The sequence below is a fragment of the Carcharodon carcharias genome, chromosome 6, assembly GCF_017639515.1.
Source record: "Carcharodon carcharias isolate sCarCar2 chromosome 6, sCarCar2.pri, whole genome shotgun sequence".
Lineage (NCBI taxonomy): Eukaryota > Metazoa > Chordata > Chondrichthyes > Lamniformes > Lamnidae > Carcharodon > Carcharodon carcharias.
This window is the reverse complement of record NC_054472.1, coordinates 107441874-107513962: the sequence shown is the minus strand read 5'-3', so window position 1 is coordinate 107513962 and position 72089 is coordinate 107441874.

The window sequence follows — 72089 nt, the reverse complement described above, 5'->3', positions numbered from 1 at the left end:
GTGCAAGTTGTTGCTCATTGAATTAAATACAGAGTTTATTGGATACTGGGAAGCACAAAAAATCACATTGCTGAACTTAATTGCATTATAAAAGAAGATAAATCCTGACATCATCAATCAATGTCAGTTTATGATTTCTTGCAGCTCCCAAGTAAATTTTACACCACTTAAATTAGCTAAATCTCTGCAGTTGGTTTTTTATAATCCCCCTGTATCATACATTTTGCCTCCATTCAGTTTCATTTTTGATCAGACTTATGGAATGATAAAGTTTCATCAAATTTCTAACTTTGTATCTAAGTGAAACACCATTTTGAGGTAAGGCTATTTGGTGCTTTCAGCCCTTTTTTTATGGCCACAGGCTGAAAGTTTTGTTTTTCCAACATAGACCGGTGGCTTTTTTTTTAATCTGTGGGAAACCTAGTATGACAACTTAGCAAAAAGCACTTTGTCAATTATCTGAACTATCATTGTCCCTGGGTTTAGTATCATTCGCAAATCTCAACAACAAATTTCACTTTAAGTGCCATTAAGGTGGTTAAAAAATAGTATAGCTTCTTACACCCACCAGTAACAGGGAAGGAAAATAGAGGCTTTTAGCAGGTACAAGAGAAGCAAATCAGTGGAGGCATTAGTGGAGTACAGAAAGTGCAGAGTGGAGCTTAAGAAAGCAATTAGGAGAGCAAAGAGGGGATATGAGAAAGCTCTGGCTGGTAAAAGTAGGGAAAATCCCAAGATATTCTATAAGTATATCAATGGGAAGAGGTTAACCAGGGAAAGAGTAGGGGCCATAAGGGGCCAAGGGGGCAATCTATGGATGGAGCCAGAGGACATCGGTAGAGTGTTGAACGAATACTTCACATCCATCTTCACCCAAAAGAATGAGGATGAAAGTATGGAACTCGGGGAGAGAGACTGCGAGGTTCTTGAGCAAATTGATATAGGGAGTGACAAGGTATTGGCAGGCTTAAAAGTGGACAAATCTCCAGGTCCAGATGATTTGTGTCCCAGGCTGCTGAGGGAGGCAAGGGAAGAGATCGCAGGGGCTCTGACCCGAATTTTCTATTCCTCTCTGACCACAGGGAAGGTGCCAGAGGACTGGAAAACAGCTAATGTGGTTCCACTAGTTAAGAAGGGTTGTAGAGATAAGCCAGGGAACTAGAGTCAAGTGAGTCTCACGTCTGTGGTAGGGGAACTATTGGAGAAAATTCTGAAGGAGAGAATCTATCTCCACTTGGAGAGGCAAGATTTGATCAGGGATAGTCAGCATGGCTTTGTCAGAGGGAGGTCATGCCTAACAAATTTGAGGAGGTGACCAGGTGTGTAGATGAGGGTAGTGCAGCTGACATAGTTTATATGGATTTCAGCAAAGCATTTGACAAGGTCCCACATGGGAGATTTATAAAGAAGGCAAATGCACATGGGATACAGGGTAATTTGATAAGGTGGATTCAAAATTGGCTTAGTTGTAGGAGACAAAGGGTGATGACAGAAGGATGTTTTAGTGACTGGAAGCCAGTGTCCAGTGGCGTACCACAGGGATCTGTGCCTATTATTCATCATTTATATAAATGACATAGATGACTATGTGGGGGGTAGGATTAGTAAGTTTGCAGATGACACAAAGATTGGCTTGGTGGTTAACAGTGAGGTTGAGTGTCTTGGGCTACAGGAAGATATAGACGGATGGTCAAATGGGTAGATAAGTGGCAGATGGAATTTAACCCTGGAAAGTGTGAGGCGATACACTTTGGAAGGAGTCATTTGACAAGGAAGTATTCAATGAATGGCATGACACTAGGAAGTTCTGAGGAACAAAGGTACCTTGGCATGTGTATCCATAGATCTCTGAAGGCTCAGGGGCATGTTAGTGGGGTGGTGAAAAAGGCATATGGGACACTTGCCTTTATCAATCAAGGCATAGATTACAAAAGTAGGGAGGTCATGTTTGAGTTGTGTAGAACCTTGACGAGACCACAGCTGGAGTATCGTGAGCAGTTCTGGTCGCCACATTATAGGAAGGATGTGATTGCACTGGAGGAGGTGCAGAGGAGATTCATTAGGATGTTGCCTGGGATGAAACATTTAAGTTATGAAGAGAGGTTGAATAGACTTTGATTTTTTTCGTTGGAGCAGAGAAGACTGAGGGGCGACCTGATCGAGGTGTACAAGATTATGAGGGACATGGACAGGGTGGACAGAGAGCAGCTGTCCCCCTTAGTTTGAAGGGTTAGTCACAAGGGGACACAAGTTCAAGATGAGGGGCAGGAGGTTTAGGGGGGAAGTGAGGAAAAACCTTTTTACCCAAAGAGTGGTGATAGCCTGGAATGCGCTGCCTGGGAGGGTGATGGAGGCAGGTTGTCTCACAGCCTTTATAAAGTACCTGGATGAACACTTGGCACATCATAACATTCAAGGTTATGGGCCAAGTGCTGGTAAATGGGATTAGGTAGGTAGGCCACGTGTTTCTCAAGTGTTGGTGCAGACTCAATGGGCCGAAGGGCCTCTTCTGCACTGTGTGATTCTGTGATTCTGTGAAATTATGACCAGCAGGACCTGCAATGCCAACAGCCTGCTGCTCAGAGTCCTGCAGCTCCTAAGGACTAAGGGGCTCAGCAGAGAGACAGGAAACCCTATCCAGCACACAGGTTCTATATGTTGAGGATAAGTTTCCCGAACATGTCAGAACACTAGTGGCTGAGGAGGCTCAGGGTGTCACAACAAATAGTTGAAGTGCTTTTCAGCCTTCTGGAACAAGACCTTCTGCCAACAGCACCAGTGGCTGTCAAAATCCCTACTGTCTTCAATTCTTTAGCCTCTGGATCCTTCCAGAGCCGTCAGGGGCATCTGCATGATCTCGCAAAATCAGCCAGCTTCTTTATCAAGCATTGGCAGTTGAGTGTCTTTAACCTGTGATAATGTCAGTTAGAGTGAGCGGGTTCTTGGGTTTGTGGTCCTGGTTGAGTTCCTGTAGTGCAAGGCATCATTGACTGTGCACATCTGGCAAATTAAACACGCCAAGTCACCCAGGAGTATTCATTAACCTGCGAGCAAGGGCTTCCACTCCATCATTGTACATCTGATGTGCAACCATGGAAAAGATCATTATGTGGGCATGCCCAAGATTCCTGGACTGCTGCCATAATGCTTTTGTCCTGCTCCAGTCCACCCAGGCTCCCCAGATTGGTCATAGTGTGCGGCACATCATTGTGAAGAAGTAAGGTTTGGAGCTGCAGGAGAAACTAGGTGTAGAGCAAAGAAGCTTTTCAGGTTATTCTGAGGATGAGGAAAAGGGTGATGAGGAGCAAGATAAGGAGAAAGTGGAGGAGGAGGAAAGAGAAGGTGATGAGGGCAGCACCTGCGATTATACACTGATGCCCAGGGTCCTCTCATTCAATTCAAGGTTCACTTAGATTCCACTCGTACACCACCTAATAACTATATGCAAAAGTCACTTTTGCTCATGCACCATCACCCATTCCTGCCTCGCAGTGCCACTGACACAAAGTCCTGTGAACAACAAAGAACAAGACACAAATCAGGGGTGTGATGGACTACTCCCCACTTGCCTGGATAAGTGCAACTCTCAAAGAACTCAAGAAGCTTGACACTGCCCAGAACAAAGCAGACCGCTTGATTGGCACCACATCCACAAACATTCACTCTCTTCACCACCGTTGCACAGTAGCAGCAGTGTGTACCATCTACAAGATGCACTGCAGGAATTCACCAAGGCTTCTTTGACAGCATTTTCCAAATCCACAACCACTACCATTAGATGGATAAGGGCAGCAGATACTTGGGAACATTACCACCTGGAAGTTCCCCTCCAAGCCACTCACCATCCTTCACTGTCACTGGCTCAAAATCCTGGAACTCCCTTCCTAACAGCACTGTGGATATACCTACACCACATGGACTGTAGCAGTTCAAGAAGGCAGCTCACCACCACCTTCTCAAAGGCAACTAGGGATGGGCAATAAATGCTGGCCCAGCCAGCGAAGCCCACATCCCAGGAATGAATGAAAAAAAAAGCCACCCCTTCACAGCCACTATTGGTCAATGTCAATTCAGGTCTTCCTCTCATCATCCTACTACTGAAAACACCATCAGCAGCTAGCAAGCAAGAAAGAATGGGAAAGAAGTGAAAGTAGTCCAAGACAATCGTACTTACGTGGTTAATATATAAAACATAGGGCTGAATTTTGCCCTTGACTGGTGGGCGGGCAGTCGATTGCCGCCGCAAAAACAGGCCACACCGCTATTTTGAGTGGGTGGGCCAATTAAGGCCCACCCAGCGTGACGTCCGCCGGGAAGCACTATGCACTTCCTGTGCGAGTGGGGTGGGTTTCCCCAAATACGAGAGTGCGCTCTTTCGCACATGCGCACAAAAGAGCGCACATCTCCCTGAGGCTAAGTGCTGCCTCAGGGAGATCGCTGAAAGATTTTCAAACTTTAAAAATAGAAAAATAAAAAAATCATTAACATGTCCCCCTCATATGACAATGTCACATGAGATAGGACATGTTAATAAATTGCACAAAAACTTTAATAAACTTTTTTAAAACAGATATGAAACCTCATCCCGCCAGTGGATGAGGTTTCATGTTTTTTCAGAAGCCCACTGGGGCTCCTGGCTTGCCTGCCAGCCTTAAGGTTGGACGGCCAGTGTCTTTAATTGGCTTAATTATCCTGTCAATGGCCTCAATTGGCCATTGACAGGTTGCTGGGCAGACAGCTGATTGCGCTGTGCCCCCGCCTTCCTGAATATTTAAATGGGGCAGGATGATGTCAGGGATTACGTGTCATTTTCGCATCAGCAAGCAGGCCCTGCCCCCAGCTCGCTGACAGAAAAATTCAGCCCATAAAATTAATACCCTAACAATGTTGAGCTCTTCACATACCCTTGCACCAACTACAAATGTTTACCCTTCCTTTTCCTAGCATTTCCACATGGTGCATCTCCTGTGATTTCAGCAGAGGTAGATAGGCTGCTCAAATCTTTAGTCTGAATGCTGAAGTGCTCTCAGTCAAACAACTTTACGTTTTGGCGCCTGTAAACAGCCTCCCAAAGACTGCACCATCGGCCCACTGTACAGGGGTACATGGAGCCATCAGATCCCAAGGCAGCTAATGGGACACAGTATGAAATATGTTTGTTTGTGTATGTTTATGGGAGTTGGGGAGGGGGAATAGCTGAGAAGCAGAAATGCTTTGAGCTGAGTTCTCACTTCATTTTCCTATTTCACCATTACATCTCTCACAACCCAGCTGCACTTCCCTGCTAGCATTGAACTAAGGTTGTGCTGCAAGGTTGTGGGGAGGTGAATGGATGAGGTTGGGGTATCATTCAGCCTATTTAAGTTGGCAATCATAGTGTGTAAGCTATTGGAGAAAGTCTGTACACACTTGTGTGATTGACACATTTGATGCTTCATGCAGGTGGGCTATTCTTGCCTTGAATGAAGACATATGCCACTCTTGCTGCAGACAGATTCCTCCAATCCCCAGAACATTGCACATTCTCTGCTATAAATGTATCCGGCTCATCGTTGACCCGCAGGTTAAGTATATGTGTCCAGTTGAGCAGAGCTTGGAACATCCTGCACCCTTTGATGCAAATTCACCATTGATTCCATTATCTGTTCTTATTCACTTAAACAATAGGCAGTCAACACTTAATTCTCTGTCTAACTGTTTCCAGCAAGGTGTGAGTATCTGAGCTGGTGCATTGTCTGCATAAGCCCTGTGAAAGTGCAACTCAGAATGTATGACCTCCCCTGAGGACTCATCATCATCATCCTCAACCTAGGCCTGCAGGATGTGTGAAAGTCCAATGGGAGATTAATTACATGAATGAGAACTGTCAAAGTAAGGTTGTTTGTAGTTATCATTCTGAACGTGATCTTATTTTGCTTGCTGTTGACATCAAATCACCATGACTGAGTGTTGTATGCCATGTATATGACATATGATATTTAATTGTGTCACAAGGTAGCTGGAAGGCCTTCATCTACCCATCCCCAATGGCCAAGCATGCCAAAGCTTCACTAATGTTCACTGTGTCATGTCCCAGCATATGCACCTTCAGTCAATACTTTAATATTTTAAAACTGGACACAAAAGATTACAAAAGATGGCTGCCTGAAGGCCACCTAACTTATTTTGTGATAAAAGCAAAATACTGTGGATGCTGGAAATCTCAAGGAAAAACAAAAATTGCTGGAAAAACTCAACAGGTCTGACAGCATCTGTGGAGAGGAAGACAGAGATAACAAACTCTCTCCTCCATCCTCACCCCCTTTTTGACCCCCTTTTTTCTAATACTCATTATATATTTTTTATATATATGTTTCTTTTCCCACCTATTTCTATTATTATTTTTAAAATTTATTTCCATCCATTGTTTTCCACCTTTTAGCCCATTTCGATCCCTTCCCTCCACCCCACCCCCACTAGGGCCATCTGTCACTTGCTCATCCTGCTTTCTACCCTTAATGTCACCATTAGCACATCCTTTAGTTCATACCACTACTATCAGCACCCCTTTTCCCTTTTGTTTATAACATCTTTGCAATCTCTCCATTGTCTCTACCAATCACTGGCCCTCTATCCAGCTCCACCTGTCCCACCCCCTTTAAACAGCATATACATCATCACATTTTTATTCCTCTTTAGTTCTGATGAAGAGTCATACGGACTCGAAACGTTAACTCTGTCTTCCCCTCCACAGATGCTGTCAAACCTGCCGAGCTTTTCCAGCAATTTTTGTTTTTAACTTCTTTTGTGGATTGAAACCATTCCCCTGAATCAAGAGGGAATAAAAGGAATATTCCAGGCTTATGCGAATCAATACCCCTCAGTGAAACCAATTCAAAAGGGTACTATCATCAGAGTGAATGGGTCATTCTAATACAAAGGCACTGACTGTCTCAAAGCCTCGAGGTGTTAAACACAGCATATTGGAATCAACATGCACACCACCCTTTATGTGGATAGGACTTTGAACTTGTAAATAGCCACAAGGTTAAGGAACCATGTTGTTGTCTGGTTTTAAAATCAGCCAGAAGCTGTTTGCAGCAGTTCCACCAAAGCCTTCAAACAAGCTGAAGTAATTCAAGTAGCCAAGGTAACGAAGAGTAGTGCCTTGGAAGCTGGAGATCCTGACTTTCTACCCTTAATATCACCATTAGCACATTTCTTAGCTACTGTTAACACCCCTTTGTTCTCTTGTCTATGACATCTTTGGCAATCTCTCCTTTGCCTCCACATATCACTGGCTCTCTACCCAGCTCTACCTGTCCTACCCCCCCTCAACCAGCTTATATTTCACCTCATTTCTTATTCCCTCAGTTCTGATGAAGAGTCATACGGACTTGAAATGTTAACTGTATTCCTCTCCACAGATGCTGTCAGACCTGCTGAGTTTTTCCAGGTATTTTTGTTTTTGTGTGAGAGAGAAGGGTTCTCCTGGCCTGTTCCAACTTCGAGCTCACCTGAAAACCAACCTCATCGAAATTCAATAACAGAAAACCTCACAGTCTGCTGAGAATCCTTTGCTTTACAAGGCCTTCACTTCAACTTTAAAACATCAATTTCTTTCAAGAAATCAGGCCTGCCTCCGGGGAAACCACAGATTGTAAACCAGAGACTGAGTTAACCAATATTTCTATAAGTGTACTACCTTTACCTATAACCAATCTTTGTATGTGTGAGTGAGCATGTGGGAATGAATGTGTGAGATGTCGCATTTTAAACTCGGGTTAAGTGAGTGAGAATAAATAACCTGCTTTATTTTTAAACTCAGAAAAGTGTACTGCAGAAATTATTTAATTTTGGATCACACTCTGAAGACAAGAAAAGGCTGCTTTGTTTTACCACCCAAGAACAATGTCACCCCATTGTGTGTAGGCACCCAGATGGGTGCAATCAATACTGATTTGGGAAATCCTGTGCAATGTTTTTTTCATTCAGATGCCAGTTTTCCCTGGGGATAGAAATGAAGCATTTGCCTTGCATGTACCCCATCAGTGATCTGCCTGATGTATTTCTGAATTGTGGATTGAGTGATGTTGCTAATGTCTTCTGAGTAGCTTGGAAGGAGTCATAGAAGCTCGTTGAGGTAGCAATGTTCTTTGGAACTAGCAAGGCTGTCATTGCTCTTAAAATCTGACCATCAAAATCCATTTTTTCTGAGAGTCACTGACACCTGGACAAAACATAGCCTGAGCAGGCAATTTTCCTCAAATATTTTTGCAGGTATGAATGTTAGGGTGATAACACATATAAACAGCCTGCTACCAATTTTAACTCTTTTTGGCTGCCTCTAAGAAATTAAAATAGAGAGGGACACTCAACATAATACCTGGTTTAAGAATATTATGTCAATAATAAGACCAGGGGCCTGCTTACCAACACGTAAAATGACGCGGGATGACATTGGGTGGAACCCCTGACATCATCCCACCCCCTTTTAAATTTTCAGGGAGGTGGGGGCGCAGCAAAATCAGCTGTGGGCCCGCCGACATGTCAATGGCCAATTGAGGCCATTGACAGGATCATTGAAACAATTGAAGGACCTGCCTGTCCAACCTTAAGGTTAGTGGGCAGGCCAGGAGCCGGGCGGCAAATAGAGAAAACATGAAACCTCATCCAGCGGCGGGATGAGGTTCATGCAGGGTTTTAAAAATTTTAATCAAGTTATTCTGTAAATTATGAACATGTCCTAACTCATGTGACATTGTCACATGAGGGGGGCGTTAAAGGGACTTTTTTTCTATTTTTAATATTTTTCAAAGTCCAGGTGATCTCCCTGAGGCTGCACTTAGCCTTAGGGAGATGTGTGCTCTTTCATGCGCATGCGTACAAGAGTGCACTCTCGCTTTTAAGGAATCCCCACGCCTGCACAGGAAGCCTATAGTGCTTCCCGCTGGACGTCATGCTGGGCGGGCCTTAATTGCGTAAAATGGCAGTGCGGCCCGCTTCGCGGAGATTGGGTTGGGCCCGCCCACCCCACACGCAAAAAATTCTGCCCCAGGAATAAAGTGCTCAATTCCTACAAGATCAGAATATACCTGCTCTTTTCAGCTGGATGCATAGTGGATTCCAAGTATGAAAATCTGTATTTTGCTTTCGGTAATTTTTCCTCATGGTGCACGGCTAACTTGATGAAGAGTTGGCAAATGACACCTCTCATCTGATTTCAGTGCCTTTGTCTGTGCACTCCATTCTGGTGAGTCAATCGAGCCAACCAGAAAATCTATTCTCTAAATTCTTCAAACCCTAAACCATCCTATTTTTAATATATTAATTGGCATCTTACTGCATTGCACATAGAGAGTTAGGACAAGAGTATTCTTTAGGTGAAGTGGGGTTAGAGGCCAGGGGATTATTTGACCAGGGCATAAAGCAGAAATTCAGTTATCCATGTCATACATGCTCTCCTTATATTTATAGACGAGAATCACTACATTAAGAAATGCACGACCAGCGAGAGGAGGCTTTGGCCTGGGTGAGTCAGGACCGAATGAGTATATTTGGGAATTTGGTTCAAAGTGGGAATTCGGGCGCTTAGGGGAAAAAGAGGTGCTTTAGGTAAGGTTTACTTACAATAGAATGACTGGAGTTGGATAATTAAGGGAGTTAGGGAAGGAAGGGAAAGAGGTGCTCTTTTGCTTTCTGCTTTTTAACACTTTCAGTCTTCAGGAAGTGATTGTACTCTGCTATAGGAGAAACTAGTTATTTGGTGAGTATCTGATAAGTGACTAAGGTTTATTCTATTCCTAATGTTCAAAATAGTCTAGCAACTAGTGGTAAGATTGATAAAAAATATTTTTAAAAGTAAAATATATAATTTAATAAAATAATTAAATAATTAATTAGAACATATTAAGGATGTCAGGACAGCAGATGTGTCACAGCTGCAGCACGTGGAAGCTCCTGGATGCCAGTTTGATCCAGGACAAACACGTTTGCAGTAAGTGTTTAAGTTTGAGCAGCTTTGGCTCAGAGTTTATGAGTTGGAGGCTGAACTACAGATACTGCGTAGAGTCAAGAAGGGGGAAAGTTACCTGGATTCTTTGTATTAGGAGGCAGTCACACCTAGAATTCTGGAATTAAGTCCAATGATGGCTATGAAAACATTGCTGTTTGTCGTAAAAACCTATTTGGTTCACTAATGTCCTTTAGGAAAGGAAACCTGCTATCCTTACCTGGTCTGGTCTACATGTGATTCCAGACCCACAGCAATGTGATTGACTCTTGAATGCCCTCTGAACAAGGGCAATTAGGAATGGGCAATAAATGCTGGCCTAGCAGTGCTGCCCATATCCCATGAATGAATATCAAAAAAATTAAGAAGCAGAACCTCAAAGGTCATAATCTCTGGGTTATTACCTGAGCCATGTGCAAATTGGCATAGAACAAATCAGATTAGTGGTATGAATGTGTGGCTCAAAGACTGGTGCGGGAGTAGTGAGTTCTGATTCATTGGACACTGGCACCAGTATTGGAGAAAGTGGGATCTGTACTGTTGGGACGGTCTACACCCAAACCATGCTAGGGCTGGTGTTCTTGCAAGCTGCATAACTAGGGAAGTATAGAGGGTTTTAAAATAAATAGTGGGGGAAATGATCAAACTTTGGAAGATGTGGTAAATCAAATAACAGAGACAAGATAAAAAGGAAAAGGTATTATTACGTGAAATGAAAAACAGACTGTGACAGGAGGGAATAGAGAGTACAAATCTAACCATAAATCAACAGATGAAACTAGAGATTATAAAAAGAATAAAAGGATAAAACTAAAAGCTCTGTATCTGAATGTGCATAGCATTCGAAAGAAAACAGATGAACTGAGAGCGCAAATAGAAATAATTAAGTACAATTTGATAGCCATTACAGAGATGTGGCTGCAGGAGGACATGGATTGGGACCTGAATATTGAAGGGTACAAGATATTTAGGAAAGACAGGAAGCGAGGAAAAGGTGGAAAGGTGGCTCTTTTAGTTAATGATGGTATTAGCGCAATAGAGAGGGACGACCTAAGTTCAGGAAACCAGGACGTGGAAATGGTTTGGGTAGGGTTGAAAATTGGTAAAGGCAAGAAGTCAATTGTGGGAGTTGTGTACAGGTCCCCTAATAGTAACCACATGGTAGGGCTGAGCATAAAGGAAGAAATAATTGGAGCTTGTCAGAAAGGCACAGCGATAATCATTTTAATTTACATATAGGCTGGAAAAGTCAGATGGGCAAAGTTTGCCTAGATAAGGAGTACATCAAAGGTTTTTGGGATGTCTTAGGACAGCATGTTCTGGAGCCAAGCAGAGAGCAGGCTGTACTAGACCTGGTATTGTGCAATGAGATGGGATTAATTAATGATCTCATAGTGAAGGTGTCCCGAGGTAGCAACAACCATTAAATGATGGAATTTTACATTCAGTTTGAGGGAGAGAGGAGTGTGTCTGAGATTAAATTTTAAAAATTAAATAAAGGCAATTTCGAGGGCATGAAAGCTGAGCTGGCTAAAATGAATTGGCAAATTAAGTTAAGGGATAGGTCAACAGAGATGCAGTGGTTAATATTTAATATTTCAGAATGCACAGAATAGATATATTCAAACGAGTGAGAAAAAGTCCAGGGGACAGACACACCATCCATAGTTAACTAGAAAGCCTAAAGATAGTATCAAACTTAAAGAAAAAGCATATGGCAGGTCAGAAGATTGGACAGAATACAAGGAACAGAATAGAATGACTAAAAGACCAATGAAGAGGGGAAACTTAGAGTATAAGAAAAAGCTAGCCAGAAGTATAAGACAGTTTTTATAAATATTTAAAAAAGAAAAGAGTTAACAAAATGAGCATTGGTCCTATAGAAAATGAGTCTGGAGAATTGATAATGGGAAACAAGGGGATGGCAGATGAATTGAACAGGTATTTTCCATCAGTTTTCACTATAGAGGATACAAGTAACATACTAGAAGCAGCTAAAAACAAGGGAATGGAAGTGTGGAAGGAAGTCAAAAAATTACAGTCACCAGGGAAGTGGTACTGAGTAAATTGTTGGAGCTGTGGGCTGACAAGAGCCCATGTCCTGGTGGGCTTCATCCTAGGGTCTTAAAAAAAGCTTCTAGTGAGATAGCTGATGCATTGGTTTTAATTTTCCAAAACTCCCTAGATTCGGGGAAGGTCCCATTAGATTGGAAGATAGCAAATGTAACTCCATATTCAAAAAGGGACAGACACAGAAAGCAGGAAACCACAGGCCAGTTAGCTTAACATCTGTCATAGGGAAATTGTTACAAGCTATTATTAAAGAATTTATAGCAGGGCTCTTGGATAAGCTTAAGTTCATCAGGCAGACTCAACATGGCTTTGTGAAAGGGAAATCATGTTGAACCAACTTATTGGAGTACTTTCAGGAAGTAACATGTCCCTGTGGATAAAGGGGAACCAGTGGATGTACTGTACTCAGATTTCCAGAAGGCATTTGATAAAGTGCCACATCAAAGGTTATTGCGGAACATAAAAGCTCATGGTAAAGGGAGTAACATATTGGCATGGTTGGAAGATTGGTTGGCTAACAGGAAGCAGATAGTAGGCATAAATGGGTCTTTTTTAGGTTGGCAAGATGTAAAAAGTGGTGTGCCACAGGGATCAGTGTTTGGACCTCAACTGTTTACAACTTATATAAATGACTTGGATGAAGGGATTGAGGGGATAGTTGCCAAATTTGCTGATGGCACAAAGATAGGTAGAAAAGTTAGTTGTGAAGGCGACACAAGGAGGTGACAAACAGATATAGATAGGTTAAGTGAGTGGGCAAAGATCTGGCAAATAGGGTATACTATGGGAAAATGTGAAATTGTCCATTTTGGCAAGAAGAATAAAAGGGAAGTATATTACCTAAATAGTGGGAGATTGCAGGCTCTGAGCAGAGAGATCTGGGTGACCTGGTGCATGAATCACAAAAGGCTAGTATGCAAGTACAGTAAGTAATTAGGAAACCTAATAGAATGTTATAATTTATTGTGAGGGGAATTGAATACAAAAGTAGGGAGGTTATGCTTCAGTTGTACAGGGCACTAGTTAGACCACATTTGGAGTACTATGTGTAGTATTGGTCACCTTATTTAGGGAAGGATGTAAATGCATTGGAAGCAGTTCAGAGATGGTTTACCAGACTAATACCTGGAATGAGTGGGTTGTCTTATGAAAAAAGGTTGGACAGACTAGGCTTGTATACAGTGGAGTTTATTGACTGGTGACTTGATTGAAACATATAAGATCCTGAGGGATCTTGACTGGATGGATGTGGAGATGATATTTCCTCTTATGGAAAAATCTAGAGCTAGGGGTCATGGAAAAATCTAGAGCTAGGGGTCACTACTTAAAAATAAAGGTTTGTCCATTTAAAACAGGGATGAGACAAAATTTTTTCACTCAGAGGATTGTGAGTATTTGGAACTCTTTTCTTGAAAAGGTGGTAGGAGCAGAGTCTTTGAATATTTTTAAGGCAGAGGTAGATAGATTCTTGGTAAGCAATGGGGTGATAGGTTATCAGGGGTAGGTGGGATGCAGATTTCACATTACTATCAGATCAGCTATGATTTTATTAAATGGCGGGGGAGCTTAAGGGCTGAATGGCCTACTCTTGTTCCTTGTTCGTATGTCCGGAAATCAATTATTCAGAAACACCAGTTGTCTGAAATCTTTTTGAGAAGACCCAAGCAACTCATGGACTCATCACTCAACTGTTCGGGCACTGCAACAAATTAAGAAGGCATAGGTTCAGTGAAGATAATAAACATTTAATTCCTTTTCAATGTGGGGCACAGTATTTTTGTAAGTACAGTGTTGGAGCAAGCAGAGCAGGTATCAAGTACAGTATTAAAATACTAAACTTAACTCAAAAGTTTTGTCAGTACAATACAAGGCTTGTAGTCCACAGGAGTTAGTGGCCCTAAGCATTGTCAGGTTGCTATATTTTAAACATCAGAGGTCTTGTAGCTTACCCATATTTACAAATTAAGAACAATATAAGTGTAAATGTCTGCCCTGATCTAGACTGCAGGTAAAATTGATGCAATCAATTTTTGGCTTGCCTGCATTCCTGCTGTTTGCATACTTTTTCACTGTTTTATGTTATGGATAAATACCTATTTACAGTGTTTACTGGTTCACACACTTCAGCCATCTATAATCCAGACAATTCTGAAATCCAGAAATGTTCAGATTTAAGATATTATATAATATTATGGCAAAACATATGTCAATTGGTGCAGCGGAATTGAGTGAACAGCATTATAGGAGTCTCTCTGTACAACAGGCTGGGAGATGTGGATTAAAGATTCTACAGCACTACTGCCAATGAGAGGGTCTGATTATAACATGATAAGTTTACATAGGCAGTTACCATTATAAATGCACATACAGCAATTTATAATGGTAAAGTTGACTCAAGGTGCTGATGCAGATGCGTGATGTTTGCATAAACATATTTATTTTTGTTTAATGGCACATGCACATCACCTGTAGTAACCCCTCTAAAAAGCAAATATGGAGTCATATTTTATACTGTTAAAATGAATCTACACCATCCTGTGACTATTAGACATTCTAGTTCATTTCCAATGTTTAGTTCAATTCAGAAAACAAGTTGAAAGTGTAAACTGAGTTAGAGTTCCCAGAAACTAAGCATAGAAAAGTCATAAAACAAGAAAATGATAATAAAAGCAAAAAAAACTGCAGATGCTGGAAATCTGAAACAAAAACAAAAATTGCTGGAAAAACTCAGCAGGTCCGACAGCATCTGTGGAGAGGAAGACAGAGTTAATGTTTCGAGTCTGTATGACTTCATCAGAACTAAAGAAAAATAAAAATGTGGTGAAATATAAGCTGCTTAAGGGGGCGGGACAGGTAGAGCTGGATAGAGGGCCAGTGATAGGTGGAAACAAAGGAGAGATTATCAAAGATGTCATAAAAAAAAATCAAAGGGGTGTTGATGTTGGTGATATTAACTAAAGGATGTGCTAATGGTGACATTAAGGGTAGAAAGCAGGATGAGCAAATTACAGATAGCCCTAATGGGGGTGGGGTGAGGGGAAGGGATCAAAATGGGCTAAAAGGTGGAGATAAAACAATGGATGGAAATACATTTTAAAAATAGTAATAGAAATAGGTGGGAAAAAGAAAAATATATGTATAAAAAATATCTAATAATTATTAGAAAAAAGGGGATCAAAAGGGATCTGAGGATGGAGGAGGGAGTTCATGATCTGAAATTGTTGAACTCAGTGTTAAGTCCAGAAGGCTGTAAAGTGCCTAATCGGAAGATGAGACACTGTTCCTCTAGTTTGCGTTGAGCTTCACTGGAACATTGCAACAGGCCAAAGGCAGATATATGGGCATGAGAGCAGGGTGATGTGCTGAAATGGCAAGCAACAGGGAGGTCTGGGTCATGCTTGTGGACAGACCAAAGGTATTCCACAAAGCGGTCACCCAGTCTGCGTTTGGTCTCTCCAATGTAGAGGAGACCGCATTGGGAGCAGCGAATGCAGTAGACTAAATTGAGGGAAGTGCAAGTGAAGTGCTGCTTCATTGAAAGGAGTGTTTGGGCCCTTGGATGGTGAGGAGGGGGGAAGTAAAGGGACAGGTGTTGCACCTTCTGCGGTTGCATGGTTCCACGGCACCTTCCCATTCAACCGCAGAAGAATCATACAGACTCAAAACGTTAACTCTGTCTTCCTGTCTCTACAGATGCTGTCAGACCTGCTGAATTTTTCCAAAAATTTTTGTTTTTGAGGAAGATGATAAAGTTTGATGAACAAATTGTTGGTACTGTCAATATTGATTGCAGAAGAGTATACTAAATTAAGAGAACTGTTTCATGATATTTGCACAATAATGGCATGCAACTACCAAACATTAATTATTATTGAATACAAAAGCTATTTTTTGTGGCTTAAGTGAATTTCGAATAGCAGATAGTTGTCACAATCAAGAAAGGAAGATTTAAAACATAACCAGTGACATTTACTTTAATGGATATTAAAACCATAATGAAGACATAAGTGCAAATATGTCCATTCATGAGCACACCAAGATCTGCACAGTCAATGCACAATGCTTATTTCCTTTGACTATTTTTATAACACAACTGAGATATACTTTAAAGGCAATGGACCACCATTGAGTTTTGAATATACAGAGGTGGGTCTGTTTACACAGAGTCAAGTTTCTAAGTAAAATGGCTCGTCTAGTTTCAAAAAGAAAGTCAACAATGAGTTCATTATGTGTGGAATGTAAAAATGCCATTTAGCCATCAAATAGGATTCTTTCTCAGTTAACTATTCATTTCATGGTGTTGGTTTACTTAATTAATCTCCCAAGGGAACATTCTGCAAAATAAATTCCACGAATCAAATTCTGAAATATCTGTCTATTCTTTGTTCAACTTGATATACTTGAAAGGATTGGTGCATTGAAGACAGTTCAGCAAAGAGCAACAAGAATGATTTTAGAGCTTAGATCCCAAACTATTAAAAACAGACTCAATGAACTGAACGCATTTTCACAGAAAAGCAGAAAATTGCAAGGAATGATGATCCAGGACTTTGAACTGCTAAGAAGCATTGATAATGCAGATGTAATCAAGATACTCAATGTGGACTATGTGCAAGCGAACCAGAGGACACGGTGCAAAATATATAAGCACTGAGCAAAACCAAAATTTAATCTTTTCCCCTAATGTATCAATTTTTTTTTCAAATAATAGCTAAATAAGTTTCTAGCTAAGCATAGGTTTGCAAATGAAAGAGATATACATTGATGAAGAATGTCAAATTTGCATTGAAAATGATAACTTATGTCCCACAATCTAAGCACTTATTCTGTCCTTTTTTCAATGTTGTTTACCTGAAATATTTTCACTTTTGATTAAGGTCCACAGTTGAAAGGTCAACTCAACCATTTTCTTCACAGACGCTGCCTGACCTGTTCAGTGCTTCTAGTGGTTTCTGGTTTTGTTTCAGATTTTCAGCAGCTGAAGTTGTTTATTTTTTGCTTGCACTCTCATCATCCCCTTTCCTTTTTAATATCCCGTTAATACTTACTTTGGCTACCTTCAATTCATCTCTTTAATAAGCAATTCACTCCTGTCTCAAGCAAAAGATCAAACATGTGAGCGGAAGGTCAGCTTGAGTCAAGCGGAGCAGCAAGCCCTCAGCATTTTGGAAGTATCCTGAGCAAACTGCTCTTATTCAACAGGCAGTTGGAAATTAATGCAAGTTTTGATTTTGCTAGAAATATTGATCTGCTGTCATTTTACTGCACTGTTTCCCACTGATTATATTAGCTAGTGTAAGATATTTTGCCTCCAGTCAATCTATAACCAAAGCTCAGACAGCTGTCATTGACAATAAATATGGAAAAAATAGTGGAAAAAAAACGGGTGGAGCCTGGACTATTGGATTGTTTGAATAATACACAAGTGCTCACTAGTACCCAAATGTAGCATTCTAACTATTCTATCATAGCCACCATTTACTTCATTCCTATTGGAAATGTTCTCAGTCTGTGGGTTACTGATGCAGGTTGCTGATAAACAGAGCAAACAGGACAAACATGGCAAGGATTGAAAGACGCTAGCTATGTTTAACTTAAAACATATTGCTTAAGCCTCTTCAAAATGAGGCAGAGGTTTCGATGGAAGAGTCTGTCATTGCTGAGATCTATAACTGGAAAATTAAACAGAAATCTTTGCATTTTAATTGAGGTTCCACCAGGAGGCCACTGTAGTAATTGGAACAGTACTGGAACCAGAGGTTTCTGTAGCATTTCGGCAAGTTGAACGTCTTTGTTATAGTTGTCAGACTGGATGTACCTTATAGTTAAGCAGCTTACAATCGCATGTGCTGCCTGCAAGAGGATTTGAAATAAAGGAATGTGTTAAGTCATGATCATTGAGAAATATTAGAACAATCCAAATTGATAAATTAGGCTGTTTTTGCACTTGAATATTTACTTCAATAAGTTCCTATGTTGTGCGCAGGAGAGGCAGATGGCTGGCCCTAAATGGCCATCTTGCCATGAGTTGAAACAGGCTTGATTTCCTTGGTTGTAATTGAACAACAGTTCCATTCCACCTCACGTCTAGTGGCAGAGCAGGGACCCTGGGATTTTTGGTGAATCCTTGGGTTTTAAAAAATGCATTTCCCGTCTTTGTTTAAAGCCTCTCTTATAGGAGCTTGTGCTTCCTTCATATTTCTTCTGCTGGGGAAATAGTTCATACTTTCCTGGTTTTGACAGCAGATTAAAAAGTGTACAGGCTGCATGAAAATTTGAGTTTATCCTTCCCTGAGTAAAATGGACTTGATCTGTATAGTCTCGAATCTAGCACCCTCTACTAACTGATGAACAGAATAGTGAAGGAGATTTCTTCATTGTTATACTTTATGGAAGTTGCTTTAATTTTCTGAATTTGAAGTTGGCAGAAGTGTCGTATTTACACTGTGATGGGTTTTGATAACAGGAGGAAGAAAATTCAAAAGTTATAGGGTACAAAATGTACAATATTGTTAGCCTGTTATTTTTAGGTTTTGTGACATTGAAATTCCAAAGGAGTTTGCCCAGCAAAATTATTGAAAGATTGGGATATTTCCTACAGGAATTTGACACTTATGAATGGCAAAAGCAAAGCTGCCTCCAGCCCTGTTGAGTAAATTGTAAAAGGACAAAGTTAAAAATTGAAAGCAAACGTGGATATGTTGGGTATGCACATGGAATACTGTGACATGCATAGCCAATACATTTAAAGTTTTTGTGTGGTTAAGTTTAAATTACCTTTACTTTCTTCCTAGGTCCTCAAGCTATCTGGTTTATTTAGGTGGAATTGGCTAAATTCATAGTGGGAAATATCTTTGCCTCCCCCAATCTTCTTTCAAATAAAGCAATTTATATCTGATTAACCACTATAAGCAAAACATTAATTCAACAGATTTGAAAATAACAAGTAAGAATATTTGATTTGCAAAATGAATTTTGTACTATTAAATGGTATTTTTCTCAAAATACAAATTCTAGTTGACACTGGAACTGGCATATACATTTACTTCAAAACACTTTCAGTTTAATTATTATTAAATATGTCTGATTTTGTAAAATTAGCAAAATAAGGGCTATATTTACATGTGATTTTCTGCTTGCAATCTTCATTGCAATAGGTTGACTTTAGATACAAAACATTCACAAGAATTCAGGCCAAGAGTACTATTGACTGATAGCCTCAGAATCAGGCCAAGTATCAGCTATCATTGATTGTTGATTCTTAAAGGGGAAAACACATGCTTTGGTCTATAAACCAATCCTTTCTTATGTGAGAACACGGATAAAAGAAGAAATCTGGGGAAAATTGCCTGTTTCGCAGGTGATACCATGGCAGTCCTGCTGCAGAAGTTGCCTCAAAGAAATGTCCCCATCTCTGCAGCAGAAACCACCTTCCTGTGAAGATGAAGCTACAAGCTGCCTGGAGGGAGCTGGCCAAGAAATAGAGTGCAGCATTTCAGGTCTGTGGCACTTGGGGGGGGGAGGGGGTGCGAAATTAAGCAAGTGCTTTGGTATCTAGAGAAATGCCATTGTAAGTGTATCAGCCCAACCTTGCGTAGCCATTTTCGTCTTAAGTTCAATGAAATCATTATTACCAACTTCCTACCATGAGCATCGATAAGATCACCATTGACCAGAAGCTGAACTTGACCAGCCATATCAACACTGTGGATGCAGGAGAAAGTGTCAGGCACATAAATCTTTAGCACATTGAAAGTCTTTGTGTGCCATTGTTGTGGCAGCCACGTGGGATCACAGGTTTTAGCCTCACCTATTCTACAGGCCATTTCCCAATGAGTGCAGGAAAGGATTATTTCCAATGGTTGTGTACTCTACAACAAGTGGGCCACCTCCTGATCCGTCAAAGTCTCTTCACAGTCTGCAAGGCTCCTGTCAGGAGCATTATGCTTAGCCTCATGTTTAAACATCCTAATGTCTTGCTCTCCTATGTCTCTAGATTTCTTCTCAAGCTTTTCAACTCCCTTTAGAACTCTCTTACGAACATACATGCAAACGTATGAATTGGAGTATGCCATTGGGCCCCTCGAGCCTGTTCCACCATTTGATAAGATATTGGCTGATTGGATTGTGGTCTCAATTCTGCTTTTCTGTTTACCACTGTAACCCTTGACCCACTTATCAATCCAGAATCTATCTAACTCAGCCTTAAAAATATTAAACAAAATTACCTCCAATGTTCTCTAGGGAAGAGAATTCCACAGGCTCATTAGTGACCCTCTAAGAGAAAAAAATTCTCATCTCTATATTAAATGGAGGCCCCTTATTTTTAAACTGTATCCCCTTTTATAAGGGGAAACATTATCTCAGCATCCACCCGGTCAAGATCACCTCTCATTCCTCTAAACTCCAATCTGCCCAACCTTTCCCCATAAAACAAAACCTTCATCCCAGGAATCAGTCCAGTGAATCTTCTCTGAACTGTGTCTAATGCAATTATATTCTTTGTAAGTAAGGAGACCAAAGTGTACACCGTGGGTGTACCTACAGCACATGGGCTGCAGTGATTCAAGAAGGCAGTTCACCACCACCTTCTCAAGGGCAATTAGGAATGGTTTATAAATGCTGGCCTATCCAGCAATGCCCACATCCCATGAATGAACAAAACAATTGTGGTCTCACCAATGCCCTGTACAACTGTAGCAACATTTCTCTGCCTGTTCCCCATTACTGACTGCTGCACCTTCAGACATCTAGGCCTTGCACTCTGGAATTCTCTTCTTAAACTTCATCATCTCTGTGCCTTGTACTCCTCCTTTATGACACTTTAAAGCCCAACTTTTATCTTACCTTTGGCCACCCCTCCTAATAACTGCTTCTTTGTCTCGACATATTTGTCTGTTTATATCTCTGTAAAGCATATTTTATACATTAAATGCATTATATCAATGCAAGTTCTTGTTGTTGCAATGAAATTCCCAGCACTCACCTGGCCAATGCAGTTATAATGACAATTAAGCAGCTTAAAACCATCCACAACATGGAAGTTCACCAATTCTTAAAATGCTTTCAGAACATTTTTACCCAATATGTAGCAAATTCAACAAGAAAAAGGACAGTTCTGAACTTCCTTTTAGGGCAGGAGGCTGGGCAGATAGGAGGGATATCAGAAGGGAGAGCATTTTGGTAGTAGTGATTCTAATTCAGTTTCATTTAGTGCAGTGACTGAAAAGGATGAATGGAAGAAATAGCGGATGCTCTGACCATCACTTCCCAATCCTCAGTTGCAGCAGATGGGGTGCCAAAGGACTGGGGGTCTGTTAATATTGTATCTTTGTTTAAAAACAAAGGTAGGGATTGCCTGAGTAGTTACAGGCAAGTCAGCCTAACCTGAATGCTGGGCAAATTATTGGATAAATTCTGGGAGGCTGTATAAGTAGTCATTTAGAAGGGTACAAATTAATAGAAGAGTCAGGCTGGATTCTTCAGGAATAGTTGTGTCTGACTTGATTGTATTTTTTGAGGAGGTAACAAGGAGATTTGATGAGGGTATCATGTTTTACATGGTCAATTGAAAAGCTTTTTACAAGATATCACCTGGCAGACTGGTAAGAAAATTAAAAGCTCATGGGGATCAAGGGAAAGTGGAGCCATGATTGGCTCTGTGGAAGGAAACAAAGGTTTATGGTTAGTGAATGTTCTTGTGACTGGAAAGCTGTTTCTATGGAGTTCCATAGGCTCAGTATTGAGTTGCTTGTTATTTGTTGCATAGATCAATATAGGGGGCATGATTAAGATATTTGCAGATGATTCAAAGATTTGCCATGTGGTTGATCATGAGGAGAAAAACTGTATACAACAGGAAGATATCAATGGATCAGTCAGATGTGCAGAAAGTAGCAAATGGAATTCAATCTGGATGAGTAAAGCATTTGGTGAAGATAAACAAGGCAATGAATACGCAATGAGTGGTAGGATATTAAGAATGTAGAGGAACAGAGGGACTTTGGAGTTCATGCTCACAGGTCCCTGAAAGTTGCAGGACAGGTAAATAAGATGGTTAAGAAGGCTGACGGAATATTTTCTTTCATTGGCCTAGGCATAGAGTGTAAGAACATGGAGGTTATTCTAGAACTGAGTTAAACACTTTTTAGACTACAGTAAGAGTAATGCATACAGTTCTAGTCACCACATTAGAGGAAGGAGGCAATTGCACTAGAGGGGGTACGGAGGTTTATGAGTTGCCAGGACTGGAGAATTTTAACTATGGAGAAAGTTTGGAACTCAAGGAGCTAGGAACAAGTTTAACTGAGGTGGATAACATTATGGGGAGCCTAGATAGAGGAGATAGGAAGAACCTATTTCCCTTAGAGGTATCAATAACTGAGGGTATAGATTGAATGTAATTAGCAAAAGAATTAGAGGGCAGTTGAGGAGAAATCTTTTCACCCAGATCATGGTGGGGATCTCAAACTCACTGTGTAAGAGGCTGGCTGCCAACTTTAGAGATTTTAAAGATCAAATTAAAACATATATTAACAAAAGGAGAAAAAAACTTACACACACAAGGGCCAGAATTTTTCCCTTATTGGGCGGGCTCAGCAAGAGTGGACGGGGGCGGTCGGGAAGCCAACTGCTGCCCACAATCAGCTCCGCTCTGCGATTTCACGCGGGCAGGCCAATTAACATAAAATTCTGGCCAAGATTACAGTTGCACATTTATAACAGTTCTCAAAATTTTTACTTAACCAGATTCCCAACTACACACTCCCTTTAAGGCAACAGTCCAAATAGATTCCAAATTTCTAAAGTCATGCAGCAATATTACAAGCACCCATGGGACAAGGGACTTCCAAAGGCTTTTAACTCAACGTTAGTTACTGGAACAGCAAAATGTCTTCAGGGTGGCTAGAGGCTTTTTTCTCCAAGTCTGTTTCACACAGTCAAGATCTCACACGGCCACAACAGTCCTTCTTTAAATATATGTCCCTTTTGATCAGTCAATCCCATTGTTTCCATATATCGGTAGAAGTTACTTTTCTCAGAATATAAAATCTTTCATGTTCTTATTATGGCCAGCACTTTTGGGAAAAACCAATGGGCAGACTTTTACCCGGGGGCGGGTGCACGACCTGAACGGACATGAAATAGCGCAAGGTGACATTGGGCGAGCATCCCGACGTCATCCTGCATGCGAGCAATCTTCAGGTCGGTGGGCACATGTGGCTGTCGGAGCCATGCTCGCCAACAATTAAAAGGCCACTTAAGGCTGTTAAAAAGGCAATTGTTTGTGATTTTATGTTGCCCGTGCGATTTTGCACTCGTCACATGGGCAAAACAGGCAGGCAAGCAGCCCACGTTTTTCAAAACCTCACCCAAGGGCAGGATAAAAAGGCTCAGCATCATTACCAGTGTGAGTAATGAGGAGTTAATGAGGTAGTTTGCTCTGGTTGCTTATTTGAACTTGACAGTTTCATCTCTGTTCTGAGCTTCTTTCTTAGCATTTCCAGGTTTCATTTTAGGACTCATTGGTATCAGCAAGGCCACCGGAGAATTTTGGCCATGTGGACTCTTCCAGGTATCAGACAGCCTCTTGTTCCCCTGGTAATGGGGATTGTGGTCTCCACTGGTGGCACCTCCTCTGAGGAAGAAGAAAGGGGCAGAAGGGGGAGGAGGCCAGGTGCCTCTGTGCAACATCCACGGGAGCGACCTGTGGGAAGAGAGGCGCAGGCACAAGGGGTGCAGGGCCAGCAGGTAGTCCAAGGCGGAAGGAGCCGCAGAAGACGTGACTATCCTGCTGCCAGGGTTTACGGCAGTGATGCAGCTACCTCAATATGTCCGAGGTGCAATGCCGACGGAGGCTCCGCCTCCCCAGGGAGACCATAACCTCCATTTGTCAGATGATTGGCCCTGAAATCACCTCCAACTGTGTGGGTGGAAACCCCATGCCAGTGGCTCTGAAGGTCACAGTAGCCCTCAATTTCTAGGCTTCTGGCTCTTTCCAGCGGTCAGTGGGGGATCTGTGTGGAGTGTCCCAATCAGCTGTCCACAGTTGCGTCAAGCTGGTGACAGATGCTCTGTTCAGGCAGTTAATGATGTTTCTTCATTTCCAAATGGACAAGGTCAGCCAGGCTGAGTGAGCCAGAGGGTTTGCAGCGATTGCTGGGTTCCTCCACATCCAGGGTGCAATCGACAGCACACATGTGGCCATCAAGGCACCAGCAGGTCAGCCGGGTGCCTTTGTCAACAGGAAGGGCTTCCACTCCATGAACGTGCAGATAGTTTGTGACTACAGGATGCAGATTCTGCAAGTCTGTGCAAGGTACCCAGGCAGCTCCCATGATGCTTATATCCTCGGACACTCCCATGTGCCTGGGCTCTTCAGTGCTCCAGCTCGACTGGATGAGTGGTTGCTGGGTGACAAGGGCAATGCATCGAAAACTGGCTAATGATACCTCTCCAGCACCCAATAACAGAGGCACAGCAGCGTTATAATAGGAACCATGCCTCCACAAGGGCGGTGATAGAGAGAACCAGAAGATGCGCTTCTGATGCCTGGACTGTTCAGGGGGAGCACTACATACCCCCCCAAAAGCAGGTGTCACTGATAGTGGTTGAATGCTGCACTCTCCACAATCTGGCACTGGCAAGGGGGGACCCACTGGAGGAAAAGGATCTTGATGCAACTCCACAGGTCACAGAGGATGAATCCAGTGGTGAGCCAGAAGAGAAGAACCAGAAGGAGAATGCTGAGGGTGTGGAGCCAGACCTCTGTATCCTACAAGGAGGCAGGGACACCAGAGACACTTTGATCTAATGCTCCTTTAGCTAGGCTGCTATAGATCAGCTTCCAGCTCATGCCAGGGCTACCACCTACATCCCGGATGTCTGAAATGACCCTTTCATTTGAACCCAAAGTCCATTCAGTACCTGTGCAATAAAGTTTAGAACCACTCACGTCCAGTATTACATACTGGCATAACCTGCACCAAAAAAAAGTGAAGCACACTCAGGCCATTAAGATAAAAGCAAAATTTGTATCATTTTGACGCTCATAACAAATGATCATAACAATATCTGGTGTTAATGGCCACACCAGTAAACATATTAACAGAACAAGGCAGAATAGAAGATCACCTGGAATAGTCCCTCTTGTGCTCATGGTGCCTTAAACTTACGTTTACGAGTGCTACGATTGTTGCACCTACCATCCCCACCCTCTTGCTGGAACTGGCATTGGAGACAGCCTGCTGACTCTGCTGTCCTGTTGGCCTAGATGCCCTTGGCGGTCATCCTCTGGCCAGTGGAGCCTGTGCTGGCCCTGCCTGGAAGGGAGCGACCAGTGCCAAGGCTGGCATCTCCCCAGTCATCACAGCCTCATCAGATGCCATGGTCAATGGAGGAGCTTCTGCTGTCATCCAGAGGGCCTTGAGAGGAGCCCGCAGAGACAACAAGCAGCTCGTGTGCCAATGTGAGGTCACTCTGGACCTCCCTGCTTGCCATTGATGGACAGGCACCTAGCTGGGATACTGGATGCCTCATCCATCTCCCACACTGGCACTGACCATTGGAGGTCATTGCCTGTGTGAGGGCTTGCAGGTCTGGGCACAACCCAGGAACCCCTGATTCTGTCCCTGGAATTCCTTCTCCATGAAAGTCAGCACTTGGCGATGAGGGTCAGTGTAGTACTCATGCTCCGCATGGACTCTTCTGCAACAAAGAACAGGGGCAGAATTTTTAGCTTGGCAGGCGGGCATGCGCCCAACCCGATCAGACCCGAAATGGTGCGAGATGACGTCGGGCGAGCGTCCCAAAGTCGTCCTGCACTCGTGTGATATTTTGGTCGGTGGGTGCGCACAAAAGTTGGAAGTACACCCGTTGACACTTAAGAAGCCAATTAAGGTAATTAAAGGTGCAATTGTCTCCCATTTTTCGCAGTCCATCCAACCTTGTGGTTGGTGGACAGGTTACTCGGACTTTGCATTTTTCATGAAACCTCATCAAAGGGCAGGATGAGGTTTCCGTTGTTAAATGAAAGAAAAATAAACATCTCTTGACAGCATTTTTATCATGTATAAGTTCATGTGACTGATTGTGAGGCTTGCAAATTTTTTTCCTGGTTTTAAGAAGTTTATTTAATGCTTTTCAGGTCTTTAGCTCTCTGAGGCAGCTCTCTTCCTTCAGGGAGCTTTCTGTCAGTGCTCACCCTTGCCCGCGCTGATGCCAGCGCCCTCATTCCTCCCACCCCCACCTCAGCAGTGCTGAACTTCTCAGCACGAGTTCCACGCTGGCTGGCCATTAATTGTGGTCTGGGCTGATCGCGGTCGGCAGTCTGTTCCCTGGCCAATCCAGGACCCACAAATCGCGCCCGCCCTCCGGCCTAAAAATTCTGCCCCATGGCATGCATACCATCATGGATCTCCACCAGATCCTCTCCTGAACATCCCCCTGGACATCCAGCATCTGCCGCCTAATGCACAACTCCAAAGGTTCATCATCTGCCTTCGACTCAGCATCGTCTTGATCTCCAGTCATCCTCCAACTGCCGGCGCCCTGGGCACTCTCTGCCTCCACCTGCTCTTCAAGCATATTTGAAGTGCCCTCACTGCTGTGCACTGACATTGTAGCCAATGATCTAATGCCCGCTGAGTTGCTGTTATCTGTGCTGGTGCCTGATTCCAAGAGCGGGTATGATGCAGGTGCATCTGAAGCCTGGTAGTCCTCTGGCGTCAAGGATGGCTCTTTGGGTCCGACATTCGAGTGTGTTCTGGTGAATCCAGGGGAAAACAATGACATGTCGCTTGTTTAAATCATCACACTGTCACTGTGCATGCCAGCCACCTGTTGAGACAATGGAGATCTGGATCATGGTGCCATTGTTTTCCAATGATCAATGGGTACTCCAGGTTTGAGGCTCCCATTAATGATGAGACTACACAAGAATGTTTGCACCATCTGAAACTCTCACCTCTGTGCACTGCACTCTTATGTTTGTCAGAGACCCCTGCCTCTCTACGACCGGCTGACTGAGCTGGGTGGCTGCTTTCCAGCTCCAATGTATCCATTTCATACCTTGTCATGATTAGCAGGTTTGGGGGCGCTGCGCCTGTCCTTGATCTCTCAATGATGTTTTGGCTCCTCTTCTCCTGAAAGGACAGAGGAGCATTGATTAGTCCACACTCTACCCGCAGTGCCATTGCAGTCTGGCCAACCCCACATGAGGAACATCTTGCAGGGCACATCCGAGTCATGGCCCTTGACCCACAAGGCACTCAGGACAAGCATCCAGGGCTCAACCTCTTGGCTAGCTCCAGCGTCATTGACAGTTGGCACTCAGACTCTAACACCCCTGAGCTCCACGAGGAAGGTGGATGGCCAGCCCTGAACACTTCTCGACACTGATCCATGTCAACACGGTACTCACCCTTGCTGAGCACAGCAGGTCATTGAAATTTTGTCAGTACTGCACCCATGTGCACCTCACAGCATCGCGGTTGCTGACCTCAGCTGCCATCTCCTCCCAAGCCTTTTTAGTCTGGTGTGGTGGCCTCCCCCTGCCACTGCTGGGTATGAGGGTGTCTTGTCTGACACCCACATCCTCCACAAGGACTGCGAGGCACACATCCAAGAAACAGGGGGCTGAGTGCCCACTGGACTTGCCCTATTGCCTGATGTTTCCTGCCGTTGGTGAGGCCATTGTTCCAGCCTCTGGACCGAATTCCTGCTCCCTGGCAGGCTTCAGGGAGCTGCCTTGCCAGTTTTAAAGCGCCCGCCAGGTTGCCATTGGGCCCAGTGCCCTACAGGCCCTGCCTCCCCTTCCCAACCATTCAGAAGATGTATTTCACACTGGGTGTGCCTTACTTGGCCAGCCAGCCTGAATCGCAGTTGGGGGCCGATCGCTATCAGGGGCCCATTCCATTCGCTCCCGGGCCTGCTGAGGGAAACATTCAGGCCCATGTTATAACTCTGTCTTATTTATCTTACCAGTTGTAAACATTTTCCATGTCCCTTTGAAAATCAAACACTTTTCTACTTATCTAAAAATGCAAATTTCATTCACGCCACCTCTTCTGAGACCTCAACCTCTTACTCATCTCCATTTCAAATGCCCGTTTTACACCTAATTATTTTGATAATTTAAACTTTATAGTCTAATCACCTCTAGTTTAATTAAATTAGCCACACACACACAACCATATGCAGACACACATTAGCCTGTTTTAAAGTACCCCACAATAATATTAGGAAAAATATCATTAATCCTTGACATTTCCTTCTTTAAGACTTTCCTTAAAACCTAGCTTTTTGATCAATCTCTTGGTCATCTGCTTTAACATCTCCTTGTGTGTCTCATTGCCAAACTTTGTTTTAAAATGTTACTGTGGAGTGGGTTGGGACATTTTAATTTCTTAACATTACAATTTGTTGTAATTGTTGAACAACGAGTTATTCACTTACTTTAAATATGTATGACGTTTAGTGTGGCTAATCTCACAGATTTCTCCTTCAATGGCTTGGAAGAGTTTTGTGGCATTGAAGCTTAATGCTATTTTTACCTTGACAGTTATGGGAATAGCTTAGATCAACATGGAGATTGTGGGCCGGATTTTCATCAACGAGATCTGGAGTTGGGATTTTTCCCAACCCCGTGATCCTGTCTCCATCATGGAGGAGCCTGTCCATCTTACTTTCATGTCAGGGAGGTGGGCATAGACTGAAGACAGCACCCCCCCCACCTCCAAAGACAGACTCGAGGTGACAACAGGGGTGAGCAGATGCTGAGGTTGGCAGGTTAGGAGACGCACCTCCATTTACTGGGACATCTGCCTGTTAAATTCATGATTGTTATGCCATCTAGCCCTCACCCCTCACTCCCCACCCACTGCCATTCTCCCTCCATGCGGCTTCATATCTCGCATGCCCACCCCCCCACCGCCAGCCCCTCCCCATTGTATCCTCCATGCCCACTCACCCAACATGAACTCGGCACAGAACTCATGAACCATATATAATAACATTGGCAAGACTTTAAAATGCTCATAAAATAAAAAACAATCCAACAATTCAACTTCTGAAACGTTTCCCTCTCACCTTCTCATAAAACTATCAAGTTCAGTGGAAGCTCACTGAATGCATCTTTAATCCTGTCCAAATTAACGCAGCCATAGAAAATACATTTCCAAGAAATATCAAGATATTACAAGGCAATAAAACTGTCAGTCAAGCAAAGCTAGCAGTCTCCTTTGCAACCATGTAAACAGTCACCACCCCCCTGTTCTCACCACCACCACAGGGCTGGATGCATTAGCTGTCATTTGGGCTCAGTCAAACATTCATAATGAGGCAACCTGGCAAAACAGATATCTGGCCATCTTTTCAGCCTGCTTTGGTTGATATAGTTGGCAGGTTTCTTCAACTGGGTTTTCATTGGCTCTATTTCATTTACAGTTTTATGAGAAGATAAGGTGCAGGAATTTTTTCCAAAGAGAATGTTGAATGCTTCATTTTCTTGCGGTTCTCGACTCAAGACTGTGGTTACCCTATGGTTCATCTGAGAAGCCATGAACTACATCTCCTGGAAATGTTGGCCCAACTCCATCAAAATTGTAGGGGCTCTGAAATGCCCATTTCTGCACAGGATTTAGCAAGGTCATAAGAGCTGCGTGCAGGCTCGTTACCTGCACCCTTATCGCAGGCTGGCAACAATTACCAGAAATGCTGGAATCAGGTCTGGCTTGCCATTTTTAATGCCCTTCCTCCTCTATCTTGACATGGACAGAGGCATGAAAATCTGGCCCCATGTCTCATTCATGATGCAATTGCATCACGTCCTGTGTATTGAAATGAAAGCAGCAAAAATAGGTCCTTCAAATAGCTAATGCAGTCTTTAAACACAGGTATTGCTGGGAATAAACATAACTGTCTTGAAACAGATTAAACCTGCGGACATTGCACCACCATGAATTGGTCTTCCTCATCTTGTTCTGCAGCAAAGGAGTCGTCCCAGCCTCCGAGCTTTATTAGCACCAAATGTTTCACTGGAGAAAATGCCTAAATTTCAGGAAAGTGTTTCCAAGCAATATAAAAACAAGGAAATAAAATATATGCAAGATATTCCTGTGATATATACAGGACTTCTATATTCAGTAAAACATCAGCAACCTCACTTTAAGAAATCATCGAAAACAAGGCATACTGCCTAGCCAGAACTTGCTCAGTTTGTGTGGGTGAATTACATCTGACAGCAGTCTGAAAACGTTGAATTTAATTTTAGTAATTCAATATTACTGAGGTTCACGAATGCCTGTTCACGAATGCCTGCATTGCAGGTTTATTTTATCCTCCTAAATTGCTGCAAATCGAGAATTCAACTTTACAACCTATGCTTGTGCAGCCATGCAAAATTAGCATTATTATATAACAGAATGCATTCAATGCCAAACTCCCTTTGCATCACACGAAATGTATCATCAAGCATATATAATTTAAAATCCTGTATGATATTTGATTGCATATATAGACTGAGCTATCACTAATATAATGACCTCTATGCACTTTTGACACTGCCATGTATGCTCACAACTGAACAGTAAATCTATGGCAAATGCTTTTTCAGCTCACTCAAAAATATAATCAGCCTAAAGGTGATTTTAATTATTAAGATTTCTTTTAAATTAAGAACTGCTGTTGCCTTCGCCTGGCATGAGTCACTTGAGAGGCTGACAGAGAAAATACTGAAAGGCTTTTTTCTTGAAGGAGGTCTCATTTGTTGAACAAGGGCTGTTAGGATCTATTGAAATGAAAGAAGCCGAAAAATCACAGAAAAGGTTAACCATTGAGTCCATCAAACCTGGACTGTGCCAGGGCTTCATCTTTAGCCATCTAATCTAATCTAATTTCCCTGCCTTTTCCCTGGCATAGACTTTCATCTTCAAGACTCAGGTGGTAAACTGGCAGAGCAGATCACTTGCCTGGTTTAGAAACTGCTTGATTCATCAGTTAGGTTCTATATAATTGGGTGATCTACTCTTTCTGTTTACAACAAAGGCAGTGAAGGTGAAAATTACTTCTCCAAATCCATTTATATATTAATGCCTCAGATATTTAATTCAATTTTATTTTTAAATTATATTACGGTTTTGCCTCAAAAGCCAACTGTTGTAGAGGTTCCTTGTTCCAATAGCTCTCTGTGTGAAAATTTTCCTTCTTCCTTCACCCTTCATTATTTTAATGATAATTCTGAGTCTCTTCCTCCTTGTTACTATTGAACAGTGAAGACAATCTTTCAGTGTTTACCTTTGAATATTTCAACAATTACAAATGCAGGTTCTATAGTCTTTTCTTTTTTCTCTTTGGGTTATAAATGAGTTGACTATTTTTCTGCACGAGTATAGAAACTGCAGCACAAAAGGAAGTCATTGAGTGTATTGTGTCCGTGTCAATGCTAGCTCTACATTAGAGCTAATAACTAGGCTAATTTTTCTGAAAATTAAATATTTGTCTTCTTTAAGGTATTCATCCAATGTCTTCTTAAATGGCATGATTCATTCAGCTACAATTGTCACTTAGAGTAATGCATTCCGTTAATTCTCATAACTTTTTGCATGAAAAAAAATTAACTCAATCTTTATGCATCTAATACTAATTCTAAATGTATGCTTGCTTATTCCTGATTCATTAAACAGTGGAAATAACCTTTCACTATTTACCCTCTAAAATCTTTTTTTCTATGCCACGGAGCCTTAACTTTCTCTGCTCTACTGAATACTGATCAAGCATCGCAATATAACTGAATCCTTTCATCCCATGTATTATCCTAATAAATTGGTGTTTCTCCTGTTTTACAGCTCCAACAACCTTTCTAAAATAGGTTTTTAAAAAAGCTTAAAGCGAGTACTCCAATGGTGAATTAACCAATTCCTTGCTGAGCTCTATCATTGCTCCCAGACAATGCAAAGTATTCAATTATCTTATGAATAAAACCCAGAGTCCTATTTACTCTCTTAATGTATTTTTTCAAACTGTAATCCTGTTTTTACATATTAATTTGCATCACTATGGCTGCATTTTGAGTTCGGGGGCAAGAACCTGAGGATGAGGTCAGTCCTAAGTCCCAACCTCACATGGTGTGCTCCAAACATGCCTGGATCAGGCAAATCAATGGCAGGGAACAGGATGATCATCCAACTAAGGACACCAGGCTGGATCCCAAGGCTGCAGGCCCACCAGCACTGACACATCAGCAATTCTACTGTCTGAAGTGGGAGCTGTCGATTTGTAATGAAGAGAGAGAGATCATAAGATCATAAGAAATGGGAGCAAGAGCTGCCATTTGTCCCTCAAACCTGCTTTTCCATTTTATAAGATCATGGTGGATCTGATTTTGGCCTTAAGTTCATTTTCCACCAGCCCGTAAAACCTTTGACACCATTGTAGATCAAAAACATGCCTAACTCTGTCTTGCCCATATTCAATGACCCAGCCTCCACTGATCTATGTGGAAGAGATTTCCAAAGATTACAACTGTCTGAGAGAACAAAATTGCTGCTCATTTCTGTTTTAAATGGGAGACCCCTTATTTTAAAACTGTGTCCCTTAGTGCTAAACTCCCCACTAGGGGAAACAGCCTCTTCGCATCTACCCGCTCAAGCACAGTTTCAATAAGATCACCTCTCATTCTTCTAAATTCCAATGAGTATAGGACAAATCTGCTCAACCTTTCCTCATAAGACAACTCCTTCATCCCACAAATCAGTCTGGTAAACCTTCTCTAAACTGAGCTGAGACCAAAACTATACACAGTACTCTAGGTGTAGTCTCACCGATATCTTGAACAGATGCAACCAGACTTCACTATTTTTATATTCCATGGCCAGGATTTTTCAGATGGCAGACATACCCTTTCTGTCGCCTGAGGAGTCGGTGGCAAATGCACATCATGCCGATACTGGCTACACCACAGCCATTTCACACTCCAACAACTGTTAATTGACTGGAGGTGGGGCTGGATTTCCGCCCTCAGTTGCTTTGAAGTCCTGCCTCAAACAGCTGCCGGCCAATCAGATTGGCCTGCAGCTCTAGTCCCAGCAGCACCAGGTGCTGCTGTGGCCGGAACTGAGACTGCAAGCAGTTCCCAGCATCTACGTCCCGTGAGTCCAAGACCAGGTAAGGTTTGTGGTCTCGGGGTGGGGACGGTAGATGGGGCCTGGGGGTTGGGCAGAAGGGGTGTTGACGGAGAGGCTAGGGAGGGAGGATGCCCATGCAGGGGACAGAACTTTTGTGGGGGGGGCTGGGGTGTGGGGGGGGTGCCCAATGTTAAAAGGAGGCTGCTGATAGAAGTGCCCCTCCCTTCTTCCCACCAGAGGCCTGAGCAGGATTACTTTTCAGGCTTGCCCCCTGCCCCTGAACTCTTTACGCCAGTCTGAAAATTGAGGTTGGGCAGGAAACGACCCTTAAGTGGTCAATAATTGGCCACTTAAGGGCCTCAACTGGGGTAAGAGTGTGCTGGCAGGCCTAGGCCTCGCCTAAACCAGCATAAAATTGCAGTGAGGTCAGTGCCAGCAGGAACCCACTGAGAAGGCATTCCAAAAGATTTTGCGGCCACCCCCTGCTTACAAACCCGCTGGCAAGGGAATGTAAAATTCTGCCCCATCTCCCAACATTCCATCTGCCTTCCTAATTACACGCTGTACCTGCATGGTAATTTTTTGTGATTTATGTATAAAGTCACCCAGTTCCCTCTGTACCACAGAATTCTGCAGTCCAACTCCATTTAAATAATAATCTGCTTTTCTATTCTTTCTGCCAAAGTGGACAACTTCACATTTTCCCACCTTATACTTCACCTGCTAAATTTTTGCCCTCACTTAACCCATCTATATCCCTTTCAGACTCTTTGTGCCCTGCTCACGACTTGCTTTCCTACCTAGCTTCGTTCCTTTGGTAAATTTGGCTGCAATACACTCGGTCCCTTCATCTAAATCATTAATGTATAGTAAATAGGTGCGGCCCCAGCACTCATCCTGCAACACTCCACTAGTCACAGTTTGCCATCCTGAAAATGACCTGCTTATCCTGGCTCTCTGTTTCCTGTTAGTTAGCCAATCTTCTATCCAGGCTAATATATTGCCCCCAACACCATGAACTTTTATCTTGTGCAGTAACCTTTTAGGTGGCACCTCAGTGAATGCCTTTTGGAAATCTGAATACACTGCATCTACTGGTTCTCTTTTATTGACCTGCTTGTTAGATCCTCAAAAATTTGTCAAACAGAATTTCCCTTTTGTAAACCATGTTGACACTGTCTGACTGTATTATAACTTTCTAAATATCCTGCTACCACCTTCTTAATAATGGATTCTAGCATTTTCCCAATGACAGATTTTAGACTAATTGACCTATAATTTCCTGCTTTCTGGCTCCCTCTTTTCTTGAATAGAGGTGTTACATTTGTGGATTTCCAATCCGCTGGGACCTTTGCAGAATCGAGGGAATTTTTGAAGATTACAACCAATGCATCCATTATTTCAGTAGCCACTTCTTTTAAGACCCTAGGATGCAGGCTATCAGGCCCAGGGAACTTGTCAGTCTTTAGTCCCAATAGTTTTTCTAATACTTTTTCTCTAGTGATATTGATTGCTTTAAGTTCCTCCCTCTCCTTTGCCTCTTGATTTTGTGGTATTTTTGAGGTGCTTCTTGTGTTTTCTGCTGTGGAGACAGATACAAAATACCTGTTCAAAGTCTCAGCCATTTCCTTGTTTCCCATTATTATTTCCTCAGTTTCTTCCTTTAAGGGGCCTTTGCTCTCTTTAGCTTCTTTCTTCCTTTTTATATACTTGTAGAAGCGTTTACTGTCTGTTTTAAAATATATTTCTTGCTAGTTTTCTCCCGCGCTCTAATTTCTCCCTCTTTGGGCAGAATTTTGCCCTCGAATGGCATGCGGGCCCCACCGGCTCAGCAGCAGGCGGACAGCCGACCCCCACCACTGAAACGGGGCCCACCGCCATTTTAAGTGGGCTGGCCAATTAAAGCCTGTCCAACGGCATCCCCCGACAGGAAGCGCATAGCGCTTCCTGTGTGGGGAGGGGGGGAGGGATTCCCCATTTGTCAAAGAGCGCACTTCTCCCTGAGGCAAAGTCCTGTCTCAGGGAGAATAGTGACAGTGGAAAAAACTTAAAAAATACAAACATTAAAAAATTATTAACATGTCCCCCTCATGTGACAATGTCACACGAGATGGGACAGGTTACTAAAGAACACATAAACTTTATTATTTTTGTACAAAGCGGACATGAAGTTTTATGAATAATCTGGAGCCCGCTGGGACTCCTGGCCTGCCCACCAGCCTTAAGGTTGGCTGGGCAGGTCTTTAAGTACTTTAACTAGCCTGTCAAAGGCCATTGACAGGTCGGCGGGCGGACAGCTGATTTCGCTGTACGCCTGCCTTCCTAAAAATTTAAATGACCCGGGATGATGTTGGGGATTCCTCCCTAAGTCATCCCGCTTCATTTTCCCCTAGGCAACTGGGCCCCGCCCCCAAATCACCAAGGGGAAAATCCTGGCCTTTATTTCAGTTTTAATCATACTTTGCTGATTTTTAAAATTATCCCATGCTTCTGGCTTACTACTAATCTTTTCTTACAATTTGATAAGAGAGAGAGAAGGCACCTTAACCTGGAGATGCCCTCTGAAAAACCCGGTTTTTAAAAAAATTTAACACACTCACAGCTGCTTGGCAATGTTGGTGGGGGAATGGAGGATGGTGGTGGGGGCAGGGGGCGGGGGTGGGCGGCAACCCCTCCAAGGGATGGCCAGTGACTGCAGCTGTAGTCCGGCAGCTATGACTGATACGGGTGGGGTTACTTCATGGGAACAACTGCGACCCTTTCCTCTTTCCCATCATGAGCCCACCATGGTTGCCCGGCTATGATCCGGGCCAATGTCTCTTGCTTGCATTGCTGACTGGAAATTCCAGTCAGCGCATGGAGCGGGCCTTATTCAGACCTTTTAATGGCCCTAAATATCTTTGTTTGGCTTCCTCCCATTTGCTGGGGTCCAGTCGATCTTGGCCCAACCCAACATCTCCAAAAATGGCTCCAGGTTTGGATCCTGGCCCCAAACTATCATGATGATCGGTGGCATGAAATTCCCGTGCCCTTCCAATCCCGACCCTGAGCTGCTTCTAAAATCCAGCTCAATATCTTATGCAAAACTGCCTACCTCCACATTTGTAATATCACCCATCCTTGCCCATGCCTCAACTCATCTACTGCTAAGATCATTATTCATGCTTTTGTTACCTCTGGACTTGACTATTCCAATGCTCTCTTTGCCGATCTCGCATGTTCCATCCTACGAAAAGTGGAGTTCATCTAAAATTCTGCTGTTCATACCCTGACTGCAGCAACTCGTGTTCATGCATCATCCCTGTGCTTCCTGACCAACATTGGCACCCTGTACACCAAAGCCTCAATTTTAGAATTCTCCTCTTTGTTTTCAAATCCCTTCATGGCCTCACCTCTCCCTATCTCCAATATCCTCCAGCCCTACAAACCTCTGAGATATCTTGGGCATCCCCAGTTTCAATTGCTCCACCAGTGGCTGCTGTGCCTTTAGGTGCCTAGGCCCTAAGATCCGGAATATCTTTCCTAAACCTCTCTACTTCCCTCTCCTCTTTAAGGCATTCCTTAAATCCCTTTTTTAAATTCATTCACAGGATGTGGGCTTCGCTGGCTGGGCCAGCATTTATTGCCCATCCCTAGTTGCCTTTGAGAAGGTGGTGAGCTGCCTTTTTGAACCGCTGCAGTCCATGTGGTGTTGTACACCAGAGTGCTGTTAGGCAATCTGTCCTGAAATCTCCTCATGTGGTTTGGTGTCAAATTTTGTTTGATCATTGTTTGGAATGTTTTACTATGTTAAAGGCACTATCTAAATGAAAGTTGTTGTCCTTCCTCCACCTACTCCATTAAAAATTTTGGTTCAGAGTACAAGGTCATTTTTTCCGAACATATACTGCAATATTTCAAATTGGCTAGGCATATCCACTTGTCTGTCTATGTTTTCCTGCACACTATTCTTTGTTAAAGCTTACTATGACTTCGAATTTGTTATTGTCATTATTGCCTCATTGCCAGTTGTTACAATGTTTGCGATCTCAACGTTCTTTAATAGTGTTCACAACAATAGCAACTTCTTAATAACTCTGAAACTTAACATTATTCGGAAAGTCAATGTAATGCAGTGTGCCTCAAGGCTAACAATCTAATTGGGTTATTCAAGATAGAAGACAGATTGCCCACTGTATATTGCTGACCTCTCAGATAGCTAAAGAAAACATTATCCTACAAACAGGTGCTTGTGGGGTGGGGGAGGGAATAATTTCATCTGCCTATGATCCCATTTATTCAGTGTAAATGGGGTGGTGGTTAGACAAAAGCTTTGAAAAAAGATCCCTAAGGCTCTTTCAACTCTATTTTCAATTAGACAGCCAGCACTTAACACTCAAAGTAGGCATCTAAAATTGGCAAGATCTCAGGCACTACACTGTTCCTGTCAAAATTTTACACAGCTGGGAATTTCTATCCTCTTATGTTTACCAGACACAGACAATGTCTGATGGGGAAATTTTCCTATGTTTGTTATTTATAGCAAAAGCAAAATTTTATCAGGTATAATTTTGATAGGGGACAGAAAATTGGCACTGGTGCAGCAGGGGATCTTTTCTGGAGTTAGATCTTGTGCTGTACATAAACAGGGAATGCCTAGTATATAAAAGTGTTCCATTCATGAATTTAGCTTAAACAAAAGCAAAATAATTTTTAAAAGTGGACCTCCCTCAGGCCTGTAATTCTGATTTACCCTGATAACCATAGGTTCCCTATTCTGGATATTTTACACGTTGACAACTTATCAGCTGGATGTGTTAAAATTAGCAGGATACAAATTTATCTTGAGGAATAGCTAAATGGGAACTATTGAATTGGCAGACTGTTTTACACACTGTCCAACTTTATCTTTCTAATGAATGTGAAAATTGTGAAATGATAAAAGGTTGGCGATTCATAATCACAAACTGGATTTTACTTACCCCACCCCCTCGGCATATTTGAAGGGGGGTGTCTTGGAAAATAAAGCAGGTGGCCTACCCACCGCCTTCCTGCCACCAATCTGCCTCCCACATTATGCTGGGTGGGAAGGCGTCAGGCTGCCGGTCCGCGCTGAGGCCTGTATTAATGGCCACTTACGGATTTCATTCCGCCTCTGCTGCTATTTTGTGTGTGGAAGACAGAGGCAAGGCAGGCGCCTGGCACTTTCACTGCACGGGCTATGTCAGGCGGGGGTGGGGGGGAGGGTACCTCCTTTTGGTGGGGGTCCTTTGTGCCCACCCAGAAGAAGCAAACCCCAAACATCAGACTACTTTAGCCCTCACCCTGGCCTTTCAAACATAGCCCCCCACCACCGCCCTCCCCCACCCCTCACTGGAGTCTACCTGCCAGGCCTGTTCAAAATCCAAGACTCAGTTGTCAGTCTGGACTCTGTCATTTCTTCAACTCGGAGACTGCCTGCAGTCCCAGCAGTGGCTACTGCTCAATTCTGATGCTGCTGGGACTGCAGAGCTGCTGGCCAATCACACTGGCCGGCAGCACTCGAGAGCAGGACTTTTCTCCCAAATGGGTATGTAAGTCACACTCTGAAACAAGTGAGGCTGCTTCCAATTTAATATTACTCCAGGGCAGCTGGGTTTCAGCTGGGTGGGCTGACAATTGGCTTTTCGGCTGGGAGGCAAGGAATATAGCGCCTCATAAAATCCAGCCCACCTGTTTGTGCTACTGTTCAAGATAAAATTTGTTTAGAAAAAAGTTATTGTCCTTACTACTCTAATAAAATGTGGTTAAGTAATGACAATTTTCATGGGTTATGCATGACTCATTGGTCTACTAATGCATCTCTCAATAAAATGCATTTATCACAAAGCAAGAAATGGTGAAAACCAAATTGGATTTCCTGCAGTTTTGGCAAGCTCATTATTCTTAAGAGTATCAAATAGAAAAACATTGAGAGATTAGGCAGCTCTAAGTAAGTTTAAAAAGTGCAAAATGACTGTTTTTCTTGTACTCTCTTTGTACCATTTTCCTGGAACACAATGTTTTGTTTTACAAATTATCTTGATGAACAATTTAGTTTTCTCATATAGTGGCATAATTCAGATTCAGTAAGCAAAGTCTGAAAATTCACTTCCACTTACTTATTGATCAAAACAATAGCTATAGAATTGCATTTTCACTAATTTAATAATGCCATTGGTAGCAAATAATCAAATTCAGGACCAAAACCAAATAAGCTGTCCTCTACTATTTGATTCTTGACCTCAATTATTAAAAATTCAAATCAGTGAAATGTTAATGATAGTAGAAGATGTCCGGAACATCAGATATAAACTCCAGGTTCAGATTTAAATGAAGAGCTATTAATAAACTAACTATTAATAAAATTCCCAAACATGAAGATTGAACCAGTGGAAACCATTAGTTTTGTTCATTAGTTACTATAGTAGAGACTGGCGACAAAAATAGCTGCTTGACTGACAAGAAGAATCTATTTCCTTTCCAATTATTGTGAGAAGGTGCGGGTGGGATGAGGTTTCATGAAGGGTTTAATAATTAAATAAACTTTTTATTGAAATTCATTGACATGTTCCAGCTCATGTGACACCGTCACATGAGACATGTCTAAAGTTTTTTTTCTCTCTATTATTAAAATTTTTGAAAATTAAAGTCATCTCCCTGAGGCAGCTCTGTGCCTCGGAGATTTCTGCGCTCTTTCGCACATGCGTGAAAGAACACAGTCCCCCACTCAGCCTACTCCTGCTGCCTGCACAGGGAGAGCTGAGCACTTCTGGGTGCATACCTTAATTGGCTTGCCCATGCAAAATGGCAGCGCGCAGCCAATTGCAGGCGGCGATCGGCTGCCTGCCCGCCCGCTCCCGCTCAGCACCCCCAACAGGGAGAAAATTCTCCCCAGTGAGTTAACTAGTCCTTCTGAAGGCCATTAATTTTAAAAAGAAATCTAGATAGTTCATCCAGATCAAATTTTTATAATGTTTGATTTTTTTCATCTAATTCAATCAATCACCATTATAGTTGCTACCCAAAATGCCCTAAAAGATCTCCTAAACAAGATCCCTTCTGTAAGGACTCCATCCTATTAACCCAGTTTCTCCATCTCTGTTCTGATGATGTAACTTCCACAACAGGGCTACATCTTTTTTTCCTCAGAAGAGTTAGATGTAAAAAAGGTATTTGAAATGTTGATGAGTGAGCTAATGTAAAAATCTCAGCAGTGAATAAAATTTGCATTTTAAGATAAGTGGAGAGTTGTTGGATTTTCAAAGAAATATGATAAAGTTTTACAGGATAAATAGATAAATAGAGCAACGTTATTATGTTTACTTTCCCAGAAGGAAAAGGCCATATTGACACCATGAAAGATTTTATAGTATGAGAAAAGTAAATTCCAATGACATGTGGGGAAAATAGGATTTGCTGATAAAAGAGGAAGAAATATGTTTAAAGAAGGATGGAAGGTTGTATCAGCGGTGGCCATGTAAGATTTAAAAGACACACTGCGTGGAACACTGTGTGAAACAGACTTAGGGAAACAGCCTCTAGCCACTTTGCAGAAGTCTGCTGTTCTCGTAACCAAACTTGTGTTAAAAGCCTTTGGAATTCCACTATCGAGTGGATGCCCATGGTAACCTTGCTGGATTGCCTATCTAAATTAATATCTAGTTTTGGGCTGTTGCCTTAAAAGGGGTGTGTGGTTGGAGTCAGGTTAATTAGGAATTTTGGTATATGTTATAATATTAATGTTATAATATAATATGTTATAACGGTGTAACTGTAATCTTGGCCTAAATCATCTGGTCGGCATGTGGGGACAGCTCCATGCCTCAGGGAGATTTCTTTGCTCTTTGCATGAAAGAGCGCAGGCCACGACTCTCCCTTCTCCTCCTGCCCACACAGGGAGCACAGAGTGCTCAGTGCTTCTGGGTGTGCGTCATGCTGGGTGGGCCTTAATTGGCACGCCCACATAAAATGGTGGCGTGCAGCCAATTGCAGGCAGCCCACCTATGCCCGCTCCTGCTCAGCCACCCCCCCCCCCCCCACCCCCACCATGGGGAGAAAATTCTCCCCCTTGTGTATGCGTTTCAATCATTTTCTTTTGTTAATACATATTTTAATTTAATTTTAAAATCTCTAAAGATGTTCGTGGACTCAAAACTCCTGAATTCAGTGCACAAATCTTCTCATAATAAATACAAATTGCAAAACCATTGTGATAGCATGGCCAAGTTTCCCTTGCCATTCCCAAGCCATTCATGCCTCATCTAGACACAACCTTTATGTCTTCACTAGACCCATTATCATTCTCCTTGGCATTTGCATCATGAAACCTTGTATTATCTCAGACATTCCCTTTTGTTCTTCCTGCCCCTCCCCTATTTCTACATGCTAAAAACGCTTACATTTCTGTCTTTTCTGTGCTGATGAAAGGTAATCGACCTGAAACATTGGGCTATTTTTTGTCAAGTCAGATGATTTAGGAGCCTTTTAAAAATGGCAGCTGGGATCCAATTCCGGGATTCCCGGCCCCATTCTGGGGCTTTCTGATTTTCAGAAGTACCTTTTAAGGGTGCATGCTGGTTCAGATGAAAAACCCGCATCCTGCACTCCCAAACTGTCTGGCTCCGTTTTGGGTATAAGCATGTCCTAGATTTATGCAATTTTTGAGGAGTCAGGCCAGCCTTTCAAAGCGGCATTGTTTATGGCATCTCAGAGTCTGCATGAGAGGCCCCTTTGAGAGATAAGTTTAAAAGATCCCCCTTATTCCTGCAAGCCAAGCTCTAGCACTTCGACACCCATTTACTCATCATACACTCACTATACACTGTTTATGTAACCAATGAACCCTATAGGGACAGTAAGGTTCATGAAAAAGCTTTTTAAAAATCAGTCATTCGTTGATAACTTTCTGTTTTATTTTTCTTACAGCCCATTAAAAGTGTTAATCATCCAGATGCTTTAAAGTCTCAGTAGCTGAAACTGAAAGCATTTCAAACCTCTTCATCTTGTGTAAATAAACATTGTGCAATTGACAGAAGAGATCAGGAAGCCAGAGCTGTTAATCAAGCAACATTTTCTCTAGGCTAAGGTGTTTTAGCACTCTAATAGACACTTGGATTCTCAACCAAGAATACATGATGAGACTTGGCTGAGAGCCCAGAAATCCATTAACTTGTTGAAACATCTGAGTACAAGAAAAAAAAATGGTTTGATTGACACAATAGATGTTTCAAGTGCGTGCACTTTCTGCTATTGATACTTTAAAGGGTCTGAATGATTGACACTTTTATTGGGCTGTAGTACAAGGAGGTTTTTTAAGAAAGTGGAAAATTATCAATGTTAACTTTCTTAAAGCATTTTTCACACATGCTACTGTCACTATAGGGTTAATTCATTCTATACTGTGTATAGTGGTTCAATGGCCATGAAACTGCCAACAGTTTGGCACGAGGGGCCAAAAGGGATTATTTGGAGAGCATAGTTTGGCATAGGGGCATGAGGTAGCATCGATGGGGCAAGGGGAGTGTGTGGTGGTGAGGGGTGAGGGCTGAAGGGCCTTCCTGGTTTTATTTTAACTGGGACAAAGTCCCACAGCACCAAGGCAGTCCTTTTAAATATCCTGCCTGTGCACCCAGCAGCTCCTGTGGCTGCCTCCTAACTGTTTCCTGAATTAGCTAGCCCGACTCCAGCCCACAATAAAATCTTGTCCATAAATACACTTTCTCTCCAGTCAGACAGGTCGAGCTGGGAATTTTCATCACTTCTGCTACCTGCCTCGAGAATGAAAATCCAGTCCGTTAACTCTGTTTCTCTCCACAGATGGTGCCTGATCTGATGTACAGTTCCAGCACTTTTTGTTTTATTTCAGATTTCTGGCATCCACAGTATTTTACTTTTGTGTTGCTACAGTGAAATCTACTTTATTTCTTGATTGGGAGCACATTTTCAGAAATGAAAAACAATATGGGAAGATGGTGGTCATGTCACTGGGCTAATAATCCAGAGGGTCAGGCTAATGTGCTGGGAAAGAGTTCAGATCCCACCATAGCAGCTAGAATTTTAGGGATCTGGGAGGTAAAAGAGCAGGAGAAGGAGCGAGAGGGACGCTGGGAGATAAAAGTGTGTGAGGAAGAGCGAGAGAGGAGCCGGGAGGCAAAACAGCACAAGAAGAAGCGAGAGAGAAGCCAGGTGATAAGCGTGTGAGAAAGAGCAAGAGAGGAGCCAGGAGGTAAAAGAGCAAGAGAGGAGCCGAGAGATAAAAGAGTGTGAGGAGGAGCGAGAGAGTAGCCGGGAGATTTAAGACCATGAGAAGGATGGGTCTCAGTGGATCAATCAGGTTTGGAGAAAACCATTTGTGACATCATAGGGAGATAGGTGAGTGATTGGTTGGTGAGTGTTTTACTTCTTTTGCTTGTTTATCTTTGGAATACTGGTACAAATTATTGGTAACTGCAAGGTTTTCTTCATAATAAGGGTTTTGTAATAGCAGTAGTAAAGCTTATTGGGAGTAATAGGGTTTATGAATTAAAATAAACAAAGCTAAAAAAATAAATAAATGAAAATAACTAAGAATTTGAAATAAAATAAATAAAATAAAATGATTAAAATAAATACCTAAAACACATACCCCTGTAAATAAGTAACATTTAACTTTTAGTTATAGGTGGCACTAGCTTTTAACAACCACTGTAAATTGTAGTATATGTAGGAATTATTCTAAGTTAATTAAGAAAGTAATTTAATTAACTATATAGCATTTTTAAAAAAATGGTAGGACAGGTGTTATGTTGCAGCTGAAAAATGTGGGTGCTTTTGGTAGCCAGGGTTATCCAGGGTAAATGCTTCTGCAGAAAACATCACAATATCACAGTCTCTTTACACTGCAGAAGGAGGCCATTCAGCCCATTGAGTCTGCACTGGCTCACTGAAAGAGTATTCCACCTAGTCCCACTCCCCTGCTTTAGCTGCATAACCTTGCACATCCTTTCTTTTCAGATAGCAACCCAATTCCCTTCTGAATACCTCGATCGAACCTGCCTCCACCACCCTTTCAGGAAGTTTGTTCCAGACTCTGGGTGAAAACACTTTTCCTCACATCACATTTACTCCTTTGCCAATTATTTTGAACCTATGTCCTCTAGTTCTTGATGTTCTCTTGAATGGGAACAGTTTCTCACTAGTTACCCTGTCCATACCTCTCAGGATCTTGAATACCTCTATCAAGTCTCCCCCTTTTCTCCAAAGAAAACAGTCCCAACCTCTCCAATCTAAACTCATAGCTACAGTTCTTCTCCTAGGAATCATCCTTATGAATGTCCTCTGTACTCTCTCCAATGCCTTCATATCCTTCCTCAAGTATGGTGCCCAGAACTGGATACAGTACTCCAGCTGAGGCCTAACTAGTGTCTTTTACAAATTCAACATGAGCTCCTTGCTCTTGTACTCAATGCCCCTGTTAATAAAGCCTAAGATACCATAGGCTTTATTAACTACTCTCTCAACATGCCCTGCCATCTTCAATGACCTATATATGTATACACTGTGTTCCTTCTGTTCCTGCACCTCCTTTCGAAGGCTCTCCCTTTATTTTATACTGTCTCACCATATCTTTCCTGCCAAAATGAATCACCTCACACTTCTTTGCATTGAACTTCATCTGCCACTTGTTTGCCCAATCCACCAACATGTCTATGTCCTTTTGAAGTTCAAGACTATTCCCATCACAGTTGACATTTCCAATCTCCGTACCATCTGCAAATTTTGAAATCATGCCCTACACACCACAGTCTAGGTCATTAATATATATCACGAAGAGCAAGGGTCACAGCACTGACCACTGAAGAACTCCACTGCAAACCTTCCATCAATCTGAAAAACAACCATTTATCACTACTCTCTATTTCCTGTCACTCAGCCAATTTCTTATCTAAGTGCCTACTTTCCCTTTTATCCCATGACCTAGAGTTTTGCTCACAAGAGTGTACAAAGGTAACATTTGCAGTTCTCCTATCCTCTGGCACCTCCCCCGTGTCTAAGGAAAATTGGAAGATTATCACTAGTGCCTCTGCAATTTCCACTCTCACCTCCCTCAGTACCCTTGGATCAGGATTATTGATCTGGAAGCTGTACTGTAGAAACTGTGCAACATAAGGTGGTAGGGGGGAACAAATACCTGGACACATTGTCTCACCTCTTAGAATAGGGTCATCTGTTTTGGACAGAAGGATGTGACCATGAGTGAAGCAGGTAAAGGGACCAAGCAGACAGGAGTGGAGGAGCCTCAGGCTTTGCAATTGTCAAACAGGTACAAGGTGCTTGCTACCTGCATGGATGAAAATGAGGTCTGTGGCATGGATGAGCAGACCGGCCATCGCACCATGATACAGGAAGCCGTTCAAGCGAGGGGAACAAACAGGAATGTATTTGTAGTAGGGAACAGTATAGTGAAGGGGATTGACACTGTTCTCTGCAGCAAAGAGCGAGAGGGTTTGGGACAATTGCTCAGGGCTGGAGAGGAACTTACACTGGGAGGCAGAGCATCTAGTTGTCATGGTTCTTGTAGGTACCAACTTCATAGGCAGAACAGGGAAAGACATTTTGCATAGCATGAAGAGCTAGACAACAAATTAAGGAGCAGAACCTCAAAGGTAATAATCTCTGGATTATTACATGAGCCCATGCAAATTGGCATAGGGTAGATCAGATTAGGGAAATGAATGTGTAGCTCAAAGACTGATGTGGGAGAAGTGGGTTCCAGTTTGTGGAGCACTGAGGAAAACTAGGGCTGTGCTGTTGGGACAGTCTACACCTGACCCATGCTGGGACCAGTGTTCTAGCTAGCGCGTAACTAGGAAAGTAGAGACAACTTTAAACTAAACAAGGGGAGTAAGGGATCAAGCCTGGGTAGATATAATAAATCAATGGGTAGGGTCAAGGCAGGAGATCAAAATGGTGATAGGGGAAATGAGGGTCAGAGAATGGCAGGAAGGAACAGAGAGAAAGAAACCTAAGAATGTACCTACCATCAAGACTAGATGTTACAAAGATAACAAAAAGACAAAATTAAAAGCTCTGTATCTGAATGTGTATAGTATTCATAACAAAGTAAATTAATTGATAGCGCATGCTGAAGTGAATAAATATGATCTGATAGCCATTACAGATACATGGCTGCAGAATGGCAAGTATTTGGTCCTGAATATTGAGGGGTACATGATATTCAAGAAGAATAGGAAATGTGGAGGGGTAGCACTGTTAATCAAGGTTGACATTGGCGCAATAATTAGAGATGACCTTGGTTCAGGAGATCAGAATGTAGAATCGGTTTAGGTAGAGATGAGAAATAGAAGGGGAAAGAAGTCACTAGCGGGAGTGATCTAGAGGCCACCTAACTTGTGGGACCACAATGCAGGACAAAGTATACAAGAGGAAATATTGGGTGCTTGTGACAAAGTGCAATAATCATGTATGATTTTAATCTACATAAAATCAGATTGGCAATAATAGCCTGGATGAGGAGTTCATAGAATGCTTTCAAGATAGTTTCTTAGAGCAGCATGTTCTGAAACCAACCAGAGAGCAGGTTATATTAGATTTGGTATTGTGTAACGTGACAGGATTAATTAATGACCTCAAGAGTAAAGGCAGCAGCGACCACAATATGATTGAATTTTACATCCAATTTGAAAGGGAGAAGAATTGGTCTAAGATTAGTATTTTAAACATAAATAAGGGCAACTATGTGGGCATGAAAGCTGAGCTAGCTGAAGTGAACTGGGATACTAGACCAGGAGTTAGGTCAATAGAGAAGCATTGACAGACATTTAAGGGGACATTTCAGAATAAACAGAATAAGTATATTCCTACTATAAAGAATAAATCCCCAACCATGGTTAACTAAAGAAATTAAGGAAAGCATCAAACTTAAAGAAAAAGCATATAACTGTGCAGAGCTACGTGGCAGGCCAGATGATTGGTCAGAATATAAAGAACAGCCGAGAATGACTAAAGAGTTAATCAGGAGAAAGAAATTAGAAGATGAGCGTAAGTTAGAAATGTAAAAATGGATTGCAAGAGTTTATACAGGTATTTTAAAAAAGAAAATGGTAAGTAAAGTGAGTGTTGGTTCTCTAGAGAGTGACAATGGGGAGTTAATAGTAGATAATAAGGACATGGCGAATGAAATGAACACATATTTAGCTTCTGTCTTCACAATAGAAGATATACCAAACATTCCAGTAATAGCTGTAAATCAGGAGGTGGAAGAGAGGGAGGAACTTGGTGAAATTACAATCATGTGGGAAGTAGTACTGAGCAAACTGATGGAGGTGCAGGCTGACAAGTCTCCAAGGTGGCTAATAACGTAGCTGATGTATTGTGCTGGGGCCTCAGCTTTTTACAATTTATATCAATGACTTAGATGAGGGGAGTGAAGGCTTGGTAGCTAACTTTGCAACTGACACAAAGATAGGCAGAAAAATAGATTGTGAAGAGGACATAAGAAGGTTCCATATGGATATAGATAGGTTGAGTGAGTGGGCAAAAATCTGGCAGATGGAGTATAATGTGGCGAAAATGTGAAGTTGTTCAATTTGGCAGAAAGAATAAAAAAGCAGTGTATTATTTAAATGGAGAATGACTGCAGAATTCGGAGGTACAGCGGGATCTGGGTGTTCTGGTGCATGAGTCACAAAAAGTTAGTATACAGGTATAGATAGTAATTAAGAAGGCTAATGAAATGCTATCCTTTATTATGAGAGGAATTGAGCATAAATGTATTGATGTTGTGCTTCAGTTATACAGGGTATTGGTGAGACCATATCTTGAATACTGGGCTGAATTTTACACTCGAAGATCGGAAGTGTTCCTGCTTTGGATAAATTATGGATCGTGATGACATCGAGCGCTGTTTACGACATCGTCATGCCAGTTTCCAATAATACCGATGCAGGTGGGTCAATAAGTCAGGAACACACCCGTATTATTTAAATATTGATTTAAAAGGCAATTCAACTAATTAATTACCCATTTCACTACAATAATATGGTCAGAAGGTAATATTACGCCTTCAGGGTGAGATTTACGACAGGTGAGGAATCCGTTTTTTTAAGGGCAAGCTTGTTTGGGCAGGTTTTAAAACCGCAGCTGAGAGCAGAGTCTCAGCTTTGCAGTTCAAACTCCATTGACTGCAGGGACTGCTCATTTGAGTGGGCAGAGGAACCTTTTGGATATTTGTCACGAAGAGGACTTCCCCTGATTCAGAGGGCCCTTTTGATGGATTATTTTCCTGTCCTTTACCCAGGGGTGAGTGGTGAATAGTGTCTGAGTCAAAAGGGGATTGTTGTCTCTGTTGAAGACACAAACTCCGGTGAGGGGGAAAGGAGGAGGAGGAGGAGGAGAGGACGAAAGGACCACAGGGAGGATCAGGATATTGTGGTTCCTCAGGAAGGAGACAGAGCAGCACCAGACCACGAGGGTCAGGAGGAAGCCAGAAACCCTCATTGGAGGCGCAGACAAACCTATGTTGCCCCAAGGGTACACAGGCAGAGACTTAGCTACCTGAAACTGACTTCATGAAGTCACTGAGCCTTTTGTGGCACTGGGGATCAAGACCTCCTCACCACTTCAATACTGTTGACCTCATTGGCCACCTACTGCCATGAAGCACAAACCTGCCTGGCCTTCCTGCTCTTCCCAGAGCTCAGCATGAGCTGGTGATGCCTATCATGTACTGCACAGGGAGGACATCAAGCGCAGGCTCAATGAATCTGGAGGCAGCTTTGCCCCTTCTAGAAAGCCTCTCCCCTCACTCTGATGGTGCAGACTTCCATGCCTGGCGATATGTAATAAATGTACAAATCCTCAATTCCAAAAGGTGGAAGAATTGCAAAATTTTAAAACTTCTGCCGCCTATGAATTTTGACATGGTTGGCAGAGATTAGCTAAAATTTAAAATTAAAAAAAAGGAAAATGCTGGGAAAGACTCAGCAGGCCTGGTAGCATTTGTGGAGAGACAAACAGAGTTAACATTCTGAATTCATATGACTATTCTTCAGAGTGGAAGAGGGGTAGAAATGTAAACTATTGAAGGGAAGAGATGGAGCAGGTGGAGCAAAATAGACAGTCAGTGATAGGTGGAAGCTCAGGAGAGATTGACAAAAATGTCATGGACACAAGACAAAGGGAATGGTAAAGGTAGCATTAAAGACTAAGGCAGGTGTTAATAGTGGCATAAAGATCAGGCAGTAGAATGTGTTAATAGCAAAACAAGGGTCAGCGTTCTCTGAAAGCAAAACATTGGAGCAAGTTGCAGGCTGGCCTTGTGGAGTGAGTGGGTTGTGGAAAAAGCAGCATGGAGGACAGAGTTCATGGTCTGAATTGTTGGAGTCATTGTTAGGTGCGGAAGGTTGTAAAGTGCCTAATTGGAAGATGAGGTGCTGTTTCTTTAGATTGCTTTGGGGAACTGGAGGAATAGCACCTCATCTCCCCACTAGACTTTAGTAGAGTGAGAGGTGACTTGATTGACACATATAAGATCCTGAGTATTGCTGAAAAAGAGACATTTTTTGTCGAAGATTTTCATCTTGCACTCATCAGGACAATTGACAAGAAAATGCCAAATCAGGGGGAACAAAATTTACACTGTATGCAAAGAGAATGCTGATTGGCTGGTAAGTGGACTATGATTGGTAGAGGCTTTGCCATGGAGAATGCATCAGTTGATGGTGACTGACAGATTACTGCCAAGCCTTGCTTGAAATTTAAACCAGGTAGCTTGACTCTGTTTGGTCAAGACAGTGCACTTGGGAATAACGAAAAGATTCACCAAAAAAATGCCTCTTTTTCAGCACTACATAAGATACTGAACAATTTTGACAAGGTGAATGTGGAAGGGATGTTCCCTCTTGTGGGTGAATGCAGAAGTAGGGGCACTATTTTAATATTAGGTGTCGCCCTTTTAGAACAGAGATGAGGAGAATTCTTTTCTCTGAGGGTTGTGCGACCCGGAACTCTCTGCCTCAGAAGGGAGTGGAGGTGGAGTCATTGAGTATTTTTGAGGCGGAGGTAGATAGATTCCTGTTCAATAAGGGAATCAGAGGTTAGCAAGGGTAGTTGGGAATGTGGAATTTGAAACACAAACATTTCAGCCATGATCTCACTGAATGGCAGAGCAGACTCATAGAGGTCTACAGCACAGAAGAAGCCCTTCAGCCCATCGTGTCTGCACCAGTCAAACAAGTACCTAACTGTTCTAATCCCATTTTCCAGCACTAGGGCAATAGTCTTGTATGCCATGGCACCGCAAGTGCACATCCAAATACTTCTTAAATGTTATGAGGGTTTCTGCCTCTACTGCCCTTTCAGGGAGTGAGTCCCAGATTCCCACCACCCTCTGGGTAAAAAAATTCTTCTTCACATCCCCTCTAAACCTCCTACCCCCTGGTTATTGATCCCTCCACCAAGGGGAAAAGTTCCTTCCTGACTACTCTATCTATGCCCCTCATAATTTTATACACCTCAATCATGTCCCCCCTCAATCTCCTCTGCTCGAGGGAAAATAACCACAGCCTATCCAATCTCTCCTCATAACTAAAACTCTCCAGCCCAGGCAACATCTTGGTAAATCTCCTCTGCACTCTCTCTAGTGCAATCACATCCTTCCTATTATGCAGATTCCAGAACTGCATACAACACTCTAGCTGTGGCCTAACTAGAGTTTTATACAGTTCCAGCATTACCTCCCTGCTCTAATATTCTATGCCTCAGCTAACAAAGGCAAGTATCCCATATGCCTTCTTAACCACCTTATCTACCTGTCCCATCACCTTAAGGGGCCAGGGGACATGCACACCAAGGTCCCTCTGATCCTCGGCACTTCCCAGGGTCCTACCATTCATCGTGTATTCCCGTGCCTTGTTTATCCTGCCCAACTGCATCACCTCACACTTATCCAGATTAAATTCCATTTGCCACTGATCAGCCCATCTGACGAGCCCATCTATATCCTCATGTAATCGAAAGTTATCCTCCTCACTATTTACCACCCCACCAATTTCTGTGTCATCAGCGAATTTTTGATCAACATTCAAGTCTAAAACGTTTATATATACCACAAACAGCAAGGGACCCAACACCGATCCCTGTGGAACCCCATCCAGTCACAAAAGCACCCCTCGACCATCACCCTCTGTTTCCTGCCACTCAGCCAATTCTGGGCCCAATTTGCCAAATTGCCTTGCATCCCATGGGCTCTTACCTTTGTTAACAGTCTCCCATGCAGGACCTTATCAAAAGCCTTGCTGAAGTACAAGTGGACTACGTCAAATGCATTGCCCTCATCTACTCACCTGGTCACGTCTTCAAAAAATTCAATCAAATTGGTCAGACATGACCTCCCCTTAACAAAACCATGCTGACTGTCCTTGATTAATCCCTGCCTCTCCAAGTGTAGATTAATTCTGTCTCTCAGAATTGCTTCCAATAGTTTCCCGATCACTGAGGTTAGACTGACTGGCCTGTAGTTCCCTAGTTTATCACTTCCTCCCTTCTTGAATAATGGTATCACATTGGCTGTCGTCCAGTCCTCTGGCACCTCTCCTGTGGCCAGAGAGATATTGAAAATTATTGCCAGCACCCCTGCTATATCCTCCCTTGCCTCGCTCAACAGCCTGGGATACATTTTATCCAGGCCTGGAGATTTATCTACTTTTAAGCCTGCCAGACCAGTTAGAACCTCCCCCCTTTCTATGCTAATTTCTTTAATTATATCACAGTCTTTCTGCCTGATTTTCATACCCACGTCATCCCTTTCACTTGTGAACACTAACACAAAGTATTAATTTAGAACCATACCTACATCTTCCGGCTCCACACACAAATTACCACTATAGTCCTTAATGGGCCCTATTCTTTACCTAGTTATCCTCTTACTCTTAAAGTACTTTAAAATAACTTTGGATTTTCCTTTATTTTACCTGCCAATTTTTTTTCATGCCCCTTTTTTGCTCTCCTAATTTGTTTTTTAAGTTCCTCTACACATTCTATTCTCCTCAAGGGCTTCTGCTGTTTTGAGCACTGTCATAAGTTTCTCTTTTTCTCTTTATCCTGTATATCCCTCGACACCCAGGGTTCCCTGGATTTGTTGGTCTCACCCTTTGTCTTTACTGCACTACGTTGGCCCTGTACTCTCCCTGTTTCCTTCTTGAATGAGCCCCACTGCTCTGATGCAAATTTACCTAAAAGTAACAGCTCACAGTTCACTCTGGCTAAATCATATCTGATCTTATTAAAATCGGCCTTTTCCCAATTTAGAACACTGATTTCTGGCCCATCCTTGTCCTTTTCCATAACAACCTTGAATCTAACAGAGTTATGAACCCTGTCTGCAAAATGCTTCCCCATTGATAGCTCTACCACTTGCCTAGCTTCATTCCCTAAAACTAAGTCCAGGACCGCCCCCTGTCTTCTAGGACCTTCTACGTATTGTCTTAAAAAGCTCTCCCGGATGCATTTTAAGAATTATGCTCCCTCTAAATCTATCACACTATGACTAACCTAGTTAATATTGGGGAAGTTGAAATACTCCACTATTAATACCCTATTATTTTTACACTTCTCTAAAATTTGCCTACATATCTGCTCTTCATTTTCCCTCTGACTGTTTCGGGGGCTATAGTACACCCCCAGCAATGTGATTGCTCCTTTTTGTTTTTCTGTTCTACCCATATGGCTTCATTTGAGGAGCCTTCTAAGATATCATCCCTCTTTACTGCTGTAATTGATTCCTTGATCAATATTGTGATGCTCCCTCTTCTTTTACCTCCTTCCCTGACTCACCTGAAGACCCTATATCCTGGAATATTGAGCTTCCAATCCTGCCCCTCTCTCAACCATGTCTCTGTGACAGCAATGATACCATTCTTCCATGTGTTAATGTGTTCTCAACTCCTCTGCCTTATTCATCAAACTACTTGTTAAAATAAATACTATCCAACCTTGCCAAATTCCCTTGTGCCTTAACAGGCCTATCGTTTTATGCCTTCCAGACTCACTTGCTCTCTCTTCTAATTCTGGCTGTGCATCTCCTCCTGCGGAACCTCCTCTCAGCATCCTATCCCCCTGCCAAGTTGGTTTAAATCCTCCCCAACAGCACTAGCAAACCTGTCCGCAAGGATGTTGGTCCCATTCCAGTTCAGGTGCAACCCGTCTGCCTTGCACAGGCCCCACCTCCCCCAGAAACAGTCCAAATGTCCCAGAAATCTAAAGCACCCCCCCCACTCCTGCAACATCTCTCCAGCCATGCATTTACCTGGACTAACCTCCTCATTCTCATTAGCGCGTGGCACTGGAAGTAATCCAGAGATTACTACCTTTAAAGTCCTGTTTTTTAATCTGCTTCATAGCTTCCTAAATTCTACTTGCAGGACCTCATTCCTCTTGCTACCTATGTGGTTGGTACCAATATGTACCACGATCTCTCTCTGTTTGCCCTCCCCCTTTAGAATGCCATGCAGCCATTCAGTGACATCCTTGACCCTGGCACCAGGGAGGCAACATACCATCCTGGAGTCATGTCCACGGCTGCAGAAACATCTGTCTGTTCCCCTTACTATTGAGTCTCTTATCACTATCCACTATTGCTCTTCCCCTCTTTTTCCTCCCCCCAATGCAGCTGAGCCACTCACAGTGCCATGAGCATGGCTGCACTCCCCAGAGGAACCATCACTCTCACCAATTTCCAACACAGAAGAATGGTTCTTGAGCGAGATGCACCCTGGGGATTTCCTCACTACCTGCCTGACACCTTTCTTCTGACTGACAGTGATCCATTCTCTCCCTGTCTGCACTTCCATAAGCTGTGGGGTGACCATGTCTAAAAACACGCTATCCACGAAACTCTGAGCCTTGCGGATGAACCTAAGTGCCTCCAGCTGCTGCTTAAGCTCTGAAATGCAGAGCTCAGGTAGCTGCAGCTGGTGGCACTTCCTGCACATGTGGTCGGTCAGAGTTCAAGGAGCGCCTAGAACTTCCCACATGTTGCAGGCGATACATCACACGGGACTGAGCTGCCCTGCCGTACCTCTAGTTGAAAAAAAAGCCTTTACTTTAAGTTAAATACTGTAAAATAAGTTAATTTATTTATGTACTTCAAATAAAAACTAGATCTCTTACCTTACCTTAGCTTAATCTATTTTAAGCAGAAGAAAAAACTGGAGGAAGACACTTACCCAGTACTTACCAATCAGCTCTCACCTTTGTGCTGATGTCACTTTTTGAAGCTTCCCCACACTGGCACTGGTTTTGATCTTTCCGCCACTCTCTCGTGCTGTCTTGTGATGTCACTCTTGTTATTTTCAACAAGAACTGACTGCAGAACACTCTTCTCAGACTGTTTCACTGCGTTGCTGACTGCAGGACTCTCTTCCCAGACTGCTTCACCATGATGCTGACTGCAGGACACTCTTTCCAGACTGTTTCACTGCGAAGCTGACTGCAGGACACTCTTCCCAGACTGCTTCATTGCAATGCTGACTGCAGGACACTCTTCCCAGACTGCTTCACCACGATGCTGACTGCAGGACACTCTTCCCAGACTGCTTCACCACGATGCTGACTGCAGGACACTCTTCCCAGATTGCTTCACCGCAATGCTAACTGCAAGACATTCTTGCCCAAATGGCCTACTTCTGCTCCTATTTCATATTTTCGTATTTACACCTGAGGAACAGTAGGTTGCTGTCACAGTGTCACTGTTATACCCAGTCTCATTTGGTCTTACGTCAAACTAAAAGTGAGTCTCAGCTGAACAAGGAGTGAGACAAACACCAACAGCACCACTATCCCATCCTCAGCAACCTGAGGCCCGAGAGATTTTAATTCCTGGGTCGTATAAACATGCTCCAGTTAGTTGCAGCTGACTGGTAGGCAGGGACAAAATGTAAAAGGGCAGAGGACAGTCGACGGACACTCGCCTCTGGACCCTAAGTGAATCAAGGTCATTTTTGGAGAATCTTGTGATGGTGTATGAGATTGCAGAAGCCTAAATTTTTCTTGCTTGTCTGCTCCTCCTACTCACAAACTTAAAAACATACTCTTTGTGACTCATCTGGCCATAGCTCCCATTCCTGCTGTTTCTCTTGGTCGGGAATCACAACTACTCCTTTGCTCAGATCACAGATTAAAATAGCAGTTGTGCCCCAGTGTCATCGCGGGGACCAATCTGCTTTTTTTAAAACAGGTCCCTGCTCATTTCAGGCAGCTGGTCTCTGCCTGCTTTTTAGAGATCAGATTCAATTTGCAGATTGTGAAAATGGAGTGGGACATAGAGGTCCTCCTGCCTCCCCATTAACATTGTATGCCACTATCACCCTCACTCACCATCTCTCACTTTCTGAACTTACCTGTGGTGTCTGAAGCTCGCTTGATTTGTGCCAGTAAGACCCTAAGTTAACTTTAGGATAGTCCTTGAAACGCTCTTCTGACAGTTAATGGGGCTTACATTTGATAGTGCCCAATAAGCTGCACCACTGAAAACGATAAAATCCTACATAATTTGGATTCCAAAATTATATTCCGTAAAGATCAGTTTAAAACCAGTGAAAAAGGTGGTTGCAACAAAAAAAAAGAAACTGCATATTATCTCATTGTTGTTGGTGGGACATTCCTGGCCAAATTAGCTGCTGCATTTCACATTACAAAAACACTATATTGGCTGTGAAATGCTGTAGGATATTTTGAGGTTGTGAAAGATGCTTATATAAAAAAAAGTTCTTTTCTATAACTGCTTTTCAGTTTTTTACAATTATTTACACTTTGTTCCATGGTGATACATGGAGAAATAAATATGAAACATTGTGATAAATCTGAACCTCAGTACTGGGAGATATATAGATGAAAATGTACTCTAGCATGCCTTTGCAAAGCACAATTTTAATATTTAATTTGACCTGGTTCTCTCCATTTTCTAAAGAGCACAGTAAGTGATTATTTGAAAATATATTTTGCAGTGTCTACAATTTTAATCAGAACTTCCTAAAAGCTTCCTCCTAGCCAGTGTAATTGGATTTTTTAAGCACAATTTCACATTAAATAAAAGCTGCAATATCCAATTAGGTTGATGTAATAAACAGTTGAATGCAAAAATTTGCTCTGTGTTGACTGATATTGAAAGTATTGAAAATGAAATGGAGTGGATCTTGCTTTAACAAACCGAGTCGAAATTATAGTACATTATTTTGCAGATCATTTACAATTAATTGCAGCAGCAACATTTTGGATTTGAATTCTCCCTAATTGATCATAGTTTATAAAGGGAAATGGAACCTTTTTCTTTCAAGTATTTGTTAAAATCTTAAAGCATGGTATATAAGACATTATACTAAATTCTTTAAAGGCAAACTATTAGAATCATAAAATTATAAAAGTTTACAGCACAGATCGGGCCATTTGGTCCTTCGTTGCTGCGTCAGCTCTATATTAAAGCAGCCCAAAAGAATTGTAAACAGCTCTACTCTCATCCCAAAGCCCTGTATTATCCTTTGCTTTAACTGTAGAATTTTCCCTTTAAAGATGCAGTGGTGTCTGTTTTAACCACTGCCTGTAATAAACTTGCTCAGTGTTTTTTGCTGCATTGCGTCTTTTTTTCAGTGCAAATTGCCCAAAATTGACCTAACAGCAAAAACTAGTGGATTTTTAGGCATAGAGTTTCTGCAATCTGTTTTGCAGGTTTATAAAACATCACATAGGGCAGAATTTTATCCTTGGCATGCGAGTGCATGCCCGACATGCCTGTGTGTGAAATAAAGTGCATTGATGTTGGCTGAGCGTGTCAACATTAACGCGCACTCTGGTGATATTTTGCTAGGCGGGCGCGCGATGAAGATGGAGCCGCACCCACCATTAATTAAGTGGCCAGTTAAGGCCTTTGAGAGACCAATTGTCCCTGACTTTACATAGCCCATGTGATTTTCAGGCCGTTGCATGGGCAAAACGGGCAGGCAGGCCACAATTTGCAAAACCTCATTCACGGCGAGGGGAATAAGCAGGGTCAGTGGGCTTGACAAAGTGATTAGTGAGTAGTTTTGGTTATCACTTGCTGCTGCTTGCTTCTGTGAAGAGGACAGTTTCATTTTGCTTCAGCACGGCATTCAGAGCATTTAGAGGCTTCAGTTCAGGATTCAGTATTGTCTTCCAGGCCCCAGGAGGATTCATACCACGTGGGGCCTTCCAGGTATCAGACGGCTTTCACTTACTCTGGTAGTGGGGATTGTGGTTTCTGCTGGAGGCACCTCCTCCTCTGAGGAAGCGAGGGGCAGAAGTGGGAGGAGGCCAGGTACCCCAATGCAGCTTCCAGGGGAGTGACCTGTGGGAGGAGAGGTGCAGCACAAGGGATGCAGGGCCAACAGGAAGGCCGAGATGGAAGGGGCTGCAGAAGATGCCAATATCTTGCTGCCAGGGTTTACAGGTGGCGATGTAGCTACCTCAATATGTCTGAAGTGCAATGCTGATGGAGGTTCCATCTCTCAATGGAGACAGTAACCTCCATCTGTCAGAGGATCGGCCCTGAGATCAGCTCAGACTGTGTGGGTGGACACCCCATGCCAGTGGCATTGAAGGTCACAGTGACCCTAAGCTTCTATACCTCTGGCTCTTTCCAAATATCAGTGGGGGATCTGTGTGGAGTCTCCCAATCAGCTGCCCACAATTGCATCAAACTAGTGGCAGAAGCTCTGTTCACGTGTGCATTGACTTTCATTCATTACCGTACAGACAGGGCCAGCCAGGCTGAGCAAGCCAGAGGTTTTGCATTGATTGCTGGTGTCCCCTGCGTCCAGGGTGCAATTGACTGCACACATGTGGCCATTAAGGCGTCAGTGGGTGAGCCGGGTGCATCATTAACAGGAAGGGCTTCCACTCCATGGACATGCAGATAGTGTGCAATCACAAGATGCAGGTTCTGCAAGTCTGTGCAAGATACTCAGGCAGCTCCCAAGACACTTACATCCTGAGACACTCCCAGGTGCCGAGGCTCTTCAGTGCTTCAGTCCAACTGGATGGATGGCTGCTGGGTGACAAGGGCTATCCCCTAAAAAGGTGGCTCATGACACCTCTCCGCTACCCAAGAACAGAAGCTGAGCAGCGGTACAACAGCAGCCAAGCCTCCACAAGGGCGATGGTAGAGAGCACCATAAGTCTTCTCAAGATGCACTGCTGATGGCTGGACCATTCAGGGGGCACACTCCAAACACCCCAAATCATGTATCACTGAGAGTGGTTGCAAGCTGCGCTCTGCACAATCTGGCACTGGAAAGGGGGGACCCAATGAAGGAAGAAGATCTTGACACAGCTGCACAGGCAACAGACGATGAGTCCAGAAGTGAGTCTGAGGATGAATACGGTGAGGAGAACGCTGAGGGCATATACGCTGACCTGGGTAACCTCCAGGGAGGCAGGGACACCCAGGAACCTTTGATCCAACGCTCCTTCATCTGGCCTACCAAATAAGTGCCACCATCACATGCCAGGGCTGCAGGCTCCATACTCGATCCCTGACAGGGCCAGTTGCTTGGTCAACAACATATACTATGTGCCATTGCAATAAAGTTTAGGGAGTCACAGGTCCGACATAACATCATAGCTCACCCTGCACCAATAGAACAAAGGAAGCATCCAGAGGCCAGCTGCGCAAAGTAAAACTAATTTTCTGCTGACTGTCAAACATAGCAGAAATTAACACTGATCGGTGTTTTACATCACACCATTAAAAAAAACCCCAGAAAAATGGGGGAAACAAATATCACCCGTGATCAGGCCATGTTGTTTTTAAGGTGTTTTAAGTTTTTGCTTGCGGGCGCTATGTCTAAGTGCTCCCCTGTCACTGGCATTGGCATTGGAGGCAGCCTGCTCACTCCGCTGTCTTGTTGGCCTTGATGACCTTGGCGGGCACCCTCTGGCCTGTGGAGCCTGTGCTGGCCCTGCCTGGGAGGGAGCAGCCAGTGCCACGGCTGGCATCTCCCCAGTCATTGCAGCCTCATCAGATGCCAAGGTCATTGGCAGAGAGGCGGAGGAGCTGTTACCATTATCCGGAGTGCCCTGAAAGGATCCCGCAGAGACGACAAGCGGCTCGTGCGCCAATGTGAAGTTGCTTTGGACCACCCTGCTCACCATTGATGAACGGGCACCTAGCTGGGATACTAGTTGCCCAATCCATCTCCCACACTGACACTGACCAGCTGAGGTCATTGCCGGTGTGAGGGCTTGTAAGTCTGAGCACATCCCCAGGAACCGCTGAATGAATCCCTGGAGGAGCCCCTGCATGAGAGTCGCCACTCCCTCCATGGAGGAGGAAGTGCGATTGGCCATGGGGGTCAACGCAGTGTTTATGCTCCGCATGGACTCCTCCACAACAGACACCATGGCATGCATTCCCCTATGTATCTCCGCCAGATCCTCCCATGCACATCCAGCAGCTGCTGCCTCATGGACAACTCCAGAGGCCCATCACCAGCCATCGGCTGAGAATTGTGCTGGTCCCAAGCAGTCCTCTGACTGCCGAAACACTGGGCGCTCTCTGCCTCCGCCTGCACCTCAAGCAAGTGTGAAGCACCCACCAATGTGCACCGAGATACTAGACGCTGATTTTATGCCCGCCGAGGTGATGGTATCTGTGCTGGTGCCTGCTTGATAGAGAGGGTGTGATGCTGGCGTGTGCTCAGCTTGCTGATCCTCAGGGCTCAGAAGTTGGCCTTCAGGGTCCTCAGAAGAAAGGAACTGCTGGTGAGCCTAAAATGGAGAAGAAAGACATCTCATTAGTTTAAGTCATTAGACTGTCAGTGTGCTTGCCTGTCACACTGATGAGACAGAGTTCATGGTGCCCTCGTCTTCCCATTATCAATGGGCATTCCAGGTTCGAGGTTCACATTGATATACAGACTACACTGGAAAGGCTGAAGAAACCCACATTCTTGCCTCAGTGCACTGCACTCTTACCTCCCCCGGCACCCCAACCTCACCGCAGCTGCTTGACCGAAATGCATGGCACCTCTCCAGCTCCAAGGCTTCCTGCTCGTGTCTACTGAGGATGAGGAGGTGTGGCAATCCCAGGCCAGTCCACAACCTCTCTGCATTGTTATAGGATGTTATCTCCTGAAAAGATAGAGGAGCATTGATTAGTCCACTCTCTACCTGCAGCGCCATTGCAGCCTGGCCAACGCCATTTGAGGAACACCTTGCAGGGCTCAGCCGATTCGTGACCCTGCAACTGCAAGGCACTCAGGCCAAGCTGCCAGGGCTCACCCCCTTGGCCAGATCCTGCCTCATTGACATTTGCCACTCACACTCTTATACCTCTCTGGTTCACGGGGGATGGGCAGCTCTCACCTGTTCTGCAAAGTGACCCATGCCAATTGCAGGAGATCTTTAAAGCACTTCCGACACTGGACCCATGTGCGCCTCACCTAATAGTGGCTGCTGACCCCGACAAGGGTAAAATTCTGACCATAAGAAATCAACCACCGTCACAACACTCGCTAGAACAAATGAATCACCATTGAGCGTTTCTGCCAAATGCACCCATTGTGGGCCTTTGAGGAAACTCATAGAATTAAGATTAGTTTATTTGGGGGCTGAATTTTATGTCCCACTGCCGGGCGCATACCCGACCCGATCGGGCGTAAAATCATGCGAGAAGGCGTCAGGTGAATGTCCGGACATCAGCGCGATATTTTGCTCGGTGCGTGCGCACAAAAGTCGGAAGCACGCCCACCAACAATTGAAAGGACAATTAAGGCCATTTTTCTCCAATCTTTTGTGGCCCATCCAAACTTACACTTGGTGGGCAGGTGAATCGACCAGGTGGCCTTTATAATTTTCATCAAACCTCATCCAAAGGGCAGGATGAAATTTCCTTTATGAAATAAAATAAAATTAAATATCTGTGGAAGGCATTCTCATCAGCTATATTTTCAGCTGATTGTGATGCAAGGACATTTTTGTGCAGTTTTGTAAACCTTTATTTTAGCATTTTCACGTCTGCAGCTCCCTGAGGCAGCCAGTCTGACTTCAGAAAGTTTTCTTGCAGTGCTTACCCACACCCCGTGGAAACATCACCACCTGCCCTCTTTCCACACACCCCCCACCCCCCAACCCCGACAGCGTGGAGCTTTTCAGAGCACGTTTCACGCCGGCTGGCTGTTAATTGGCCAGTCAGTGTGAAATTGCGGCCGGGGTCTGATCGTGGTTGTCGGTCCATTTCCCAGCCACTCCCAGGCCCGCCGATCGCATGCCCCCTGCCAAAGGTAAAACTCAGGCCTGGGATTTTAAAAGCTTTTAAATGTCTCTCCTTTTTTTATTTGCTAAGAATCTGACTATTGTACACCAATACAGTATAACAGGCAAATGGGCTCTGAATATTTTTTATGCCATCGACTCGGGCTGGAATCTTGCCCATGCCATCACTTCCATTACTTTGTTATAACATTAGGTTCCTGCAACAAGTGCCAGCCATTGGGTTCTCTCAGGCATGTTTGTTACCCAAAGAGTTTTTGCAAGAGCTAAAATAAGTATTAAAAATATTATCAGCCTTTATAATTTTTACCAGCAATTTTATCCACATGTGTGTGATAATATCCTTATAATGTACCCATCATTCCTCACAGGTAGCCCTTTTGATGATTTTCCAATACTGGACTGATGCAGGTCAAGGCATATCCACTCCATAAATGATGGTGAGTGCAAAATTAGTGAGGGTAGACACATTAATTAGCAGGACTCTTAATAATCCACAATTAATGTTTGTCCATGGTTGGACAATCTAGCTTGGTAAATGGGCAAAATTCAATGCAAGTTGATACTTGAAGCATTCATTTGTGTGTACTGGAAGCTACATATATTAATACACAGGGCCCTGTTCTTTCCAGGCAGAAATAACATGTATACATATTGCTGAAAGCAAAATGCTATGGATGTTGAAAATCTGAAATAAAAACAAAAAATGCTGGAAAAACTCAGCAGGTCTGGCAGCACCTGTGAAGAGAGTAACAGAGTTAAGGTTAAGAATCTGTATGATTCTTCTTCAGAGCTAAAGGGAAGTAGAAATGTGATGAAATTTATACTGTCTAAGAGGGGGTGGAGCAGATGGAGGAAGGAAGAAAGTAAGGGATAGGTGGAAGTTAAGGAGAGATTGACAAAGATGTCATGGACACAAGACAAAGGGAGTGTTAACAGTAGTGGTAAATACTAAAGAAGGTACTGATAGTGGCATAAAGGTAAGAGCAGAATGTGTTAATAACAGAACATAGCGCCTGTTTCAGCTAAACAATATAAGTGATAGCCATTCACTGGTTCATTCCTCAGGGCAATGATGTCTTGACCAATCAGAGTTGAACTGCGTGGTTTAAAACGAAAAGTAACTGCTTCTACCAGTCTATAAAAAGGAAGAAAGTCGCTAAAGAGAGCATTGGCCCCTTAGGGGATGAAACTGGGGAATTAATAATGGGAAACAAGGAAATGGCTGAGACTTTGAACAAGTATTTTGTATCTGTCTCCACAGCAGAAAACACAAGAAGCATCTCAAAAATACCACAAAATCAAGAGGCAAAAGGGAGGGAGGAATTTAAAGCAATTGATATCACTAGAGACAAAGTACTAGGAAAACTAATGGGACTAAAGACTGACAAGTTCTCGGGAACTGATGGCCTGCATCCTAGGGTCTTAAAAGTAGTGGCTGCAGAGATAATGGATGCATTGGTTGTAATCTTCCAAATTATGGGGAGGCGGTGGTTAGTGGTATTGTCACTGGGCTGGTGTTCCAGGGACCCAGGGTAATGCTCTGGGCACCCAGGTTTGAATGGCAGATGGTGGAATTTGAATTCAATAAATAACTGGTATTAAAACATGAAACCATTGTCGATTGTTGTAAAAACCCATCAGGTTCACTAGTGTCCTTTAGGGAAGGAAACCTGCCGTCCTTACCTGATCTGGTATACATGTGACTCCAGACCCGCAGCAATGCGGTTGACTGTTTCAAAAAAGCCCCCTGAACATGGGCAATTAGGAATGGGCAATAAATGCTGGCCTAGCTAGCGACGCCCACATCCCATGAATGGATTAAAAAAAATCTCTAGTTTCTGGAAAGGTTGCAGCGGATTAGAAAGCCACAAATGTAATACTCCTACTCAAGAAAGGAGGAACCAGCGAGCAGGAAACTATAGGTCAGGTAGCCTAACATCATTTCTGAATGAGGGATTACTAATGATGCATCTTAACCTAGGACATTTTCCTCTCACAACTGCATAACAAAGACAAGTACAAGGCCAGGGAGATCAACTGCAATATTTAGTAATATTGTCTACAGTCAGGCCATTCAGAACTTGAAGAGGAGAGAATCTCTTCTAAGGGCTTCTCTTTTTTCCCCCACAGTACCACTGGAGTCCTCCAAGCATCTATCCTTGTTCTCCTCCAATTTCTCAATTGCGTACGGCCCCCTTGGCAATAACATCCTGTTCTAATATCTCTGTAATATCAAATATGGTACAATTCATTTACATAGCTTAACCAAATACTTCTTTCAAAAGTGGTCCATATCTTCAATGTAAAAAAAGTCCTCATTGCATAAGTTCAACTTCCCTTGAATTGATTATTAAGCATTCTTTAAATTTTTTTTTTAACATAAATCTTGTTCAACAGGGGCAAAAGAAATAAGATTTAGTACCAGTTAGTAATTTATTTACAGATCAGTAAATAGCCTGACCAAACCAAACAATTGAAGAGACCAATCATGAAAATGTTGGGAATGCAGGGAAATTTGATTTCAAGGAAAGGTAGGCCAAGAAACACATTTGCTACAATTTCCATCATTTGCTTACCTTCATATTTCTTTGTATTTGGCCTAGCAATGTCTCTGTAGCCATATTGAAGGCAAGAGATGAACGAGTACTCATCTGTGATCTGCCCAGCATGGCAAACCATTAGCCTCCAAATAGTTCCTTATCTTTTGCACCTGTTAAATTGCAAATTAAATATTAATTTACAAGCATTTACCCTAAAATGATGCAAACATAAAAAGCATGAAGTTTCAAGAAAGCAATTCAGTCTTGCTAAAACTAAGAAGATAAATAATTTGGGGCATATTTTTCCCAGAATTGCATGAAGTACAGTAGCAGGCAGGTAAAATGAAGTTCTGTCATTTAAAAAATTACCTTGGAAAAACTTATTCTAAGTTCTGAATTTTGATTGCTGTCCAACACACTCTACTTTCCCTGTTTCCCCTTGTTGGCGCGTGTTGTTCTTTCATAATGTTCAAGGAAAATGGCGGGTTTTCACGCCGTATCTTCTGAGCCCGCCTCATTATATATTCACTCTCGCGAAACATGCCATTTCCATGACAGGTAGGCTCTCATTCGCCTGCTTGATATCACCCAGCTGTTGCATCACGCCGGCCGCCATCTATAAAAGACAGCAAAGCGCTCATTGCCACCAGCTCACCACTGCTGCCTGGGAGACCAGCAAAGGCAAAAAGACTGTAGCCCACCTGCTTCAATGATGGATCCCTCAAGCGACTGCTGAATGCCATGCACACCTGACAGGATGTGCTCTACCCCGCTCTGGCCACAGGATGGGTAGCAATGTCACCAACCCAGCTTGGGAGGCAGTGACATTGCTGGTCAGCACGGATGCCCTGCAGAGGAGGAGAGCCACCCAGTGCCACAAAAGGATGAATGATCTCCTCTGATCCGCCAGGGTGAGTCACCCTTTTCATCACTCTCAACTCTCACACTCACAAACCCATCACACACCCACAGGGCCCTCATGCCCTGCCAGTGCAAGGGACATCACCATTCACTCTTTCACACACACCAACATTGTCCTCATCCTGCCCATGGAACCACTTACCACTCACACAGGCCAGGCATATTTATCATCTGGCTCAGCAGGCATCCTGATACACTCTCCCCATCTCTATCCATGCAGGACAAATTGGCTCACAACAGGAGGAAAAGGTCGCAGACAGGTGGAGAGATGCCAGAAACCAAAGTTCTGACAGAATTTGAAAACAGAGCCATCCAGCTGGCCGGTGATGACTGTGACCAGCCCTGAGCTGACAGTGAGGTCGATGCTGCTCTACCAAGTGAGGTTCCAACAGAGCAACATCCATTAGACAAACATACTGTGAGTGATGTGTCCTCTTTCACAGGCCACTGCCATGCACTAATTATCTCCCCTTGCTTTTGCAGGCACATCTGCCAAACAGCTGACAGAGTCCTTAACTTAGGGCCTCCAATCAAGCTCTGAAAGAAACCTCTGAAGAGGAATCTGAAGGCACCCTCCTTGAAGTCCTGTCACAGCGCTCACCCACACCCTCCACCAGCACAGAGACACACAGCTCGGTGGGACCCAGCTTTAGAGTCGCCTTGGGATCACAATCTGGTGAGCACATCGCACTTTCTGATCCACAGCAGGTGGAAACAGGGACTTCCCACGTCCCTGGCACTCGGAGGATTGCTGGAGGCCAGAACATTGTTGAGTCCGAGTCAGGTGACAAGGCTCTGGACTCGATCATGTCATAGTTGCTGGAGCTGCAAAAGCAAACTCGGGAACATCAGGAAGGGATGTCTGCTGCACTCCTCAGGTTGCAAGGCACGATGGAGATGTCCGTCGTTCTTCAAGCTGAGATAATAGTGCCAGCATTGCAATGCATGGAGGTCAACAGTGGCAGGATGGCGGCTGCCATGAAGACCTTAGTCCAGGACGTCGCTCCTGCATTGCTGTGCGGGCTTCACTCCATTGCTGATGCCTTGGTTGACCTCCTGCAGGGTGTACGTGAGAGGGGTGCTGGGCAGCTCGACCTCACTCTAGTTACCCCTTCCGCTCAAGGAGTCAGCCAGAGGCCTTTGGGCACCCACAGGGAGGAGGATCAACAGGTGCACACACCGGGCCATTCCCTCAGGTGTCTCTGGGAGTGACCGGTCCATCCAAATCCCCCCTTCCTGTGACCTCCGCAGCTCCAGCTTCACAGGCCGAGGAGGATGCCACTGCCACACAGCAGGACCCCAAAAACAGGCCGGGGCCCTCCAAGTCTCAGCCCTCCAGAGGACGCCCGCCCAAGTCATCACAGACAGGGCGTCACATTCAGCGGGCTTCCTCTATCTCTGCTGTGGATGTCCAGGGGGCACCAAGACATAGCAGCAGGGTTAGAAATGTTAGGCAAAAGTAGTTGCACAGCCTGGCCACGGGTGTTGATCACGTGTACATACTGCTCATCATTGTCAATAAACTCCCTGCCTGTGGCTCCTTGTTCTGATGCGCAGTGTTCTTGGTGCTCAGATGTGAAACCTTTCTGTACAAGATAAAAGGCAGGTGCCTCAGTCCAGGGCCTCTTCCGGTGCTCTGTGTGGCCTTCAGACCACAGTGATGGTCTAGCCTCACACTCCCTGGGAACTTTACTGATGCCTGTGCCTCAGCAGTGCTGGTCATTGCTGCCAAAATGTAGTGGTCAGGTGCCATTGAGTTCTCTCATTCTCTCTGTGTGCTCTCAGCACCTTTAAGGTGGGGCTGGCCCCCATCACACAAACATCTGCGACCAGTGATGCTGTGCACCAGCTCCTGAAGGGCTGAGGCTCTAAAGGCGGACACAACATCAGATGCATCTAAAGTTTCATGGCTGCATCTCTGAGATGGGCCTGATCATGGAGCGCAAGCGAGCTGCCCTCAGCCAGACAGGAGTCAGACATTCTCAGAGGCTATGTAAAGATTTATGGAGTGTCCTCACTGCATGTTGTTATCATCCTGCTATGATCGTGTGCGTATTAGGTCCCCCACTGCAACTCCATGACAGGAGCATTCTCACAGTCAAACATTCACAACTATGATGTATAGATCTACGGAGACATCTCACTGCTTGTCATCATCATCCTGCACAAATCTGGCAGCAATTATGGCCTCCCGAATGTGTCTGCCTCGTCTAGCCAGTGCAAAAGTCTCATTCCCGTTGTTGTCACCACTGAGGACTCCCTCACCCTCATCCCCATCAGCGTCCTCCTCATCAGAGGAGACGTACAGCTTCTCTGTCTCCTCCTCAGCCATCTCCTCACCCCATTGCAGCGCCAGGTTGTAAAAGGTGCAGCAGATGACAATGATGCATGACACCCTCTGTGGACTGTATTACAGGGCTCCACCAGACTGGTCCAGGCACCAGAACCACATCTTCAGCATCCCGATGGTCTACTCCACCAAGTTGCGACATGCTGTGTCCATTGTCCCCAAGGAGCCAATCCTGCAGCCTCTGTGGGCCCTGGAAGACTGCAGGGATCTGCAAGCGACTCAGGATGTTGATGTTGTACACAGTCCATGGAAACCATGCGCATACCTGTGGGATGCATTTCTGGTGGTCACATATAAGCTGCACATACAGTGAGTGGAAGCCCTTGTGGTTGATGAAGTCCACTGAATGTAACGATGGAGACCTGAGCGCCACATGAGTGCAATCAATCTCACCCTGCACCTATGGGAATCCTGAGATCAGCGTGAATTCAATGGCCCTTGCATCCTGGCTGTCCTGGTCCTGGGCAAAATGCACAAAGTTGTGTGCCATGGAGAAGATGGCATCCATGACCTCATGGATGCATTTGTGGGTGACAGATTGTGATATCTCACAGAGGTCACCTGTGGAGCCCCTCCCAAGTGGAAAGGTAAAAATAAACTTTACTATGGAATGGATCGCATGAAGAAAATAGGGTATATGATTACTTAATCAAATGCCCTTTGACATATTCAATTCTGTCTAGTGCGTAAATATCCATGGAAGTGCTACTCACATTTTCATAGGTGTCAACCTGTGTTTTAAGGAACATTCTGGGAGAGACAAATTTTGTGCCTTTGCCGGTCAGCTGCCATAAAGAAGGGTGTTTAGGAACATGTCAAGGACAGGCAACATGGTTTTCATTGTCTTAAGTCTGGAATTTGTTCTTCGTTATGCAATTATCTTAGTTCAATCAGACTCAAGAACTCGTACTTGGATACATCCAAATGCTAGTCCACAAAGTAGGCAATATTGGAACCAAAGGTTCAGGGCTTGAAAAGCTGCTAAATAAAGGACCCAATGTTGTGGTCATTGGAGTTGCAAAATGTGTATTTAGCTGATGGAGAAGTTGTCCTGAGTATTATGCAATGCACTTTAAACTGAGAATTCATGTTGGGGGTGATCAGAGGTGGGGTTGATGGGCGTGAAAAACCAAAGAAAAGGCATGAGTGGCAAAGACATTTCACTAAATGTTGCAGCAGTAGGAACATTCCTGCTCCTCTGGGTTCCAGATTCAGGCAAGTAAAATTGAAAAGACAACTTAGCTTGTAGTTTACAGGTGATCACAAAGCTTGGCATTATTGAGTATAGCCAGTAATAATATGGTTTACATCAGGGCAGTTTTGAATTGGGGGCCTTAAGCAAGCTTTAGGCACTTAAATCCTTTGCATATGCAAATTAACAGCTGCTTCAATTGGTACCCAAAGAAAGATTGTCAAATCTTGCTCAAAACACCATGATTTATCCATTTGGATGTGCAGTAGATTTTAAGTGGTTTTATTTGCGAAGATAACAAAGTATGGGGAGATAGCACATTCAAGTTTTAATGTGCACAGTACAGTACAGTAAACTGCTGCTGATAGAAATAGAACTGTATAGGTTTGACACTGAAAAGGTGGAAGTGTAGTACAGGAAGCTGGAGCAAAAAGGGTCACTAAAAACTATCTACTGACACTTATAGAAGAGTAGCCCAGGGTGCCAGTGATTTTCTTACTCAATGCCCATAATGTTATGGCAGGGATTGATCCGTTTGAGTTAATAGGTATATGCTCGTGACTGCCCACTCTAAGTAGGTTATGGTTGAACAAATTATATTTGTAGTTCTTGTGAGATAAATGCATTATTTACTGATTCTTTAATGGTAACCTGCCAAATCTGCCAATGTGACACATAACAAAACTGAAAATCACTGTAGGTTCTTTCCCATCATAGCCACTACACAGTTGTAGCCAGTTTCAGCTCACCTAATCCTTCATTCAACTGTGTGAAGTATCAACTCATTAAATGACATAAGTAGCTCTCATGTGGCGTGCCTTGCTTATTAGTGTGATTACAAACACATCTCCCAGGGCTGTTCTGACTGTTGTTGCTCTTTAGAGATGTGTGACTGCCAATATTTCTAATTTCAGTTACCTCCATTGTAAACCTAGAATTAGAAATCTCATGACAACATCATGCACCACGTTTGCAAATCAATCACAGTCAAATGCCAACTTATTGTAACAACAATGAATTATTAGCTGAGTCAAGTGGCTTTAATCAATGTGCATACAATGTTACCATGCCACATTTGAATTACTAGAGCTTTCCCTCCTTTCAAAATTTTTTTTTGAAGGGCATGTTCAAAATAAATTTGCTGAACATGACAGCAGCTGTATTAACCCTCATACTGCCTCCAGATAAATCATCTCACTCAAATTTTATGATGGATTCTCTATATTACTGCCTGCAGTGGATGCTTTCACACTCCCCAAAAATCCTGGCTACAAATTTTGATGCTGATGCACAAAATAAATATCCTTACACCAGCTCTCTACTTCAATAACCCAGGCACATATGCAAATACACAAATTTTGATTACATAAGATCCACCAACATTTATTACCAGGTTAAACTAAAGCTTAAGCAAAAAAGAAAAATCAAGTAAGGTGTATTTGAGAATGGAAATAAATATTATGTTACAACCCCAGCTCTTGTTGATACTTGACAAGTCAGATCCAGAGTGAAACCTGGCTTGGTAGATTGTAACCTTTTTTTAGAAACTGTGGAGGAAAGTTACTGAACAAATTCACAGGAGTCTACTGATGAATTTTTAATACAACGAATAAAATATTTATTAAAGCAAGAAAACCAAGCTATATTACACCAGGAGGATATCAATACAAAAGCAAGAAGATGATTCAAATTCCAACTATTTTTTTTACCCCAGCAACATTTTTACTGTCACACAAACCAGTTAAGAGTTACCACTAGCTTGTGATTGGCACAGTTGCAAACAGTTTTTCTTCTGGTCACTTGATGTTTCTCACCAAACTCGTATCTCTCCACGAGACCCCCAAAAACCACACTATAAACTGACTGGAGAATGAACAAATGAGTTCCCTAAACTCAATCTACCAGTAGCACTTCTGCTAAACTGATCATTTTACCGAGTCCCATAACTGATTATTCAGTTGGCTATGTCCCACTAGCCTTGCAATTTGTTTCAGAGATCTTAAAATCGGTGTCAATCCTCTCTGGCATAAACTGAGCATTCCCTCCATCAACTCCTGTCTTTTCTGTGTCAGTATCCCTGGATCACTGTCACTAGGCAACAGTAAAGCTTTTCTACTTCATGGGGAGAATTTTCTCCCCGTCGGTGGGGCGTTGGGTGGGAGCAGGCACGGGTATGGGCACAGCTGTTGACCACCTGCGATTGTCTGGGCACCGCCATTTTAAGTCGGTGGGCCAATTAAGACCTGCCCAGTTTGACATATGCCCGGAAGCTCTATAGGCATCTGCTGCATTTCCATAATAGGAGCCTTATCACAGGGGGTATGTGTGCTGCCATCAACCAGGCAGGGGTCAAATGCTCACAGATACAATGTGAGGATCTATGGAATGTCCTGACTGCACATCATCATCATCCCCCATGAATCCAGCAGCTATGAGGGCCTCCTGCGCATGCCTGCCTCGTCTGGACAATGCAATGGCCTCAACACCATCATCCTCAACTTTGAGGACCTCCTCCCCCTCATCCCCATTGACATCCTCCTCATTGGAGGAGACGTGCGGCTCTTCCATCTCCTCCTCAGGGTGCTCCTCCCCATATTGCAGCACTAGGTTGTGAAGGGTGCAGCAGGCAACAACAACGCGTGATACCTTCTATGGACTGTATTGCAGGGCTCCATCAGACCAGTCCAGGTGCCAGAACCTCATCCTCAATATCCCAATGGTTTGCTCCACCGAAGTGCGAGTTGCAGCATGAGTCTTGTTCTACCTTTCCTCTGCTGCACTCAGAGGCCACCACACAGGCCTCATCAGGCGTGTCCTCTGTGGGTAGTCCATGTCCCTGAGGAGCCAACCCTGCAGCCTCTGTGGACTCAGGAAAACGTCAGGAATCTGAGACCTACTGAGAATGTAGGAGTCGTGGACACTCCCTGGGAATTGTGCATAGACCTGCAGGATGCATTTGCTGCAGTCGCAGACCTGTTAAACATTCAGTGAGGATGTTATGGCTGATGCAGTTGGTAAAGCGGAGTTATTTAAAAACCCCAGAGGGAAACTTTAAACAACTTTCATAACCCAATAATTTTAAGTGTTATGTTTGAGATGCAACTCTGAACTCAGGAATCAGACCTTTAGTTCTTGAGGTTTTACATTAAACTAAATGAAACATTTTATTAATTTACACAGGTTGAAATACTTGTACACATGGCTACAAATTACTACTATCATAACTTTTAATAAATTCCCAAACTAATCTCCATTAAGGCAACAGCAACCTATAGACTTAACCAAGCACCAGGCAAAGCATTTTCACCTTACAAATTCAAGATGAGGTTCTTTCACTGTGGAGCCAGTTGGAGACTTGCAGCTGCCTTTTGACCTTTCATTGTCTTTGCCTGTACACCCGAAAACTACGGAAGTTATACCTACCGCCACTGATTGAATTCAAATTCTCATTGTTTCACCAGCCTCTTTGAACTTTACCTTTTAACAATGAAACCCCATTTATTGTACCAATTTTATTAGTAATATAAACATATTGCTTGGTAGCTGCTAGAAAGGCATCAATTTTCACCCCACTTCTTGAATACTCTATTCAAAAAATGCAAATGCATGCTCTCTT